The 62,858-nt window shown below is 37.5% G+C and overlaps 2 protein-coding genes across 2 annotated transcripts; both read left to right on the top strand.

Moving 5' to 3' along the window:
* The first annotated feature begins 14,911 nt into the window (after window positions 1-14,911).
* LOC129665598 (olfactory receptor 6C70-like) lies at window positions 14,912-15,868 on the top strand. Its single transcript, XM_055592360.1, has one exon. It carries the CDS (start codon window positions 14,912-14,914, stop codon window positions 15,866-15,868), a length of 957 nt encoding a protein of 318 aa, XP_055448335.1.
* Window positions 15,869-36,153: 20,285 nt separating this feature from the next.
* Window positions 36,154-37,089, top strand: LOC129665748 (olfactory receptor 6C74-like). The gene has a single exon (XM_055592579.1). It carries the CDS (start codon window positions 36,154-36,156, stop codon window positions 37,087-37,089), a length of 936 nt encoding a protein of 311 aa, XP_055448554.1.
* The last annotated feature ends 25,769 nt before the right edge of the window (window positions 37,090-62,858 follow it).

Genomic DNA, 62,858 nt, shown 5'->3' with positions numbered 1-62,858 from the left:
CTCCTCCTCCTCCTCCTCCTCCTCCTCCTCCTCCTCCTCCTCCTCCTCCTCCTTCTTCTTCTTCTCCAATGCCCCTCTAATAGTGTACTGATAGGGGAGGTCCTTCTCCCCTTCCATCTGACTCTAGCCTATCAGATCTCATTAGGACTGGCTGTATTGTCTTCCTATGTGACCTCTATTTATTAGTAATTTGTACCTTAATTTGGAGAAATGTCTATTAAATAAAAATCAGAAATTAAAATGCTCTTATCAAATTCTTCCTCTGTCAAGTTTTTATTATTATTCATATCTTCTTTTTTTCATTTTTATTTATTACAACTTATTCACTTTGTATCCTAGCTGTAGCCCCCTTCCTTGTTCCCTCCCAGTCCCACCTTCTCTCTCTCTTCTCTGCCCATGCCCCTTCCCAAGTCCACTGATAAGCAAGGTCCTCCTCCCCTTCCCTCTGATGCTAGTCTATCAGGTCTCATCAGGACTGGCTGCATTGTCAATTTTAGTAAATAATGTATTTATTAAAACTCTAAAATCTTTATATATTCTGAATATTAACCCTCTGTCAGATACAGGGTTGGTGACAATCCTTTCCCAGTCTGTAGACTGTCGTTTTGTTCTGATGACAGTGTCCTTTGCTTTACAGAACCTTTTCAGTTTTATGAGGTCCCATTTATTGATTGTTGATCTTAGTGCCTGTGCTGTTGGTGCTCAGGAAGTTGTCACCTGTACCAATGAGTTCTAGGCTATTCCCCACTTTTTCTTTTAACTGATTTAGTGTGTCTGGTTTTATGTTGAGGTCTTTGATCCACATGGACTTTAGTTTTGTGCAGGGTGATAAATATATGCATTTTTCTACATGTAGAAAGACTCTACCTAGCACGGTATCAAAGCAGATACTGAGACTCATAAACAAACTTTGGACAGAGTACAGGGAATCTTAGGAAAGAAGCGGGAGATAGTAAGACTTGGAGAGGACAGGAGCTCAACAAAGATAGTAACAGAACCAAAATATCTGGGCACAGGGGTCTTTTCTGAGACTGATACTCCAACCAAGTACCATTCATGGATATAACCTATATCCCCTGCTCAGATGTAGCCCATGGTAACTCAGTATGCAAGCGGGTGCCCTAGTAAGGGGAACAGGGACTGTCTGTGACATGAACTCAGTGGCTAACTCTTTGACCCCCTACTCTGGATGGGGGAATCATCCTTGCCAGGCCACAGAGGAGGACAATGCAGCCAGTTCTGATGAGACCTGATAAGCCAGGGTTAGATGGAAGGGGAGGAGGACCTCTCCTATCCATGGACTTGGAGAGGGGCATAGGAGGAGATGAAGGAGGGACTGTGGGTTTGGGAGGGGAGGAGGGTAGGGGCTACAGCTGGGATACAAAGTGAATAAAGTGTAATTAATATAAAAATAAAAATTTCATTTAATTTTTAAACCCTCTATAATCAGTTTAAACTAATGCATTGGACATGTGTGCACACCCATGTAACTAGGACCCCACAGTGAATTTTTCTCTTCAACTATGCTAGTTGCTGTGTTCCACCATCCATCTTGCCTGGAGATCTTGAGTATCAGCACATTACACTGGCCTTTATGGACTCTCATAATGTAAGAACACAACTGGAGTTCATGAACGCTCTGTACTCTTCAGTTACATGCTACTTCCTACACTTCTCCACACATCTGCTCTGATCTTTTGTAGCAGCATGGCCAATGCTCTCATCTCATAGCCAACTTTTCTCTCTTTATCTTCATAGCTGACAATTTTATTCAATGAGCAATCAGCTCAGAAGAATGAATCATGTACTGCATTGAGTATAAAAGTGAGAACCAGAAAGTACAGTTCTGGAAAGTATCTATTTTCCATTATGCCATTATAGAAAAATTAAATAGAACATATGCTTGGTAAGCAGCAATTAGTCATGAGCAACTGTATCATTAGGTCTTGGAAATTAAACTGGCCAAGGCCAATTCTCTAGGCAAAGAAGCCTATAAAATTATCTTTAGTGAATAAGAAAGGAACTATGTAGGGTTACTTTCAACATTCTGCTGCTGCTCCTTTTAGGGCAAATTTCAGCTGGAAATTAGGACTTAATTCACCTTCTTTTCTTCAGGGTCTAATACTCCACTTCCTGTGAAATGGAATAAAGGGAGTCCGAGAGGAGCTGGAAGAATATTTAAGGAACTAATGTAAAGCTGAAACCCATCCCAAACAATACAGAGAAATGCTAAAGGTAACTGGTAACCATTTTCAATTGTGTCTGGAAGAAATCTTTCCAGTCATAAAGACTGTTCTCAATCTCTTAGCAAAAATCAAGTAGAGCTCCTAAGTAAGATCACCAGTTTGATCACTAAGAGCCTTTCTGAACAGTAGCCTACATTTATCTCCCCACTTTTAGAGTTTGTAAAACTCCTTTTATTGACATTTAAGCAATAGCATAAAGAGAAACAAATTCTGGGAGGCAGTCTCCCAGTTTTTTCTCTGTTCTTAGAGCACAGCTTTGGGAAAACATATTAATGTTGACTTGGTAAGTACTAGTTCAAAGAATTGTCTTTGACAATAACCAAAGCAGTGTGTGTCCAGAACAGCTTGGATGTGCCCAGTCTCTTCTGAAAACAAACAAACAAAACAACCAAACAGACAAACAAAAAAATATCCCAGACTCTGTTAAATCAGGGCTTCTGTCACTTGCTCCACAGAGCTCTAGGTAGGCTGTGACGAACCAGATACATTTCGGCATTTTCTTGTTAAACTATTCTACATTGTGAAGGACCTTTCAAAATTCCTAGTCATTTTGAATGCAGGTTTCTGATACCCATTATGTCATTTCAGATCCTGTAGATGCTCTGGTGAGAACTGTGGTACAATAGGGTACAGTCAATTGTTCTTAGGGAAAGGTTTAGGGGAAAATACACCAAAGTGAGGACCAGTCCAAGAGAAAACAGGTATAGAGTAAGATTCATTTATTTTCCATGCAGAATAAGACCTCTGCTCTGGGATTACCCAAAATAAATTACTTTTACTCATCAAGTCACAGACCTTTGAAAGAGGAGTACCCATGTGCTCATGTGTTCATTCATTTATCCCCCCGTCAGCAAACAGAGCTCTAAATTTTTTTCTGTGCATATAAGTCAAAAAAAATTAAGACTGCTTCTACACAATTGATATTTTTATTTTTATTGATTGTAGCATTAGAACTATATAATTCAATACCACAGTACAAAAATATGTTGATTTCAATATTAAATTATAATTTAGACAATTCTGAGTGTTTAGGGTGTCAGTATTTTTTCTCTCTGTTCCTTTCTCAATTACTACTGCATATGACAGCCAAATTTATTAATCACAGAAATTTACAATTTAAGTACTAGAAAATTAAATTAGTATTTATGTAGTAGGACCCAGGGGGCAGGGTATCCTGGGGAAATGTTTTGCCTTTTATTTGTGATTTCATAGACTGTGAGCATGTTCACTAAGGCACTTTGTAGCTCGGCTCTTTTTAATAGTTAATATATAAAATATTACTTAATTAATGTAACTATTATTTATTATAAATGATGAAAATATCCAATTGATGGTAAGTTGTATATTGAACTTAACAACACTCTTACTGTTTAAGGTGTTAAAATGCCCAAAAATGAAACTTCAGGAAAAATTAAAGTAGAACTCCAGATAATAGGGTTCAAACTTTTAATAGTCTGAAATTTATTTAGTACCAATGATGGTAATCATATTTATTATTCTAAACAAATCCAAATATTCTTGTTTGTCTTAAGACAAGTATCTAAAATTTAGTCAATTAAACAGTGCTACAACAGAGGACCTCTGAAAGACTCTACCCACCAGGGTATCGAAGGAGATAATGAGACTCATAGCCAAACACTGGGCAAAGTGTCAGAAACCTTATGAAAGAAGAGGGATATAGAAAGACCGGGAGGGTACAGGAACTCCACAAGGAGAACAACAGAGCCAAAATACCTGGGCCCAGGGGGTCCTGAAGACTGATAATCCAACCAAGAACCATGAATGGAGAGGACCTAGAACCTCTGTTCAAGGAAGCCCATTGGCTGCTCAGTTTTCTTTCTTTCTTTTTTTTTTTTTTTAATTTTATTTTTTTCTTATCAGTTACATTTTATTAACTCGGTATCCCAGCCTTGTCCCGATAGCTGCTCAGTTTTCAAGTAAGTTTCCTAGTAAGGGGTACAGGGGCTGTCTCTGACGTGAACTTATCTCCCCCTGAAGGGTGCAGCCTTGCCAGGCCAAAGAGGAAGCTGATCCAGCCAGTCTTGATGAGACCTGATAAGCTAGGGTCAGATAGAAGGGGAGGAGGTTCTCCCCTATCAGTGGACTAGGGGAGGGGCATAGGGAGAGCAGGGAGAGGGTGGTGAAACTGGGAGGAGATGAGGGAGGAGGCTGCAGCAGGGATACAAAATGAATAAATTGTAATAATAAATATATAAATAAAATTAAATTTAAAATAAACTGTGGTACAAAACCTGTTCTCTTTTAAATAATATACATGTATGAAATTATAAAAAACCGAAAAAATATTTTAAATGAAAGACAACTGCCTTTTAAGAGCTTCATATTCAGTGAGATTGTTCTTCAGTAAGGAATGAAAATATACAAGTATAAAATAAAATTAATAAATTCATACCTAGCATATAAGCCTCATGACAAACATGCTTTTCCACATACTTCTGAATGAAGAACAATGACATGGCTCAGAAATTTGTAAAAGTAGACCATTGGAAAAGAAATGGCTGAACATCTGTAGTATCTTATGCACTGTAGTTTGACCAGTCTTTGTGTTAATACCATCTGCTTCGAACAGAAGCTTCTCAGAGTTGGGTTGTGAAATAAATTAATTTATGGGCATAATGATAAGTCATTAGGGTTGTTTTAATTTAGCAGCATAAGAATAACAGATTCTCTTCTATGGATTATGTCCTTCCTAGCCTTTAGCTGGCACTGACATGCCAATTAAGGGTTTCATCTTGTGGACCTTGGATTAAATCCAGTCAGAATGTGTTTTGTTATTCCCATGAAGCTTGTGCCACTATTGAAAGTCTGTACTACTTTGATATTATCATGTTCTATAACTCAGTATATGGTGTCTTCAACAATAGGATTTTCCATCAAGTCCTTGACATACCAAGAGCAATGACAATAGCTTGTCATGTTTGTGAAGGAGGGTGGTTTATGGGACCTCTCTGGCTAACAGCTCTGAAGAAAGCAACCTAGACTTGGTGCTGGGCTTTTTGTCAGCCTCTGGCATGTAGTAGGGCATGGTTATTCTGTTATAGGATAACTACATTTTAACTCATTGATATATACATGTATAACAAAGTCTTCTACAATAGTGTTTTTTTATTTGACTTTTTTGAAAAGTCTTTAGTGTTATTTATTCTTAGTTATTCCCTTCTCTACCCCACACTCCACTCCCTGAACAAGTTTAACCCTTCATGTTCTATTAGTTCTCCCTTTTACTTTTATACTAGTACATTGTAACTCTTCTCCCATGAGCATCCCTCATTGATCCCTAGTAATTTCCCAACATCTTTGGGTATCTACAGAGGTCCCTGAAAGTTCTATTGCTGGCAGAGAAATGAACCATTAGAGGCAAGAGGAAAGCTGAGTTCGACATGACATAACCTGTGCTGGTTCTCACTTCCATACCTGGTGGTTTACTTTAGACATATTCAAGTACAGTATAATTTTAGAAACATGTTTCCTGGTAACAACCAACCCAATCCCATGTGCACAATAAGGCTTACAGCATGACTACACTGAAACTCTTTTGCAAAGTACATGTGACCATGAAGATGGGTTCTACAGATTAAGGGCCTAGGATCTGCTGTGGTGTCTAACCAAGATAGTGTTGAGGCCATCTGTCTGTAAAGAATGTTATTCCTTAAGGATGGGCTCTATTGGCTGGAAAAAAAAAAACAGATAAGGATGAGGTCTAGGGGCCTGGAGAGATTGCTCAGTGGCTAAGAACAATGGCTGCTCTTCCAGAGGATCCAGGTTTAACTCTCAGTAGCCACATGGCAACTCACAATTGTCTGTAACTCTGCTCCAGGGGATCCAACAGAGACATATATGTAAGCAAAACACCAATGCGCATGAAATAAAAATAAATTAACTTTAATTTAAAAAAGATGAGGTCTACAGAGGGAGTTTGGGGAATTAGGTGAGGTCTGGCTCTACAGACAGCTAATGTCACCAAGTAATTAACAACATTCACTCCCAGCCTTCTGTGTAGAAAACAGGTATCTGTATTTTCATTGATGAGACCACCCTGCATAATTAACACTGCCGTTTCTCCAGTGCTCATCTGTGAGCACTTATGCCTTCTATGGGTATCTCTAAGTGAAACACACATACTAGAAGATTCAAAGCTAATAGTCACAGATGAGATAAAATGTGATGTTTTAATTTCTGGATATAGAATACTTCATTCAGAATGATTCTTTCTAGCCTCATCCATTTATCTGTGAACTCTATTATTTTATTTTTCTCAATAGTTGAATAATATCCAATTGTGCAAATATATTACATTTTTATTCTCTAGTCATCAGCTGATAGATATATAGGCCATTTCTATTCTCTAGCTATTGTGAATAGAGCAATAAAATAGATATCTCTAGAGTAGGATGTGGAGTCCTTTGGACACAGGCCTAAGCATGTTATAGCTGGATCACATGGTAAACCTGTTTTTAGGCTTATAAAAAACTCTGCACTGGTTTCCCTAGTGGCTGCACCAGTTTGCGTTCTGATCAGCAATGAATCAATGTCCTCATCTCCCTTTACCCATGCCAGCATTTGCCATTATTTGCGTTTCTGGTCTTAGCTATTCTGCCTAGAATGAGATAAAATATCCAAAGAGTTTTGATTTGCACTTCTCTGATTAAGAAGAAGGAGTATTTTTCTGTTTCCCAGACCCTTGCATTTCATTGTTTTGAACCAAGTGGAACTTATTAGGTCTTAACTGAGATATAGTAATTGTACATATTTAGAGAGTACAGTGTGATTTTGCCTCTATTTTTCTATTTTTTATAATTACATAATTTTCTCTCTTCCTTAATCACCACGTACCTGATTAGAAAAAAAAAAAGTATAAGAAACATTTATTTTGGCTCACAACTTTAAAGGAATTAGTCCATGGGCACTTGATCTCATACAATTGCTCAAAAGAGCATAGTAGCAGAATCATGGTACAGAGGAACTTATTTATCTCATGGTGGACAAAAAAAAGCAGAAATAGAGAGATGGAAAAAGGCCATAGAAAAGATACTCCCAAGGAAGTGGCAAAGAGATGCCTCAGTGGCAAAGATTAATTTCAGTGCAAATATGGAAGCATGAGTTTGGATCCCAGAACTAATATTAAAAACCTGACTGTACTTATGCAAAGGTCAGTTATTCAGTGCCGTGTGAGCTCAAGACAGTAGTGTCACTGAGGCCTGCTGGCCTGCAGCCTACCTTTGCATGCAGTGAAAGATCCTGTTTCGGGGAAAGGCAGATAGTGATAGAGCAGAACACCGAGCATCTTCTTCTGGCTCATACTCATTCACACAGGCACACATACTAGTACACATGTTCACATACAACACACACACACACACACACACACACACACACACACACACACACACAATATACCTACTCCCTGTATCAGAAACCTAACATTTCCTAATGATTATAAAGCCTTCTCCAAAGGACCACCATCTGGATGCTCTAGGCTTTAACACATGAGCCTTTGGGAAATATTTTATTTTCAGATCAAAACAGATGTAAAAGGGAAAATAATATAGTTATTGCTGACAATAGTTTAGCAATTTCTTACAGAGGTAAGTGGAATATTTTTGTACAACATAAACATCACACTCCTCATTATTTACCAAATGTTTGAAAGTACATATATAAATAAACATCTTCACACAAATTAGAAGATATTTAATTAATTGGTGACAAAATATGTAATCAACAAGTATGTTCTTCAAAAAGTTAAGTGATACACATATGCAGTGTATTCATCTATTAGTATTATCAGCAAAAATAAGGTGGTGAGTGATAAAGGCACACAGTTTTGAACCCTGGCATTCATATACACATACTCATGGTTTTTCTACAACTATATACACACACACACAGAGAGAGAGAGAGAGAGAGAGAGAGAGAGAGAGAGAGAGAGGGAGAAACAGAGAGAAAAAGTTTCTTAATATGAAATTCTTGAAGGATGAGTCCTACATGGAGATATCTATTGTAAAGTGTTGTATTTTAGATGAACTATATAATTTAATTTTCACCACACTTAGTAGAAATCCTTTAGCTGTTTCTTTTTGCAGACAAAAAAGGAAGAAAAAGGTAAGTAATTTGCATTAGGTTATATAGATTACTGACTGGCAAAACCAAAGCTTAAATCAAGGAATACAATAAAACATACACAGAATCTTTAATCTTACTTTGGTTTAAATGTGATTAATAATGAATCACAGAGACATGTTTACAGGGAGAGATGTTTCTTTTGTGGAATTGGGATGATGGTTAACATAAGAACAGATGGTGTCTCTGAATAAGACTGTGAAACTTTTCTTCCTCCTGCTTATATGTATTGATAACTTAAAACTATAATGGCTATGTTTTGTTCATGTAATAAACCATAGATTCAAAATATTAGTAATTAAGTTGATCTATTTACTCACAAAATAAAATAGAATACAAAAGCATAGATGCATTTTTAAAATTTATTTTTATTTTTTAATAATTTTTATTTTTTATATTTATCACAGGTTATTTATTTTGTATCCCAGCTGTGGTCCCCTCTTTTATTCTCTCCCAATCCCACCCTCTCTCCCTCATCTCCTCCCTGCCCCTTTCCAAGTCTACTGATAGGGGAGGTCCTCCTCCCCTTCTGTCTGACCCCTGGCTGCAATGTCCTCCTCTGTGGCCTAGCTAGGATGCTCCTCCTTTAGGGGGAGGGAAATCAAAGAGCCCACCATGGAGTTCATGTCAGAAATAGTCCCTGTTCCCCTTACTAGGGTAACCATTTGGATACTGAGCTACCATGGGCTACATCTGAGCAAGGGTTCTAGGTTATGTCCATGCATAGTCCTTGGTTGGAGAAACAGTCTCATAAAAGACCACTGTGCCCTGATATATGTGGTCCTTGTGGAGCTCCTGTCCTCTCCAGGTCATACTAACTCCCCCTCTTTCATATGATTTCCTGCACTCTGCCCAAGGTTTGGTTATGAGTCTCAGCATCTGCTTTGATATACTGCTAGGTAGAGTCTTTCAGGGGCCCTCTGCGGTAGGCTCCTATCCTGTTACTTGTTTTCTCCTACTTCCAAAGTCCATCCCATTTGTCTTTCTAACTGAGGATTGATCATCTTACCCTGGGTTCTCTTTCTTGTTTATCTTCTTTAGGTGTACAGATTTTAGTATATTTATCTTATCTTATAGGTCTCAGTATAAGTGAGTATATACCGTGTGTCTTTCTGCTCCTGGGATACCTCACTCAGGATGATCTTTTCTAGATCCCACCATTTGCCTGCAAATTTCATGATTTCCTTGTTTTTGATTGTTGGGTAGTATTCCATTGTGTAAAAGTACCACAATTGCATAGATGGATTTTAAATACATGTTATTTAATAAAAGAAGGAAGAATTAATATGAAATCAACTTCATGATTCCATACCTATGAAGTTTTAGATATTCTTTAAGTTAGCTGTAAAGTACTTTTGAATGTTTACTAAATACAAACAATGCTTAGAGACAACCATGTCTCTAAGCTGGGAATACATAGACCCACAAAGTAATTATTTCTCAAATGGGATAAATTTGACATTATCTCCAAAGTAAAAATTGTGATATGATGGAATGATATTTAACACTTGCTACAGTGTTTCTATGACAGTCTTGAAATGAAATTTTAATTTTTATTTCAGTGTGTGTGGTGGTAGTGATGCATGTGTATTCAAATGCACAAGGCAACACAGGCATGTAGAGAGGCCAGAGGCCAGCATCAATGTGACTATTCTCGGTGACTTGACCTAAATGTTGAGATACAATTTCTTACTGAACCTGAAGCTCCCTGTGTTTGCTTGGTTGATTGACCAGTGAGTGACATCTCAGGATCAGCAATTCTAGGATACAGACACACTGTATTTATCTTTTGTGTGGGTTTGAGGGGTGCTTGCGTGGCAAGCACTTCTTTACCCACTGTGCCACTCCCCACTCCCCAAAGTGACTATTTTTAATGTAGTATTTTCTATCATTTTACTTGTAAAAATGAACAATTTGGAGACAAAAATCATGCTATATTCCAACCTAGGACCATTCATGGAGATAACCTAGAAGCCCTGCACAGATGTAGCCCATGGTAGCTCAGTCTCCAAGTGGGTTCCCGAGTAAGACGAACAGGGACTGTCTCTCACATGAACTCAGTAGCTGACTCTTTGATCACCTACTCCTAAGGGGGGAACAGCCTTACCACTCCATAGAGGAAGACTATGAAGGGGAGGAGGACCTCCCCTATCAGTGGACTGGGGAAGGGACATGGGAGGAGATGAGGGAGGGAAGGTGGGATTGGGAGAGGATGGGGATGAGGCTACAGCTGGGATACAAAGTGAATAAATTATAATAAACAAAATTACATTAAAAATATATAAAAAGTCCTTGATGATCTGATAATCACTATATAACCTAGGTTTGCCTGAGAGTTGTGATAATTCTCCTGGCCCATCCTCTTAAGCAGAGTTTTTATTTTTAAGATAAGGTCTCACTATGTAAATAATCTGAATTGAACTGGCTATCTTCCTTACTCAGCTCCATAGTACATCACACCTTCCTCTAATAAACTTATTTTAACTCGGTTTTTAAATATGAAAAGCCTACTAATGTTTTTTTTTTAATTGCTTTGCATGTTTTAAAATTTTTCTTTCTTTTCCTTTGGGACTCTGTCCCCTTAGATTTCCTGTAGAGAGGTCTCTGTGCAGCTTAAATAACTAGGATCTGGTATTAACTAGTTTCCAGAAGATTATTTCAGCTATGATAATTTTTATGAAAGTGTGAGATTTAATTAGTTGGACATATATGTATTTTCTCATGATTTCTCTGGTATTTTAAAAGTGGTTTAAAAGAATTTCTTGTTGTTTAAGGCATGAGCTGAGATGCTCACAGATGTAACTGAGACTAAATATCACTGATTTAAAAAATTCACATCTTATCACTGCTTTTAATTAACCTGAAATATTCATTTATGTTATTTTTTTTCTGTCTATCAATATTAAATGTTGGTTTCATCGAGTATATTGGCCAATTAATATTATTGTATTTACATTCAAGAAAAGGTGATGCTAGCATGCTCTGTTAATGGTAAGTTCAATGATAAAATTAGTTTTCTTTAAAACAAAAATTAGTTTCTTTAAAAGATTTAAGAATAATTTACTCATAACAAAAATAAATTAAGAGTCAAAATGAGGCATGGAGGGGAGAAGATGAGGGAAGTAACATGAGGTAGAAGGAGCAGCAGTGAATGTGTATGGTCAATATACACAGCATAAAAGCATGAAATTTTCAGAGAATTAAGCATACTATTTAAAAGTTAAAGAATTATATATACAATGAAACTTATGATCCAGTCATATTTTTTTTTCATTTTGTAGAATACTAGTGATTCCTCACCCATGTTACTATTCGTGAAATAACAGTTAAACTCTGCTTCATGTGCTTGCATTTGAAGTTCTAATTATCTGTTTTAAGCCAGATATCACACTGGAGAATTGTGGAAAAAATTTTCATCCTTTTGTTGGCTAATTAGTGAAAACCTGGGCAGTGTTCAAAGTCAAAGATGGAAAATTAGAAGTTATGATTTTTCCAAGGGCATTAAATATACACGCTTTAGTACATTGTTAAAAGAGAGGGGAAAGTCCTTTGGAAATGTTGATTTTGATCAATGCATTTTTAATTTCTATTTTATTTTTATTAATTACAGTTTATTCACTTTGTATCCCAGCTGTAGTCCCCTCACCCATCCCCTCCCAATCCACCCTCCCTTCCTCCTCTTCTCCTACATGGAGAAGAATGCCTAGAACCTCTGCACAGATGTAGCCCATGGCAGCTCAGTGTCCAAGTGGGTTCCCTGGTAATAGGAACAGGGACTGCCTCTGAAATGAACTCATGGGCTGGCTCTTTGATCAATGTATTTTGAGCAAGCATAACTTATTGATAATTTCTAATTGTTTAAGTCAGTTGCTGAAAAACAAATATCTTCTTCCTAGGCTTTAAAATTGTGGGATATTCACATTTGATTAAAGAAATGCTAAATATGTTTTGCTGAGAAAGAAGATGGGCATATTAGTAAAGAGAAAAGTACCAGTTGAAGACATCTTCAAGGAATGAGGAAATGAACTAAGTCATTTTTTAAAACTCTTTTTAGATGCAGCTTTTCTGTAATTTCTACAAGATGCAAGTAGGCTCCCCAGTCTCTGGCTCTTACAATTTCTTTGTTCCTATTCTGAGAAATCCCTGGAGTTTTAAATGTATGAATTGTGTTATGTATGTATCCATGGGGGCTGGAAACCCCGTGATCAATTGTGCTCTGCATTTTGATCAGCTGTGGTTTTCTGTGATGGCCTCCATTTGGACAAAGTAGCAGCACACAGAATGGAAAAAGATTCCTACCTACTATATATTCAATAGAAGGCTACATCCAAAATAAACAAAGAACTCAGAAAACTACATACCAAGAAAACAAATCACACAATTTTTTAAATGGGGTACAGATCTAGCCAGAGAATTTACAAAAAAGAAAACTCAAATGCCTGAGAAACACTAAAGGAAATGTTCAACATCCTAAACCATCAGAGAAAGGCAAATCAAAACTAGTTTGAAATCCGTCTTACACCCTTCACAATAGCCAAGATCAATAAAACAAATGACAGCCCACGTTGACAAGAATGTGGAGTAAGGGGAACACTCATCTATTGCTGGTGGGAGTGCAAACTTGTACATTCACTATAAAAATCAATGTGCCATTTCCAAAGCTGAGAATAGATCTACCTCAAGATTTAGCTATACCATTCTTGGGTAAATACATACACACACACACACACACACACACACACACACACACACACATACACACACTGCTTCATCCTCCAACAGAGATACTTGCTCAACCATGGCAATTGCTGCTTTATTCAAAATAGATAGAAATTGGAACCAATCTAGATGTCCCTCAGATCAATGAATAAAGAAAATGTGGTACATTTACACAGTGGAATATTACTCAACAGTTAAAAAAATGAAATTTTGAGGTAAGTGGATTGAACTAGAAAAATAATCCTGAGTGAGGTAACCCAGACTCAGAAAGACAAATATAATACACATTCATTTGTAGGTAGACATAAGCTCTTAAGTCAATGATAACCAGTCTCCAGTCCATAGAACCATGAATGTTAAGGATAAAGTAAGGGACCAGAGGTTATACAGATAACCTTGCTAGGAAAGGGAAATAGAATAGGTGATTATGGATGGATTGTGGGGGCTGAGGAGGAGTTAAACATTGGTGATTAGAGAGATCCAGTTGATCTATATCCCCTATTATTTGGTGATATCATTTAGATTGTTTACATATATGTATATTTTCAGGAAGCTTCTACTGTATTAAGTTTTCAAACTATACCTCACAAAGCCCTTAATTTTAGCTGTCCTTCCTCTTACTATCCTTCTCTCTCTTTCTTTTCTTTCCTCTACTTGATTCTCCTGCAGGGGGCCTGGGTCCAGATCATGCCTGCTCTTTAGTTGATGTCTCAGTTTCTGTAAGCCCTCATGGGACTGAGTTAGTTGTCTCTCTTCGTCTTCTTGTGAGGTTCCTGTCCCCTCCAGGTCCTTCCATCTTTCTCCCTATATTTCCACAGAACCCCTTCAGAAAGAGCATTGTCTTCTCTTCCAGAGGGTCTGAGTTCAATTCCCAGCAACCAGATGGTGGCTTACAACCATCTACATTGGAATCTAATGTCCTCTTCTGGCGTGCAGGTGTACATGCAGATAGAGCATTCAACTACCTAAAACAAATAAGTAAGTACATACTTTCTATATCAACACTTCTTTAGATTAATAGCCACAATAGTAAGTAGCTGCTGGAAACACCAGGACGTAAAATGCACAGTAAGATATTAATTTGTTTTCAGTCTCACGGTGTTGCATGGAGTAAATAGGTTTTAAACTAAGGACCTATAGGTAGATAGAGATGACAGGAAGAGGCAATGTATTGTTTGTTTTTTTTTCATAATCTTGTTTACAGGAGATAAAATTTTGATGTTACAAATGATTATTTTATGTTTTGAAGTTTTTGTAAGTTGGTTTGTAAATATTTAATCAGCTCTTTCAATTTTTATATTGAACTATTATTTACTTTGCTATTTAAACTTAAATATCAATTGTATTTCTCTACAATGTCTGTAATTCACAGAAAAACTTTGAGAGGTAACAAGACATACTTTAGCATGAAATTTAAGGGTTACTAATTAAACTACAGATTTTAATTTATTATACAGTCATAATTACTCTTCGGTAAATCAGTAATATAGTACTAAATGGATTATTTTTATTCTCAATGCAAAGCTATTTACTAATTTAACAGATCCGTAATTAGTTACAATTAACTCAAAATTTAAACTGAAAGAGTAGAAAAATTAAGCTCTTAAAATTGTTCAGATCTATTTCCAATGATGAGTGGAATTCTCTGTTACTTTTAAATTCTTACTGGTAAATTGTTGTCATATAGTTACCACCATATCTCTAATATCCATAAATATTACATTTGAAAGAGCTGTGCTTTAATAATATGATCTTATAATACATGTGGATTTTAATTTATATATCTTTTTATTTCTAGAACTTGAATGAGATCACAAAGAGAAATGAAGAACCATACAAGAGAGATAGAATTTATCCTTCTCGGACTTTCAGATAATTCTCAGTTACAGATTGTAATTTTTTTGTTTCTCTTAATAAATTACTTGCTGAGTATGCTAGCAAACTTAACTATCATTGTCCTCACTCTGCTAGATCCCCTTCTCAAGACACCAATGTACTTTTTTCTCCGTAGTTTCTCTTTCTTAGAAATTTTATTCACAACAACCTGCGTTCCCAGATTTTTAGTCACCATTGTAACTAAGGACAATACAATTTCCTATAATGGTTGTATATGTCAATTATTCTTTTACATATTCTTGGGGAGCACAGAGTTTTTCCTCTTGGCTACCATGTCCTATGACCGCTATATTGCCATCTGCAAGCCCTTGCACTATGCATCCATCATGAGCGGCAAAGTTTGCCATCAGCTTGTCCTGGGTTCCTGGGTAACTGGATTCTTGGTGATTTTTCCACCCTTGATTATTGGCCTTGACTTGGATTTCTGTGCTTCAAATGTCATAGACCATTTCCTTTGTGATGTTTCTCCTGTCCTACAGCTTTCTTGCTCAGACACACATTTACTAGAACTGGCTGCTTTTGTCTTAGCTCTAATGACACTCATTGTCACATTAACAGTAGTAATCCTTTCTTATGCTCTCATTGTCAAGACGATTATAAAATTCCCTTCAGTTCAGCAAAAGAAAAAGGCCTTTTCCACTTGTTCTTCTCACATGATTGTTGTTTTTCTCACTTATGGGAGTTGCATATTTATTTACATAAAGCCATCAGCAAATGAAAGAGTAACTGTGAGCAAAGGAATAGCTGTGCTCAACACTTCAGTTGCCCCTTTGTTGAACCCATTCATTTATACACTGAGGAATAAGCAAGTCAAACAAGCCTTTGGAATAGCATTTAGAAGAATATTTCCTGCTTCAGGAAGGTAATAAAACTTAGTTAAGTGATTTACATAAAACACAAAAAAGTTAGTCAAATAATTTGTGGTTTTTAATAATGAATATTTGCAATTCAGTTATTTGTTTAATTTTAACTTCCTCAAGATTAGAAACTAATCTGTTATGTGTATTTTTATTTTAATCTCTTTTATTCAAGATGAACAATATCTTTCTATGCTAGAAATATAAAATCCAAATTTTCTTTGAACTATAAGCCTATAGATCAAAAATGTCGATAAATACAAATAATTAAAGGACTATTATTTAAAGAAAATATACTTTACCTCCTCACTTAACAATTGTATACTTTAAAAGCCTTTAATAATTATAATTTTGTACCTATTGTACATGCTAAAATGCTCCAAGAAAGCTTATTCCTTAAAATTAATTTCATGGGTTAGTTTATAAAGTGATATCTTTGAGCAAGTTAAGAAACTACTATTTCCTGTTAATTTTACTAACATTGCATTATATAAAGTTTAAATTGCACAGAGAATAAAGTATTACGTAATGCTTAGAAAGTTGACTCCACATGACTTGTTAGGTTTGGTATCATTGCTGAAAGCAGTCCTTTGTCCACCAACTGCTTACCTGGTTTGCAACTGACTCTCAGAAATCTCACAGCCACAAAGGCCTACAGTATCAAGGTATGCATAGGCTCACAGTACAGCTGGTAACGATTCAGACTGATAGGAGTGCTCACCACACCTTGACTCAGTGTGGTGTGGGACAGCTCTAAAAAATAGTTTTTCTCACTGACACGAAAATAGGTGTGCTGTCCAAGACTAACAAATAGACTGCAGTCTCCTGACCACCAATGCTGATGCTAAGTTGGCCATACCAAAATCTAATAGGCACACCAACCTGTGCAATCTCTAGGGGAAGAGCAGTGTTCTAGGTTCAGCAAGAGATGGCAATGGCAACGGTCCAAGCCAAAGTAAATCTGTTCCGATGAGCTTCAGGATTCAACCAGTTAGAGCACCCAACTAAAACTCTGACCTAGGAAAGAAAGGCTTTGGTTTTCCTTGGGAGAAGGACCTCAATAAGGAGGCCTGGTTCTGAATTCCAAAGCACAGTCCTCAGGAGCTTTCAGTCCTTTTTCCCTATCAGGTAGTGTCTTGCTTTCTCTCTGTTGTTCAAGACTGGGGGGAGAACAATGGAAGAATTCAGTTCTGGTGATTGAGTCTGTGAGTCCATGCCTTGAGATATTATCTCACTCTGTTGCTGGCTTAATCATGCCAGGTCAGTTATTGGCTCCCAAATGGGAACCTAGACTTAATTCCTTCTCTTTCATAAAGGGGGTTTCTTCATATGCTGCTTAGGAACAGGGTGAATGTAGCAAGTTTGCTCCATGTTGCTTCAATGCATCTTATTGTTATTCTAAGCCAAAGCAATTGCTCTCGGTGTTGCTTCCATATCTCTTCATATTCACATCCCTTTGGAGTTGGATGTGTGAATATCTGTACAAATTGGCGTGATTGTGGGAAGGCAATTTTGGAGGCTCTTACTCACCTTTATGTCTTTATTGGTATAGAATTCCAAGAATTAATTGCTGTTTTGAGCAAATCTACCACAGGTGGACTTTGGCCAGAAACTTGCGTATTTGTTTATTCTGATAACAAATTGCACGCTCAGGGCTACTGTCATTGTTACTGTTAATCTAAAACTATTCTTACTAATTATTGTTTTTATTACAATTTATTCATTTTTTCCTTGCTGTGGCCCCTCCCTCATCTCCTCCCAATCCCACCCTCCCTTCCTCTTCTCCCCCTCTACCCCTCCCCTAGTCCACTAATAAGGGAGGTCCTCCTCCCCTTCTATCTGACCCTAGCCTATCACGTCTCACAAAGACTGGCTGCATTGTCTTCTTCTGTGGCTTGACAAGGCTGCATTTTTACATGAGAAAAATGTTCACAGAATTGGGAATATGGACAGTACAGTATGCAGAAATCAACAGTGTCCCAGTAGCTGAGAGTGGTGGTAGGAAGTCATTTCTTGAGCAAGAACTCATTTTTGCAGCTGCCTCTGGCTTCCCACTATTTTCTTCTCCTTTTTATTTGTTTATTTGTTTGTTTGTTTCTCACTATACATCCTGATCATAGCTCCACCCGTCTCATCTCTTTTTCTCCCTCTCTGTCCTTCCTTTTCCCCATTGCCCTTCCTATACTCCTTAGAAATGGAGAGCCCCGACCCACTAACCCATCCCAACACATCAAGTTGCATCAGGACTGAGCCATCTTCTTCCCCTGTGGCCTGGCAAGGCAGCCCCACCAGGGGAAGTGATTAAAAAGCAGGCAACAGAGTCCGTGTTAGGGACAGCCACCACTCCTTTTACTAGGGGACCCACACGTAGATCAAGGTGCCCATCGGCTACATCGGTGTAAGAGGTCTAGGTCCAGTCCATGCATGGTCTTTGGTTGGTGCTTCAGTCTCCGCAAGCCCCTCTGGGCTCTGGTTAGTTGACTCTGTTGGTCTTGGTCTTTTTGTGGAGCTCTTGTCCCCTCCAGGTCCTTCTATCCTTGCTCCCACTCTTCGACAAGACTCCCTGCACTCTGTCCAATGACTGGCTGTGAGTCTCAGCATCTGTTTTCATTTGCTGTGGTGTGGAGCCTCTCAGCAGACAGCTATGCTAGGATCCTGTCTGCAAACTTAGCAGAACATTGTTAATAGTGTCAGGGGTTGCCTCTCTCTCAGTGAGTGGGTCTCAGGTTGGGCCAGGTATTGGTTGGACATTCCCTCAATCCCTCCCCTTTTTTTTAATCCCTGCACATCTTGATAGCAGAGTAAATTTGGGGTCAAAGTTTTCGTGGGTGGGTTGGGGTTCCCCTCCTTCCACTAGAAGTCCTGTCTAGTTAGAGGGTGTCCTCGTCAGTCTCCATGACCTCTGCTTCTAGGAGGCTTAGCTAGAGTCACCCCCATATCCTCCCAGAAGCCTACCTTGTCTCCAGCTTCTCGCAGAGATGTCCTCATCCATGGTTTCTTTTCTCTCTGCAAGCCCTCTGCCCTATCCTTTCTCTCTCTCTCCCAGATTTGATCTTCACCATCATTTCTTTCTGTATTCCCTCTCCTGCCTTGGTTTTCTACTATTTTCTAGCTTCTTTGGTTAAGATGACTGAGGCTATAGCTATTGGGTTCTTATTCAAGCACTTCCCGTTTGCACCATTTACTTTCCTGATTTGTATATCCATGGTTCTTCAAGTTCTCATTTGACCCAAATGCTTGAATCAAGCCCTTAACTATTGAAAATATAATGAAAATTACTTTATTTAGTTTTGTTTTCTAGCAATCTCTGTTCAATACAAAGATTTTTGGCAAAATGAACAATGATGAATCTAATAATAAAATCTAAAGAACCCAATCAGAAAATTTGTATTATAAAAAATTAGAAAAATATTTTTAGAAATTTTAGAGAGAGGTTGATTTGAATAAATAATCTATGCAAAAGAAAGATTCAAGAAAAATAAATTCCAAGCTTGGGGTTTAAGAAAATGATTTAAATGACTGAGATCAAGTGATGTACTGTTGGAGACATAGTAAGCAGTAGGCAGGACATACTCTGGCTGGGACCCTGACTTTGATGGGCAGATAGATATGTTTGTAGATGTATCAATGAGATTAATTCACTTGCATTCAAGCCACAGTATATATAAGAAGAGATTTGTTGGAGGTATATCCATTTCTTTTGTCACAGTGTGGTTAAATTCCCCCATATGTAAATTATTTCTGTGCCTTCATAGTGAAGATCAGAAAGTCAGATGTTTTTGCATTTGGCACATGATAAAACTTGTTAGTCATTGGTCTGGAAGTCATTGCTACAGAATATAGCATTGTATTCTGGGTTGTTAGAGCAGGATAAATAGAATAAATACAGAAAATTATAACACTTTACTTTTTAGAAGAGAAATATTTAATCTTAAAAGCTAGGAAATAAGACATAGAAATAGAAACAGAATAATTGTATATGTGCATATGTGTGTATTTGTCTAAGTGTGTGTGTGTTTCTATGTGTGTGCATATGTACGTCTTTGTATACATTTTGTGTGTGTTTATGTGTGTTTGTGTGTGTGTGTCTGTGTGTCTCTATGTTTCAGTATCTGTGTGTGTGTGCAAGCCTGTGTATATGTCTGTGTGTGTCAGTGTCTGTGTGACTACTTGTGAATGTTTCTCTCTCTCTCTGTGTCTATGTTTCTGAATGTATGTGGGGGGGTATGAGTGTGTCTGTGTGTATGTCTATGAATGTCAGTGTTTGTGTGTCTGTATGTGTCTTGTGTATATATATATATATGTGTGTGTGTATGTTTATATATATGAGTCATTATATGTGTGCACATGTGTGTGTTTGTGTGTTTTAAAACACTACTTTATGAGAAAGGGAAATATTATGTAATAAAAAAGAAAACAATTTATTAGACCCCAATAAATGAGAAATTCACTCTTTCAAACAAATAAGCCCTTATTTTAAAAATGCTATGTGCTATTACGTTAATTTAATGTTTAATAAAACAAAACACTGAGGGATTAGACAGACACTAGCCTTCTTAAACATGCTTGTACCATATTTTAATAAAAATACCCAGTGAACCATAGAAACTTCTACAGATGGCTTTAGGAGATGAAATGGGTGATCATATATTCTCAATGAATGAATATATAGAAGAGAATCACCAAATCCAAAGTTACCATGAGAGTAAATACTGCTAAGAAAAATACCATCAGCTCTAGAAGCTTTGTATCTGTACAAGTGATCTGCAGTAGGCCAAATGAGTCACATTGATGAATATCTTGTTTTTAAAAATGTGTGACATAAAAAGGATACATACTGTAAGGAAGATCACACAGGAGTAACATAATAATGTAGCATGAAACGTAATAATTATAATCATTGTGGAAAATATCAATATATTCTTCACTCTATGCCCAATAATCATCCTACTGTGGTTCTGTGTACAAGCGCAAGGTCACATACTAGTGCCAACAAGTTAGGTAGCTTCTTGTTTGTATTCTACTTCATCCTATCCAGTGTTCTAATGTTCAAAATAGACATAAATTTTATTTGATATATAAAACAATAAAATTCATACCTACATAATAACTCTGCAACCATTAATGCAGGTAGCAATATTCTGTAGTTGGTTTGTTTTTCGTTTTTTTTTTTTTCATCTCTCTGAGCTTGGATCTACCTCTATATATCATCTTTCAAATTGATCAATCATAACAAACTTTTACACCAGTAGTGAAATGTGCTAATAAAATGAAAGCTTTTAGTACTGAAAATTTTGTCATTTCAATGACTCAGATACTCAACATTTGAAAGATACTTTCTGAAATCACATGGGTACACTCTACTGTTACCAGTTCTAGGAAGCAAGAATTCCAGCTTTGTGATCCTCAGATAAACCACGAGAGGACTCTGAGTGCAAGAAGGATGCAGAGGGCAAAGAAATGGTTTCCTGTGTCCTCTGCCCATTAGAACAGTATAAGTAATATCACTGATGTTTACCTGAGAAAATGAATTTGACTCCTTTGTGTGGTCGGTGGTGTACATTTGTAAACTAGACTGTCAGATTTAGGGAAGACATACTCAAAAATGTGCAAAATTTAACAAAATGACATTGTGATGTACATCAAAGAAACTATGGTAAAGAGTTCTGATTTAGGAAGATGGGTAACATTGTTGACAAGGGAAAACATACTTTTAGGTTACTCAGCATAGTTTAAACCTAGTTTTCTTTTTTGCCAGTTGTACATAGCTTTATTGACTTAAAGTGAAATATGCTGATTTTATCGACAAATTCCTATTCTAGTTCTCAAGGAAGAAAAAAAGTTGAAAATCTGGACCAAGAAATTCTTTATCAACCCTGTACAACAACAGATCATCTGGAGGTATCTCCATCCCTGATCTCAAGCTGTACTACAGAGCAATAGTAATAAACCCACACGGTATTGGCATAGAAATAGAAAGGAGGATCAATGGAACCGAATAAAAGACCCAGAAATAAACCCATGTACCTATGAATACTCGATTTTTGACAAAGCACCCAAAACCATTCAATGGAAAAAAGATAGCATCTTCAACAGATGGTGCTGGTCTAATTGGATGTCTACATGCAGAAAAATGAAAATAGATCCACATTTATCACCCTGCACAAAACTAAAGTCTAAGTGGATCAAAGACCTCAACATAAAACCAGATACGCTAAATCTGTTAGAAGAAAAAGTGGGGAACAGCCTAGAACTCATTGGCACAAGAGACAACTTCCTGAACAGAACTCCAACAGCAAAGGCTTTGAGAGCAACAATCAATAAATGGGACCTCATGAAACTGAAAAGCTTCTGTAAAGCAAAGGACACCGTCATCAAAACAAAACGACTGCCCACAGATTGGGAAAGAATCTTCACCAATCCTTTATCTGACAGAGGGCTAATATCCAGTATATACAAAGAACTAAAAAAGCTGAAAAGCAACAAACCAAGTAATCCAGTTAAAAAATGGGGAGCAGAGTTAAACAGAGAATTCTCTGTAGAGGAATATAGAATGGCAGAGAAACACTTAAAGAAATGCTCAACATCATTAGCCAACAGGGAAATGCAAATCAAAACGACCCTGAGATTTCACCTTACACCCATCAGAATGGCCAAGATGAAAAACTCAAGTGACAACACATGCTGGAGAGGTTGTGGAGAAAGGGGAACCCTACTCCATTGCTGGTGGGAATGTACACTGGTACAACCACTTTGGAAGTCAATCTGGGGCTTTCTCAGACAACTAGGAATAGTGCTTCCTCAAGACCCAACTATACCACTGCTAGGTATATACCCAAAATTTGCTCAAGTACACAACAAGGACATTTGCTAACCATGTTTGTAGCAGCTTTATTTGTAATAGCCAGAACCTGGAAACAACCCAGATGTCCATCAATGGAGGAATGGGTACAAAAATTGTGGTATTTTTACACAATGGAATACTACTCAGCAATCAAAAAAAGAGGAAATCATGAAATTTGCAGGCAAGTGGTGGGATCTAGAAAAGATCATTCTGAGTGAAGTATCCCAGAAGGAGAAAGACAAACATGGAATATACTCGCTTATATAGACCTAAAAGATATGATAAACATAATGAAATCTATACACCTAAAGAAGATAATCAAGAAAGCGGACACAGGGTATGATGATCAATCCTCATTTAGAAAGACAAATGGAATGTGCACTGAAGGTATGACAGGAGTCTACCGCAGAAGGCAACTGAAAGACTCTACCTAGCAGTGTATCAAAGTAGATACTAAGACTCATAACCAAACCCTCGGCAGAGTGCAGAGAATCATATGAAAGAAGGGGAGTTTGATGTGGAAGGGATAGGAGCTCCACAAGGACCAAACATATCTGGGCACAGGGTCTTTTCTGAGATGGACACTCAACCAAAGACCATGAGAGGATAAAACCTAGAACCTCTGCTCGGATGTGACCCATGATAGCTCAGTAATCAATTGGTTTCCCATAGTAAGGGGAACAAGGACTATTTCTAACAGGAACTCAATGACTGGCTCTTTGACCTCTCCACCTCCCAAGGGAGGAGCAGTCCTGTTAGGCCACAGAGGAGGACTTTGCCAGTCCTGAAAATACCTGACAAAACAGAGTCATATGAAAGGGGAGGAGGTCCTCCCTTATCAGTGGACTTGGAAAGGGGCAGCAAGGAGATGAGGGAGGGAGGGTAGGACTGGGGAGGGAATGAGGGATACAGCCAGGAAACAGAATTAACAAAATGTAACTAATGAGAAAAATAAAATTAAAAAAAAAGAAATTCTTTATCTTACCTTTAAGTTTCTCTCTACCTTGAAAAAAAATCCCTTGTAAATGAACTTTATTATCCCCCTCCCCGGAGATATGTGAACTTTATATACTCATTTATTGCAATTTGTGTAATATGTATCCCACTGTGTGCACCTCCCTCATTGCCTCCCAATCCCACCCTCCCTCCCTCTTCTCCCCCTGTGCCACTCCCCTAGTCCATTGATAGAGGAGGTCCTCCTCCAAGTCTATTTGACACTAGCCTATCAGGTCTCATCAGGACTGGTTGCATTGTCTTCCTCTGTGGCCTGGCAAGGTTTCACTTCACCCCACCCCCAGGAGGAGATGATCAGAGAGCCAGCCACCGAGTTCATGTCAGAGACAGTCCTTGGACCCCAGTTGGAGACTGAGTCTATGGGCTACATCTGAGCTGGGGTTTTGGGTCTTCTCTATGAATGTCCTTGGTTGAGCTATCATTCTGTTCAGGGCCCCCAAGGCTCAGTTTTTATGTCTCTGTTGGTCTCCTTTTGGAACTCCTGTCCCCTCCAGGTCTTTCTGTCTCCTTCTTCTTTCATAAGATTCCCTGCACTCTTCCCAAAGTTTGGCTATGAGTCTCAGCCTCTGCTTCGATACCTCCATCAGTAGTCTTTCAGAAGCCATCTGGGGAAGGCTCCTGTCCTGTTTCCTGTCTTTTCCTGCTTCAGATGTCTATCAAGTTTGTCCTTCTGAATGAGCACTGAGCAGCTTCCCTAAGGTCTTTCTTGTTGTTTAGCTTCTTTTGGAGTATAGATTTTAGTATGTTTATCTTATATTATGTGGTTAATATCCACTTATAAGTGAGTATATACCATATATGTCTTTCTTTATCTGGGTTACCTCACTTAACAGAACACTAACAGCACAGGCTCCAAAATCAACAATTGATTTATGGGGCCTCATGAAATTTAAAAGCTTCTGTAAAGCTAAGGACACTGTTGTCAGAACAAAATGACAGCCTACAGACTGGGAAAGGATCTTCAGCAACCCTAAATCTGACAGAGGACTAATCTCCCGAATATATAAAGAACTTAAGAAGTTAAGCACCAACAAACCAAGTAATCCAACTTAAAAATGGGTTACAGAACTCTACACAGAATTCTCTATAGAGGAATATTGAACGGCAGAGAAAACACTTATATAAATGCTCAAGGTCCTTAGTCATCAGGGTAATGCAAATCAAAACAACCCTGAGATTTCACCTTACACCCAGTAGAATGGCGAAGATCAAAAACTCAATTGACAAGACATGCTAGAGAGGATGTGGAGAAAGGAGAACCATTCTCCATTGCCAGTGGAAGTGTAAGCTCATACAACTACTTTGGAAATCAGACTGGCACTTTCTCAGAAAATTAGGAATAGTGTTGCCTCAAAATTAAGCTATACCACTCCTAGGCATATATCCAAAATTACTCAACTATACAACAAGGACATTTGCTCAACCATGTTAGTAGAAGCTGTATTTGTAATAGCCAGTAGCTGGAAACAAGCTAGATGCCCCTAAACAGAGGAATGGATACAGAAATTGTGGTACATTTACAAAATGGAATGCTGCTCAGCTATTATCCTGTATTATATGGCTAATATCCACTTGTGAGTGAATATACACCACGTTTGTCTTTCTGCTTCTGGATTAATCACTCAAGATGATCTTTTCTAGTTCCTACCATTTGCCTTCAAATTTCATGATTTCCTTGTTTTTAATTGTTGAGTAGTATTCTGTTGTGTAAATGTACTACAATTTCTGTATCCATTCCTCAGTTGAGGGACATCTGGGCTGTTTCCAGATTCTGGCTGTTATGAACAGGGTTGCAACGAACAAATTTGAGCAAATGTTCTTATTGAATGGTGGGCATCTTTCAGGTATATGCCTCAGAGTGGTCTGGATCTCAAGAAAGCACTATCCCAAATACTCTGAGAAAGCGCCAGATTGATTTCCAAAGTGGTTGTACAAATTTACATTCCCACCAGCAATGGAGGAGGGTTCCCCTTTCCACAACCTCTCCAGCATGTGCTGTCACTTGAGTTTTTGATCTTGGCCATTCTGATGGGTATAAGATGAAATCTCAGGGTCGTTTTTATTTGCATTTCCCTGATGACTAAGGACCTTGAGCATTTCTTTAAGTGTTTCTCTGCCATTTGATATTCTACTATTGAGAATTCTCTGTTTCACTCTGTACTCCATTTTTTAATTGGATTACTTGATTTGTTGCTTTTTAACTTCTTGAGTTCTTTATATATTCTGGATATTAGCCCTCTGTTAGATATAGGATTGGAGAAGATCCTTTCTCAGTCTGTAGGCTTTCGTTTTGTTCTGATGACAGTGTCCGTTGCTTTACAGAAGCTTTTGAGTTTCATGAGGTCCCATTAATTGATTGTTGATCTTAGCACCTGTGCTGTTGGTGTTCTGTTCAGGAAGTTGTCTCCTGTGCCATGAGTTCAAGGCTCTTCCCCACTTTTTCTTCTAATAGGTTTAGTGTGTTCGATTTTATGTTGAGTTCTTTGATCCACCTAGACTTTAGTTTTGTTCAGGGTTATTAGTAAGAGTCTATTTTCATTTTTCTATGTGTGGACCTCCAGTTGGACCAGCGCCACTTGTTGAGGATGCTGTCTTCTTCCATTGTATGGTTGTGCTTACTCATGAGTACATGTTACCCATGTAATATACGATAAACATACTAAACTTCATATAGCTGAGGTAGCTAAGCAACAAGGAGGACTCTAGGGGGATGCTCACATGTCATTCAGAAGGACAAACAGGGTATACATTGATCCACCATTCTGTTTCTATGCCAGTACCATTAGTTACTATTGGTCTGTAGTATTGCTTGAGATCTGGAGTGGAGATACCTCCAGACGATCTGTTGTTGTACAGGAGTGTTTTAGCAATTCTGGGTTTTGTTTTGTTTTTGTTTTTGTTTTTGTTTTTTTCCATAAGAAATTGAGAATTGTTCTTTCAAGTTCTGAATAGAATTGCATTGAATCTGTAAAATGTTTTTGATATGAAGGCCAATTTCACTGTGTTAATCCTACCAATCCTTGAGTATGGGAGATCTTTCCATCTTCTGATCGCTTCAATTTTTTTCTTCAGAGACTTTTTTTCTCTGTTTTTTCATACAGGTGTTTCACATGCTTGGTTAGAGTCACACCAAGTTACTTTATGTTCTTTGTGGCTATTTTAAAGGGTGTTGTTTCCCTAATTTTTTTCTCAGCCCTTTTTTCTTTTGTATGCAGGAGGCTACTGATTTTTTTTTTTTTTTTTAGTTAATTTTGTATCCAGCCACTTTGCTGAAGGCATTTATTAGTTGAAGTCATTGGGCTCACTCATGTATACTATCTTATCATCTATGAATAGTGATACTTTGATTTCTTCCTTTCCAATGCGTTAAACCTAGGTTTCTGATTATCTGAAATTTAATTAAAAAACAACAATGTAAGTAGGCAAGGTTGTTTCATTTTTTAAATAATCTGTTCAAATTAAATATTTCTATACAGCTATTCTGTTGTTAAAATGTAAACATTTTGTCTACATCCCACTTGTGAAAACCTCTCCACTTCTTAATAGAAATTCTGACTTTTAAGAAAAAGAAATATTTAACCTCATGTGCCATTGACTGCATAACTTTTCTAATATTCTTCAGCAATGAAGATATTTTTTAAAAAAAAAATCTGCAAAAGGATCAGATTTATTATGTGTATTTGTGAGTTAGAAGAGTTTGTCCTGGAGTGAAACATAATAGACATGACCCTCTGACATAACAGACAGAGACAGAAATACTAGTGGATCTACAATTAATTAATTTCAGCAACATTATAATCAAATGCCTTTGAGGACCATTAGGTACTAGAAGATATAGAAATCTATGTATAATGTCAGCCATCATATGAACCAAAATGAAAGACTGAAGAAACAGTTATTGCTTGCTGAGTAATTGTTTAAAATTATCCTTCCAAATACTATTTATGTTTCAGGGTTTTTTGTTTGTTCGTTTGTTTGTTTGCCTATTTTGTCTTGTTTTTTTTTTTTTTTTTTTTTTTTTTTTTTTTTTTTTTTTTTTTTTTTGCTATTTTGGATCATTTTTGTTTTCATATGAAGATTGAGATTTTTTTTCATTTCATGTTTAGAATTGCTTTGGAAATTTGATGGGGATTGCACTGAATTTCTATAGTATGTTTTTGGTAAAATAAGCATTATTACAACATTAATCCCCGCAATCCTTAAGCATAAGTAGTCTTTCCATATTCTGGTATTTTTTCAGCTTTTTTCCCTCAATATATTAAAGTTGTTATTACACAAGTTTTTTACTTCCTTGGTAAGATTTCTTCCAAGTTATTTTTGAGGCTATTATTAATGGGATTGTTTTCCTCATCTTCCATGTTTGTCATTGGCATATAGGAAGGCTACTGTTTTGGTATGCCAAGTTTATGCCTTGCTACATCAATGAACATGTTTATCAAGTTTGAGAGACTTTTGTTTCTTGTATCCTAAATTTTCCAGAACGTACATCATGAATGGATATTGGATTTTTATCAAAAACCTTTTCTGCATCTGATATTGTGCAGCTGATAATGTGGTTTTCATTATTGAATCTATTTGTATGATATTTTAAATTTACTATTTCATGAATGTTGAATTACCCTTTCATCTCTAGATTAAAGGCAGTTTGATCTTGGCAAATGAGCATCAAATGTGTTCTTTTTACATAAGATTCTTTTTGTTACTTTTTATTATTTTTTAAAATGATTCATGTCATATGTTTTGATCATATTCTTTCCTGCAAAACCAAAAACTCTTTTATATAATAGAAACAAAACATAAAGAAATCAAGAGGGCAATCCCCTTCACAAAAATCTTTTACAAATTAAGTACCTTGGGATAAATCTAATCAATAAAGTGAAAGCCTATACAAGACAATGCAGCCAGTCCTGTGAGACCTGATAGACTAGGTCAGATGGAAAGGGGGAGGTCCTCCCCTATCAGTGGACTGGAGGAGGGGCATAGGAAGAGAAGAGGAATGAAGGGTAGGATTAGCAGGAGACAAGAGAGGGGGCCACAGATGGGATACAAACTGAATAAATTTTAATAAATGATAATAATAATAAAAAGATTTTTAAAACTTTATAACAATGAAGAAAGAAATTAAAGATGAAGCCAGAACAGAAGGAGAGACCCTATATACTTGGATTTGTAGGTTTAATGTATAAATTGTATTCTATAGATTAAATACATTGTCCTTTAAAACAAATTGTAGTTATGGGAAAGAAAACCACAGTCTTAAAATTCGGATCTAAGCATAGAAGTTACAGACAGCCAAAACCAATTGATCAATGAAAGCACTGCTGGGTGTCACGCTTACTAACAATAGTTTATACCACAGAGACCTAAAAGTACAAACACCACACAACAGAAAAAATATACACATGGATTAATGGACTAGAATAAAGCTTCCAGAGCAGAAAAGACCAAAGCAAATGGCATATTTTGGGCAATACAGGACTGTTGCATCCATGAACTCACAGAAGCTATCGGTATCTGCGCGACACCTGCACAAACCCAAGACAATCAACATTACAGCCTAAGGCGATCGGTTCAGAACCCTCTGCCTTTAGCTGAGGGGCTATTGACAGCTGATAGCTTTTAGCAGAGAAACAGTCAGGTTTCTTTGAAGATGTGGACCTTAGTAGGTTGACCACACTTCAGTGCATAGTCCCACACTTGTGAATAGATGGGCATCACAAATTGAACGCTTTGGATTTTTTTCTCTGACATGAACTCAGTGGCAGGCTCTTGGATCACCTCCCCTAGCTGAGGTGGCTTAACTTGGCCACAGAGAAAGAGGATCCAGACAGTCCTGATGAGACCTGATAGGACAGGGTCAAATACATGGGAAGGAAGACCTCCCTTATCAGTGGACTAGGAAAAGGGCATAGGGGAAGAAGAGGGAGAGAGGGTAGGATTGGGAGGAGATAAGGGAGAGGGCCAAAGCAAAGATAAAAACTGAATAAATTGTAATAAATAATAATAATAATAATAATAACAACCTCTAAACAAACAAACAAAAGCCTTAAGGGACTACAAATGCTGGAGTGGTGGTGGAGAAAGGGGAACCCTCCTCCACTGCTGGAGGGAATGTACACTTGTGCAACCACTTTGGAAATCAATCTGGCGCTTGCTCAGAAAATTAGTAATAGTGCTATCTCAAGATCTAGCTATTCCTCTCTTGGGCATATCTCTGGAAGATGCTCAACCATACAACAAGGATATTTGCTCAACTATGTTCATAGCAGCCTTATTCATTTTTTTAAATTTTATTTTTTTCTTATCAGTTACATTTTATTAACTCTGTATCCCAGCCGTGTCCCGATCCCTCATTCCCTCCCAGGCCCTCCCTCCCTCCCTCATCTCCACCGTGCCCCTTGCCAAGTCCACTGATAGGGGGGACCTCCTCCCCATTCATCTGATCCTGTTTTATCAGGTATCTTCAGGACTGGCTGCAAAGCTCTCCTCTGTGGCCTCACAGGACTGCTCCTCCCTTGGGGGGTGGGGAGGCCAAAGAGCCAGTCATTGAGTTCCTGTTAGAAATAGTCTTTTTGTTCCCCTCACTATGGGAAACCAATTGGTTACTGAGCTACCACAGGCTATATCTGAGCAGAGGTTCTAGGTTATATCCATACATGGTCCTTGGTTGCATGTCAGTCTCAGAAAAGACCCTGTGCCCAGATATATTTGGTCCTTGTAAAGCTCCTATCCTTTCCCCCATCAGACTAACTCCCCTTCTTTCTTATGATTCCCTGTACTCTGTCAAAGGTTTGGTCATGAGTCTTTGCTTTGAAAACACTGCTATTTAGAGTCTTTCAAATGCACTCAGTAGACTCCTGTCACACGTTCAATGCACATCCCATCTGTCTTTCTAAATGAGGATTGATCATCTTACCCCATGTCCGCTCTCTTGATTATCTTTTTTAAGTGTACAGATTTCATTATGTTTATCACATCTTATAGGTCTATATAAGTGAGTATATACCATGTTTGTCTTTTTCCTTCTGGGATATTTCACTCAGGATGATCTTTTCTAGATCCCACCATTTGCCTGCAAATTTCATGATTTCCTCCTTTTTGATTGCTGAGTAGTATTCCATTGTGTAAAAATACCACAATTTCTGTACCCATTCCTCCGTTGATGGACATCTGGGTTGTTTCCAGGTTCTGGCTATTACAAATAAAGCTGCTATAAACATGGTTGAGCAAATATCCCTTTTGTGTACTTGAGCAAACTTTGGGTATATACCTAGCAGTGGTATAGCTGGGTCTTGAGGAAGCACTATTCCTAATTGTCTTAGAAAGCACCAGATAGATTTCCAGAGTGGTTGTACCAGTTACTTTCCCACCAGCAGTGGAGGAGGGTTCCCCTTTCTCCACAACCTCTCCAGCATGTGTTGTCCCTTGAGTTTTTCATCTTGGCCATTCTGATGGGTGTAAGGTGATATCTCAGGGTCGTTTTGATTTGCATTTCCCTGATGGCTAATGAGGATGAGCATTTCTTTAAGTGTTTCTCTGCCATTCGATATTCCTCTGTCAAGAATTCTCTGTTTAGCTCTGTTCCCCATTTTTTAATTGGATTACTTGGTATGCTGCTTTTCAGCTTCTTTAGTTCTTTGTATATACTCGATATTAGTCCTCTGTCAGATAAAGGGTTAGTGAAGATTCTTTCCCAATCTGTAGGCAGTTGTTTTGTTTTGATGACGGTGTCCTTTGCTTTACAGAAGCTTTTCAGTTTCATGAGGTCCCATTTATTGATTGTTGCTCTTAGAACCTGTGCTGTTGGTGTTCTGTTCAGGAAGTTGTCTCCTGTGCCAATGAGTTCTAGGCTCTTCCCCACTTTTTCTTCTAACAGATTTAGAGTATCTGGTTTTATGTTGAGGTCTTTGATCCACTTGGACTTTAGTTTTGTGCACGGTGACAAATATGGATCTATTTTAATTTTTCTGCATGTAGACATCCAGTTGGTCCAGCACCATTTGTTGAAGATGCTGTCTTTTTTCCATTGAATGGATTTGGCTTCTTTGTCAAATATTGAGTATTCATAGGTGTGTGGGTTTATTTCTGGGTCTTCTATGCAGTTCGATTGATCCTCCTTTCTGTTTTTATGCCAATACCATGCAGTTTTTATTACTATTGCTCTGTAGTACAACTTGAGATCGGGGATGGAGATACCTCCAGATGATCTGTTGTTGTACAGGATTGTTTTGGAGATTCTGGGTTTTTTTTTTTCTCCATATGAAGCTGAGAATCTTTTTTTCAAGGTCTGTAAAGAATTGAGTTGGTATTTTGATGGGAATTGCATTGAATCTGTAGATTGCTTTTGGCAGAATGGCCATTTTCATAATGTTAATCCTACCAATCCATGAGCATGGGAGATCTTTCCATCTTCTGGGATCTTCTTCAATTTCTTTCTTCAGAGACTTGAAGTTTTTCTCAAACAGGTCTTTCACTTGCTTGGTTAGTGTCACCCCAAGGTACTTTATGTTATTAGTGGCTATTGTGAAGGGTGTTGTTTCCCTAATTTCTTTCTCGGCCCTTTTGTCTTTGGTATACAGGAGGGCTTCTGATTTTTTTGAGTTGATTTTGTATCCTGCCACTTTGCTGAAGGTGTTTATCAGCTGGAGGAGTTCTCTGGTTGAATTTTTGGGGTCGCTCATATATACTATCATATCATCTGCGAATAGTGACACTTTGACCTCTTCCTTTCCGATCTGTATCCCCTTGATCTCCTTTAGTTGTCTTATTGCTCTAGCTAGGACTTCAAGTACTATGTTGAAGAGGTAGGGAGAGAATGGGCAGCCTTGTCTTGTCCCTGATTTCAGTGGGATTGATTTAAGTTTCTCTCCATTGATTTTGATGTTGGCTATAGGCTTGCTGTATATTGCCTCTACTATGTTTAGATATGTGCCTTGTATTCCTGATCTCTCCAAGACTTTAAACATGAATGGGTGTTGGACTTTGTCAAATGCTTTTTCAGCATCTAAGGAGATGATCATGTGGTTTTTCTCCTTCAGTTTGTTTATGTGGTGGATTACATTGATGGATTTCCATATGTTGAACCACCCTTGCATGCCTGGGATGAAGCCTACTTGGTCATGGTGGATGATATCTTTGATGTGTTCTTGGATTCGGTTTGCAAGTATTTTATTGAGTATTTTTGCATCAATATTCATAAGAGAGATAGGTCTGAAGTTCTCTTTTTTTGTTGGGTCTTTGTGTGGTTTAGGTATCAGGGTGACTGTTGCTTCATAGAATGAGTTTGGTAATGTACCTTCTGTTTCTATTTTGTGGAATAGTTTGAGGAGAATTAGCAGCCTTATTCATAATAGTCAGAATCTGGAAACAACCTAGATGTCCCGCAAATTAAGAATAAATACAGAAATTGTGGTACATATACACAATTTGAACTCATCTGCATAATAGAGTTCTTAAAAAATAAAATATTTCTTTCTTGATTTTTTACAACTTGTTCTTACATTTAACTTCAGAGTAAATCTTTTCTGTAGTTTAAATTATGTCTACAAAATTTCAGATTGTTTTCTTGAAAGATTTTATTTACTTATTTTCATTCTGTAAGTTACATTCTGAAAATTTATTTAGGTGGTGTTTTCTCTCCATGCTGTTAGTATTGAATGCTGTGTTTGCTTGGAGACTAAAAGAATACAATAAAATGGACTCCCACAAGACAGCTTTCTTTTCAAGAGATGCTAATGTAGAGGTAATAATTATCTTCTTTTCAAATATTTTAAATGGATAATTAAGTAGCTTATAAATGCTCAGAGGTTTTGAGAATCTAAAGTATTATGAAGAAAATTGAAATGTCATTATAAGTTTCAAAATCCATTTGTCATCAGCATAACAATATTCCCTATAGATACTAAGACTCTTAATTAACTTTCTTATATTGCTTGTAGAGTTAATGATGAAAATGGTCAATTACTGTACTTTCCTCAAAAGATCCCCAAGGTCTTATATGGGGTCTGAGCAAAAACGTTCATTCATTATTAAAGAACATGATAATTTCTTGTTTTAAGGAAACAAAGTCTTGTTTATTGAAGATGGAATGAGGTAGTAATTACAATTCTTGAGTTACAACAAAACGAGAACACAGTATTGTTTGGGAATATATTAATCATTCCATTTGCAGGAAAAACAGAGCAATGTATTTAAAGTGTTACACTGTGTATTTTGATTAAAGAGGGGAAATATGACTATTTTTAAAATGAGCTGGATTTTAATCTGAACAAGTTCTCCATTAAAACTGATGAGGCAAATTGGAAGATATGGGTTAGGAAAATACTCATTTAGGAGACATTTTTTTTATATTGCTTTTTAGGTCAAAAATGAAGTTCTATGTCAAAAATAAAGTTCTACAATGTATCTGTAAACAAAACCTCTGCGAAACTCAAAAAGAGTAAGTATTTTCGGTATTTGTCAAGTTGTATACAAAGAGGCTCTATAAAAAACAGTTCTGTCTTGAATATGGATTATACCAACTAAATTTAGCATTAGAGACATTCTGATAACATCCATGTAATTCATTGCTAAGCTTTCCATGTATATGTCTCAAAGTGGGTTATTCTTGTTCACTATAGAAGCTTTTCACAAACTTTACTGGTGTGCATTGCTTTACATTTCAGAATTAGAAAGTAAAATAGTTAAAATCAGAGGTAGTACTGAATGTAAATTATTTATTACAACAACAAAGCTACTCAAGTTGAACAAGATAATAATTAAGAAGAAATGTTTTAAATTTAATATAAAATGTTTATTTGCTGATTAAAATAAGTTTAAATAAAAAACTCATGAGGTATTTTTCCTGATGGACTAGTTCTATTTGATAGTGCCAAAGAACTTCAAAATAACAAATACTTCTAAAACTAATCATTTTAAATTATTTCAAATTTCATTTTCATTAGTTTAGCCCCTTAAAATATACAGTATCTCTGGATGTGGTGGTGCCTGCCTTGAGCCTTAAAATCCAGCACTCAGGAGGCAGATCACCCTGGACTATGTCAGGTATGTCTAAATCGCTCCTGAACTAAATCATATCTAAGAGCACATCCATGTGGGCTTTAAAAATCCTGAATTACACTGATCTCAACTCCACTGAGAAGTATCCCAAGATACTAAATATTTCTCTCACTTTCTGTTTCTTAGATACTTCTACAATTATTTAACTTTTATAATACTTAATGTGATACTTGTTCTGTTTCTACTGAATAAAACAATATTAATCTTGCTTTTATTTGGTTACAATTAAAGATACTATGTCTTAAAAAAAAAAAAAAAGACCACTATGGGACATACAGTGAGTTCCTTCCTGGCCAGCCTGGAATAAATAGTGAAATTCTGTCTCAAACTTTCCTGTCAAGTCTCAGGGAGTGATGCAGAAGAGAAGGTAGAAAGAGTGTAAGATCCGGAGGAGACTGATGTTTCCAAGAAAACAGTGTCTTCAAGATACAGCAAGACTAATGCACACACTCGAAGACACTGTGGAAGCAAGCAAAACACGTGTGTGGGTCAGGAGAAGTGGAGACAGCTCCAAGAGAGGAAGTGGACATGAGGTCCCATTCCTAACCAAGAAACTACTGGCAGTTGATAGCCCCTGGCAAAGGGAAAACCAGTTTTCTACAGTGGAGTCAGTCCTACTGGATATATCAACCACAGCAGGGCAGGCCTTATGCCCAGGAGCAGTTAGCCAACACAAAACAAACTTCAGCCTTTCCCGAGGGCTTGCTCTTCCATTTTGTTTTGTTTCCGTATTTTTTATCTGTTGTTTTTGTTTGTTTGCTTTGTTTTGTTTTACTGTTTTTTTTTGTCTGTTGGTTTTTTGTTTTGTTTTTGTGGAGGGCTTTTTTTTAAAAGAGAGAGAACGAGAAAGAGAGAGAAAAAAAGACATAGAACATGAACATAAAGTTGGGTGGGTAGGGAAGTAGAGAGGATCTGGACGAGTTGATGGAGGGGAAAACCTGATCAAAATATATTTATACTAATATTCAGAAAATGCTTGCTTTGTAGAAACAAAGAAAGTTATCTTGATAAAATGTGTATCACTCAAATGAGCCTAAAATAATTTTTGGTATTTGGTAGGATTGGGAGTTCTATTTTCAAAATGTGGAATAAAATGAGAAATGTGCAAAGATTTATCACTGAAAATAACACAGTTTTTTTCAATTGTAAAAACATCTGAAAATAATTGGAAATAAAGTGTCTATGAAATGGATTAGATAAGTGCTGTTATGCTCATAGTTCTGACCAATGACCAAATGTCAAAACTTAGAAGGAAACAAAAGTTTCTCCATTTTCATTGCATTGTAGGATTCTCTATACCACCTCCAAATCTCTACAAAGGAGAACTTAACAATTACTATTTTCCGTCAGGCTACAAAGATCTAAAAGACATGTAGACATGAGAAATCATTCATTGGTGACAACTCTCATTCTTTTGGGATTGACAGAAGATCCAATGTGGCAAATTGTAATCTTCCTTTTCCTGTTCATAACATATGTGCTGAGCATCACTGGAAATCTTACCATTGTCCTTCTCACTCTGTTGGATTCCCACCTCAAAACACCCATGTATTTCTTCCTTCAAAAGTTTTCCATTTTAGAAATCTCGCTGACATCTACCTGCATCCCTAGGTTTTTGGTCAGTATAGTGACCATGGATAAAACTATTTCTGTGGAGGCTTGCTTCACCCAATTATTTGCTGCCCTTATATTTGGGATAGCACAGTTTTTCTTGCTGGCTGTCATGTCCTATGACCGCTATGTGGCCATTTGTAAACCTCTTCACTATACAACCATCATGAACACCAAAGTCTGTATATGGCTGTTTGGCACCTGCTGTTTAATTGCTGTATTGGCAATCTGTCCTGGAGTTATTGTAAGTCTGAGTTTGGAATTCTGTGATACTGTGATTGAACACTTTATTTGTGACTACTCTCCCATCTTGAAGCTTTCCTGCAATGATACAAGACCCATCCAACTAGTCAATTTCATTTTTGCCATCATTATTCTCCTGCTTACTTTGGCACTAGTAATGTTCTCTTATGGGAAAATCATCAGTACAATTCTAAGGTTCCCTTCTGCTCAGCAGAAAAAGAAGGCTTTCTCTACCTGTTCCTCCCATATGATTGTCGTCTCCATCTCTTATGGCAGCTGCATTTTTATGTACATCAAACCTTCTGCCGAGGAGAGGATATCTTTAAACAAGGGGATTGCCATACTTACTCTTGTACTTGCCCCTGTACTAAACCCTTTTATATATACCCTAAGAAATAAGCAAGTCAAAGATGCCCTGAAGGACAGCATTAAAAAATGTAGTGCAGCTACTTCAAAATAGTAAGTTTGGCTTGACCGAAGCATGCTAGTAAGATTATTAAATATTATAAGCCATATCAGCTACTGTTTTAACATATCTATATTTTGTTTCTGCACTGTGATGGTTACTAAAGATGTCCATACTTAACTCTAAGTCTTCATGAAGATTTTTATATTGTAGTGATGATATCTGTGTTCATGTTTTCTCCTATGTATTGTTGGAATCACTTTATTCTTTTAATTTAATGCTATGAGCTGTTTCATTACCAAATATCCCACTATGAATTCCTTATGGAAACATCATATATCTATGATTTTTTAGCAAGTACGTGGTTAAAGAAAATATTATATGTGAACTGTTTTAACAAAAACTTATGACAGTCTATAGATCTCTAGAAACACACTGCTGTATTTTATTAAAATATATTGAATTTCTGGAAACAAATTCTTCCATCTTCGCTTCCCTTTTTCTTTCATATTTTTATCACTTTTTAAAATATTGACTGTTAGTTTCTGTATATGTCTTTCTTTTATTTTTACATTTATCCACATTTTTAAATTTTATTTTTCTCTCAAGAAAAATACTTAAAAGTCCATATATATAAATCAGAATTTTATGTATATTCAGCATTAATACATATTCTTGTGAAATACTTTACATTACCCATTTTGAAGACTTTTTATTTTTCTGAAATCCAAAAACTAATAAGATACAAAAGCATCAACATGCCCCATGTGCAATATCTGTTCTATCCCATGGATATGTCTGAGCTCTGTGCCATACTCCAGTCCATCATCACCACTATTCATAACAGACACTCTTATACATTACTTTTTAGATTAACTGTTGCAGACACTTATTAAAAACTGATGTATATATTTAACATCCCAGAATGTACATGGAAAGAAAATTGGACATTTTTCTTAAGAAAAGAACATATATTCTCTAAACTTGAATGCTATATGTTTATATTAGTCCTTTAATGCTTTTTTAGTCCAGTTTGGTACGCTTTTCACTACTAATAATAATTCACTTTTGATTATCTTTATTTTATTTTTACCCAGCTATAGCCCCTCCTTCATTCCCTCCCAATTTCACCTTCCCTCCCTTACTCTTCCAATGGCCTTCTAAAGTCCATTGGTAGGGGGCAGTACTCCTACCCTTCCATCTGATCCTAGCCTATCAGGTCTCATTAGGATTGGCAGCATTGTCTTCCTCTGTGGACTGGTAATGCTTCTCCCACCCTTAAGGAGAGGTAATCAAAGAAGAAGCCACTTAGTTCTTGTCAGAGACAAGAACTATTCCTATTCCTATTACTAGGAAACCAACTTGGAGACTGAGCTGCCATGGGCTACATCTGTGAAGGGGTTCTAGGTTATCTTCATACGTGGTCCTTGGTTGGAGTATCAGTTTCAGAAAAGACCCCTGGGCCCAGATTTCTTGGTTCTGTTGCTCTACTTGTAGAGTGCCTGTCCCTTCCAGGTCTTTCTGTCTCCCCTTTCTTTCATAAGATTCCCTGCACTCTGCCCAAAGTTTGGCTATGAGTCTTAGCTTCCGCTTTGATACCTTGTTGGGTAGAGTCTTTCAGAGGCCCTCTGTCATAGGTTCCTGTACTGTTCCCTGTTTTCTCCCTCTTCCTATGTCCATACCATTTGCCTTTCTGAGTGAGGATTGATCATCTTACTAAGGATCCTTCTTCTTGATTATCTTTAGGTGTACAGATTTCAATATGTTTATTGCCTGGAAATTTCATGATTTCCCTGTTCTTTATTGCTGAGTAGTATTCCATTGAGTAAATGTACCACAATTTCTATATCCATTCCTCAGGTGAGGGACATCTGGGTTTTTTCAAGATTCTGGCTATTATAAATAAAGCAGCTACAAATATGGTTGAACAAATGTTTTTGCTGAATACTTGAGAATATTTTGGATATATGACTAGGAGAGGTACAGCTGGATCTTGAGTAAGCACTATTCCTAATTGTCTGAGAAAACACCAGATTGATTTCCAAAGTGGTTGTACAAGTTTACATTCCCACCAGCAATGGAGAAGGGCTCCCCTTTCTCCACATCATCTCCACCATGTATTGTCATTTCTGTTTTTTATCTTACCCATTCTGATGTGTGTAAGCAGAAATCTCATGGTCATTTTGATTTGCATTTTCCTGATGAATCAATTTCATATGGAAAAACAAAAAATCCAGAATTGCTAAAAAAATTCTGTACAACAGCAGATTATCTGGAGGTATCTCCATTTCTGATCTCAAGCTGTACTACAGAACAATAGTAATAAAAACTGCATGGTACTGTCATAGAGACAGAATGGTAGATCAATAAGATTGAATAGAAGACCCTGAAATAAACCCACACACCTACGGATACTTGATTTTTGACAAAGAAGCCAAAACCATACTTGGAAAAAAGACAACATATTACACAAACGGTGCTGGTCCACCTGGATGTCTACATGCAGAAAAATGCAAATAGATCCACACTTATCACCCTGCACAAAACTAAAGACCAAGTGGATCAAAGACCTCAACATAAAACCAGACACACTAAACCTGTTAGAAGAAAACTTGGGGAAGAGCCTGGAACTCATTGGCACAGGAGACAACTTCCTGAACAGAACACCAACAGCACAGGCTCTAAGAGCAACAATCAATAAATGGGACTTCATGAAACTGAAAATCTTCTGTAAAGAAAAGACACTGCATCAGAAAAAAAACGACAGTCTACAGACTGGGAAAGGATCTTTACCAATCCTATGTCTTACAGAGGGCTAATATCCAGTATATATAAAGATCTCAAGAAGTTAAAAAGCAACAGATCAAGTAATCCAATGAAAAATGGGGTATAGAACTAAACAGAGAATTCTCAATAGAGGAATATAGAATGGCAGAGAAACACTTAAAAATGCTCACTTTTGCTATTTTATTTTTTAATTCTTTATTAATTACACTTTATTTACTTTGTATGCCCCCTGTGGTTCCCTCCCTCCTTCCATCCCAATACCTCCCTTCCTCCACCCTCTGCATGCATGCCCCTCCCCAAGTCCACTGATAGGGGAGGTCTTCTTTTCCTTCCTTCTGACCCTAGTCAATTAGGTCTCATCAGGAGTGGCTGCATTGTCTTCTTCTGTGGCCTAGTAAGGCTGCTTCACCCTCAGGGGGAGGTAATTAAAGAGCAGGACAATCAGTTCATGTCAGTGACAGTCTCTGTTCCTATTAAAATGGAACCCACTTGGATATTGAACTGCCATGGACTACATCTGTGCAGGGGTCTTAGGTTATCTCCGTGCATGGCCCTTTGTTGGAGTATTAGTCTCAGGAAAGACCCCTGTGCTCAGAATTTTTTTGGTTCTGTTTCTCTCCTTGTGGAGTTCCTGTCCTCTGCAGATCTTACTGTTTCCCATTTCTTTCATAAATAAAAGATCTTCAGGAGGCATTTCCATCTCTGATCTCAAGCTGTACTATAGAGCAACAATACTAAAAACTGCAAGGTACTGGCATAGAAACAGAATGGTGGATCAATGGAATCAAATAGAAGATCCTGACATAAATCCACACATTTATGGACACCTGATTTTTGACAAAGGTGCCAAAACCATTCAATGGAAAAAAGACAGCCTCTTCAAATTGTGCTGGTCTAACTGGATGTCTACATGTAGAAAAAATGAAAATAGATCCATACTTATCACCCTGCACAAAACTAAAGTTCAAGTAGATCAAAGGCCTCAATATAAAACCAGACACACTAAATCGCTTAGAAGAAAAAGTGGGGAAGAGCCTTGAACTCATGGCACAGGAGACAACTTCCTGAACAGAACACCAAGAGCACAGACTCTAAGAGCAACAATCAATAAATGGGACCTCATGAAATTGAAAAGCTTCTGTAAAGAAAAGGACACTGTTGTCAGAACAAGACGACTTCCTACAGATTGGGAAAGGATCTTTACCAACCCTATGTCTGACAGAGGGATAATATGCAGTATATAAAGAACTGAAGAAGTTAAACAGCAACAGATCAAGTAATCCAATTAAAAATGGAGTACAGCGCTAAACAGAGAATTCTCAATAGAGAAATATTGAATGGCAAAGAAACACTTAAAGAAATGCTCAACATCCTTAGTAGTAGGGAAATGCAAATCAAAACAACCCTAAGATTTCACCTTACACCCATCAGAATGGGTAAGATCAAAAACTCAAGTCACTTTTGATTTTTAAAGATAGAAAAAATAATCTGAAATATATGCTGTTTTGGGAAGCCCACCAGAGATGACCACTAAAGCAGAGTTTGTAGCCAATTGAGAAAACTTTATTCCAATAGTAGGACTACATTAAGGTATTTGGGTCCTAAGTGTAGCACCAATTTTCCAGAGCTTGCATTTTGAAAACAAAAACCACATCTTGGCATCTCCCTAATGTAGTCATATAGTTATTGTGTAATTCAAATGCTGATTTCTAGACCCCCAATATCTGGTTGTATTCCTTGTTCTAAGAATCTCCTGTTAATGTTGACTAAGCCCTGTCTCTCCCCACCCCCATTATCCCCTGATATGCCAATAAAGCTGCTTAAAGTCAATTGTTTAGCAAGGAAAAGAATAGGGCTTGACTTTCTGCCATCAGTGGGGAAAGGAGTTGGAGGAGGAAGTAAAAGATTCAGTCATGGGCAGAGATCCAGGAGATCAGAAAAGAGGAGCTAAAGCAGGGAAGACAAAAACTGCAAATATTGGGATGCACACTGGTAGGAAGCCAGAATAGCTTAGAGGGTTAAGAATAGAACAATAACTGCTCAGTTATGCTGTGGAGTTTATTAAAAATAATATAAAAGAGTCTCAATTATTGTGGTAATAACTGGGTTAAGAAAGAAAGGGAGAAACAAACACAATTTTATAAAAACAACCCTGACATTCTAAGAAGCTGGATCAGGTGCCAGTAGCAAGCAATTTGACAGAAGCTGATTGGCTCTTCTACACAAGAAGCTAAGACGAGCAGTTTGCTAGAGGCATGTGGTGTTGCACAAGCAAATAGTTCAACAGAAACCAAGAAAAATTAGTTGGTGTGTCTTTACTTCAAGATAGAATAGCATTGGGTAATTTTTCACAGGATTCTTCATCAAGGAGATCAAATTCTAGTTAAACCTGAGATGGGCAGAGCAGGAATACAAGATGAAGGAACCTCTGAACTGCCCTGCCCTGTCACAATGCTCTGTGCTCTTCAACTTAAATGCCCTAATAAAGTAGTATCCTTACAGACAAGTCTGTTTATCCTGGAGTCTATTTGAAATTTGTGTTTTCAAAGCGTGAGGCACAGTTCTTGGACAGCTTTTTACTAGCAGGGAGAATCTAAGTGTATATGCATGCCTTATAATCTAAGAATTTTATTTACATAGTATATGTTGCAGGTGGAAATAGTTTACAAGGATATTAATCATTTACTGAAACTGTTTTAATAATGATTGCTTGCTTGGTGGGTTGGTTTCTAACTCGGATTTTTTAAGCCCACCGACAATTTTATTAAAACTTAAAAGTTTTTACCTCCAGGGCAGAGAAACTGTAATTTTTGGTATATACCAGAGGGAAATGATGGAGGGGAAAAAAACCAAAACTCAAACAAACAAAATCATGGCATTTGAGTTACCAGTCGGGAGATGTGACACATAATAGAAAATAACACATAGTTGGAGAGAAAGTGTTACAGAAAAATCAAGGTCAAAGTATCAGAAGTATCAGAAAAAAACATCCTTAGGTTATGGCTGGTATCAGAAAGAGATACACAAAAAGAAAAAAAAAAGAATGAGAGAGAGAAGTACACACAAAGAGATAGAGAGAAGCTTACAGATTTTTTGAGTTAGTTCTCAGAAAGGTTGGCTGACCCTTCCAAAGCTGATGTCCTCTCTGCTTCTAGGGACTGGGCTAGATGTTGAAATTCTGCAAATGAAATTAATAATTAATAATAATAATAATAATAATAATAATACACAGAAAAATAATAATACAGTCTTTCATTAAAGAAATAATTATTCCTCTTATCTCTAGCATAACTTCCTAAAAGTGGTCCTTCCTTCCTAAGATGTAGTCCATTGCTAGGTGACTTGGCCAGCTAGAATATTAAGCCTCTTCCATGCCCAGAAATTCTGTTCTTTTGACCAGGAATTTTCTCTTAATGGACCTTTATTGCTACTCTCACATCCCCCTATATCAAAAGGTAACCATAAAATTATTTAGGAACTGAGTCAGGCATCAGAATCCCCAGACACTGCTGGCATCTTTAGTTCTGTTAAGGACAAGGCTGCCAAGGGGCCCAAGTATATTTATGGCTTTAATCATAAAAGAGACTTTTTACATTTCTTTTGGATCTTTACTCCAAGTATAGTGAGTCAATGTTTAGCTCCTGTTCTTGGCACCAGAACCACCTCATTCCAAACAGGTAACACTAACTGCCATTATGGAATTGGGGCAATGACAAATCTAGCTTCTTTGAATTCAACTGGCATTTCTGAAGTGACAGTAAAGGGTATTTCCCTAGTAGACCCATCTAAAAGACAACCAAAAACTGCTTCAGTGGTTTTATTCATATTACTTTAAAACATAGAGAGAAAAGGAAAGTCTTTGACTAGTGGCCAAAAAGATATGTAAAGGATAAATAAAGACAAGTGTTATTAGCATTGTAAATTCAAAGCAGTGAACCAAAAAACAACCAAACAACAACAAAAAAAAAAACACAGGATATTTTTTTAATGTTCAAATCAACATCCTCTAAAATTTTTTTTTAAAAAATCATCATCATCATCATCATCATCATCATTATTATTATTATTATTATTATTATTATTATTTACTGACTTTGTGTCATGGAGGACCCTCCCACATCTCCTCCCTCCCTCTCCCCCACCCTCCTATGTACATCCCCTAGCCCACTGATAGGGGAGATTCTTCTCTCCTACTATCTGACTGAGCCTATTAGGTCTCATCAGGACTATCTGAATCCTCTTTCTCTGTGGCCTAGTTCGACCACCTCACCAGAGAGAGGTGATCAAAGAGCTGACCACTAAGTCCATGTCAGAGACTGGCCCTTATCCCCTTACTAGGGAACCCACATGGAGACTAAGTTTATAGGATACATCTGAGTAGGAGGCCTAGGTCCTCTCCATGCATGGTTCTTACTTGATTCATCAGTCTCTGCAGGACTCCCTGGGTCCAGACTTTTTGGCTCTGTTGATCTCCTTGTGGAATGCCTGTCCTTCCATGTCTTTCTATCTCCTCATTCTTCCATAAGATTCCTTGCACTATGCCCAAAGTTGAGCTGAGTCTCAGCATCTGCTTCATACCCTGCTGGGTAGAGTCTTTCAGAGGCCCTCTGTTGAAGGCTCCTGTCCTGTTCTCTGTCTTCTCCCACTTCTGATGTCTATCCTGTTTGCCCTTCTGAATGAGGTTTCAGCCTCTTCTCTAGCGTCCTCCTTGTTGCTTAGCTTCTTTTAGACTATAGATTTTAGTATGTTTATCCTATGTTATATAGAAACAGCCTGGTGGATCAATAGAATTGAATAGAAGATCCAGAAATAAACCCACATACCTACAGATACTTGAGTTTTGATAAAGAAGCCAAGACATACAATGGAAAAAAGATAGCATTTCAACAAATGGTGCCAGTGTAACTTTATATGTCTGCATGTAGAGAGATCATCCTGAATGAGGTATCCCAGGAGCAGAAAGACACACTTGGTATATTCTCACTTATAAGTGGATATTAGACATATAATATAAGATAATCATACTAAAATCTGTACACTTAAGGAAGCTAATCAAGAAGGAGGACCCTGGGTAAGATGCTCAATCTTCATTCAGAAAGGCAAACTAGATGGACATCGGAAGAGGGAGAAAACAGGGAACAGCACAGGAGCTTTCCACAGAGGGCCTCTGAAAGACTCTACCCAGCAGGGTATCAAAACATATGCTGATACTCATAGCTAAAATTTGGACAGAGTGCAGGGAAACTTATGAAAGAAGGGGAAGACAGAAAGACCTGGAAAGGACAGGAGCTCCACCAGGAGAGCAACAGAATTAAAAATCTGGGCAAAGGGGTCTTTTGTGAGACTAATACTCCAAAGAAAGACCATGCATGGAGATAACCTAGAACCTCTACTCAGATGTAGCCCATGGCAGCTCAGTGTCCAAGAGAGTTCCCCAGTAATAGAAACAGGAACTGTCTCTAACATGAACTCATGGTCTGGCTCTTTGATCACCTCCACCTGAGGGGGGAGCAACCTTACCAGTTCCCAGAGGAAGACAATGCAGCCAGTCCTGATGAGACCTGATAGACTAAGGTCAGATGGAAGGGGAGGAAGACCTCCGCTATCAGTGGAGTTGGGGAGGAGCATGGGTGGAGAAGAGGGAGGAAGGGTAAGATTGGGAGGGAATGAGGGAGGCAGCTACAGCTGGGATACAAATTAAATAACCTGTAATTAATATAAAAAATAAAAATTATAAAAATAAGAAAAGAAAAATGCAAACAGATCCATATTTGTCACCTCACACTAGAGTAAAGTTCAAGTGGATCAAAGACCTAATCATAAAACCAGATATACTAAACTTGTTAGAATAAAAAGTGGGGAAGAACTTTGTCTGATTGGCACAGAAGACAGTCTCCTGAACAGAACACCAACAGCACAGGATCTGAGACCAATAATCAATAAACAGGACCTCATGAAAATGAAAAGCTTCTGCAAATTAAGAGACACTGTCATCAGAAAAAAAAATGACAGCCTACAGACTGGAAAAAAAAATCTTCACCAACCCTATATCTGACAAAGGGCTAATATCCAAAACATATAAAGAACTCAAGAAACTAAACACCAACAAACCTAGTAATCCAGTTTAAAAAATGGGATACAGAGCTAAACAGAGAATTTTCAATAGAATCTCTTGATAGCCTCTTTTTAGAAAGTTTCATGCTGTGTAATCCAGGCTGGCCTTAAATTTCTTAATTAACCTAAAGCAGTTCTCAAACCTGCAAGTATCCTCTTGCCTCTTCTTCCTTCATGCACAACTGAATCCATTGTTTGCAGGATCTGAACTGATCTACAGTGCCACAAATATGCTAATACCAAAATTGGATGAGTTCACAATGAACCATAGATCAGTTTCTTTGATGAGGAAAATGCAAAAATCCTTAACAAAATTCTGGAAAATTGTATTCAATAAAATGTTTAAAAGATTAAATGCATTTTGTAATGGTTTCATTCTACAGAAGGAACAAAGGGTTTTACATACACAAAATATGACATGAATTAAATCAAGGATAAAAATCACATGGTTGTCTCAGTAGATAAACCCCTTTGACAAATACATCTTTTTTGTTGTTGTTGTTGTTATTTTTTTTAATTTTTTATTAATTACACTTTATTCATTTTGTATCCCCCCATATGCCCCTCCCTCCTCCCCTCCCGATCCCACCCTCCCTCCCCTTTCTGCATGCATGCCACTCCCCAAGTCCACTGATAGGGGAGGTTCTCCTCTTCTTTCTGATCTTAGTCTATCAGTTCTCATCAAAAGTGGCTGCATTGTCCTCTACTGATGCTCCCCCCTCAGGGGGAAGTGATCAATGAGCAGGCCAATCAGATTATGTCAGAGGCAGTCCGTCTTCCCAAGGACTATTCGTGGAGATGACCTGGAACCCCTGCACAGGTGTAGCCCTTGGCAGTTCAGTGACAAATACATCTTTTATGATTAAAAATTCTGAAAAAAATTCTAATAGAAAGCTATAAAATATATATGACAGACCCACGGTAAAACTTTATACTAAATAATGCTGAAAATGTTCCTCTGATATCAGGAACAAAATGTTTTTCTATATCATTCTCATTCATGTTCAGCATTATAAATGAATTCTTACAGCACTAAGTCAAGAGAAACTGAATGGGTACAAATAGAAAAACCATCAAAATTACCCTAGCTGTACATGATTGTATTCTATAATTAGAAAAATCTAATTATTCCATCACAATATTTTTAGATGTTGACAAATTGAGTAAAATAGCAAAGATATCAATCTAGAAATATGCAACTTTTCAGACAGAACAATATGATCAATAGAAAAGAAATTATGTAAACAATTGCATTTTAATAGTCTTTTTTAACAAAATTCCTACAAAAGTACTAAGAAGGTGAGACATATATAATAAAATAAACACTGGGGGAAAATAACATAAGAAACTAAAACATTCAAAAGAATTCTTTTTTCATTAACCTGAATAAGTTATGTTGTAATAATGGCCATATTATCTGAAGTAATCAACAGATTCAGTACAATCACAGTTAAAAAACCCACGGAATTCTTTGTAAGAGCAGAAAAACAATAGCAAAATTCATAAAAAATCACCGGATTAAGTATACACAAATGGTAGATAAAATAAACACTGGAGAAAATCAATGTAAGATACTAAAACATGAGAAAGAAACTAAATGGGTACAAATAGAAAAAGCTCCCTAACAAGTGATGGTGGTGTATCAAACTGTAAAAGATAAACCCCCTATAAAAATTAGCTAGAGATATATTCAAGACCTTATTTTAATGCCTTTTCTTCTTCATAAATCAGTTTCTTATCATCTTTTCAAATTTTAATTATTTGACAGTTTAACATAATTATATAATGTACTTTGGCCATTTTATTTTCATTATCTTCTCTTATCCTCCCAGTTCCTCTGGTGAAACCCCTTCAGTTTCTCAACAAGTACTTTATGATCTCATTTCTTTTGTATATGAATTTGACCCACCTAATATAACTGAAGATGCAAGAATGGGAATGAGTGGTGAGTCATTTACAGAGAATGAGCAACATACCAGTGGCTGTGACATGGCAGAAATTATCTTATTTTTCTCTACGACCATTAACTCTTCTCATGGGAGAGAAGAGAGGCCTTTCCCACCCATGCTGGAAAGTTGCTGGACTCAGTTAGGTGCAAATACAAGTGTTCTGAACTCAACAGTGCAACAACACTGTCGTATAGAAAAGATAAGGGTTCATGGCATACATTCTCTTCCTGTGGCTCTTACATTCTTTAACCACCCATCAGGATGGCTAAGATAGAAAAGCTCAAGAGACAGCACATGCTGGCAGGGTTGTGGAGAAAGGGGAGCACTCCCCCATTGCTGGTGGGAGTGCAAACTTGTAAAATCGCTTTGGAAATCAATCTGGCAGTTTCTCAGAAAATTGGGAATAGTTCTACCTCAGAACCCAACTATACTACTCCTTGGCATATACCCCAGAATTTCTCCACTATACCACAAGAACACTTGCTCAACTATCTTCATAGCAGCTTTATTCATGATAGTCAGAAACTGTAAGCAACCTGGTTGTCCCTCAAAGGAAGACAGGTAATGAAAATGTGTTACACTTACACAATGCACTACTACCCAGCTATTAAAAACAAGGACATCTTGAAATTTGCAGGAAAATGGATGAAGCTAGAAAAACAAAAAGTGTCCTAAGTGATGTCATCCAAGCATGAAAAGATATGCACTGTATATACTGACTTATAAGTGGATATTAGCCATTAAGTACAGGATAACCAGGCTACCATCCATAGACAAAAAAAAAAAAAAAAAAAAAAAGGGTAATTTACAAGATTAGCCCAAGAGAGGATGCTTGAATTTAGTTCAGAAAAAGAAATAAAATAGGCACTGGAGGTTGATAGAGTGAAGTAACTGGGTAGGAGATGAGATGTGAAAGGCAGGGTTGGGGATTAGTAGTAGGGTAAGTGGGGGAGAAAGGACAGGTGAGAGGGTGAAAATCAGAGACAGGGGTTATCTTTGGAATTTGCCAGTGACCTGGTAGAGGGGAGGCCCCAAGAAGTCTATGGGGTCACCCTAGCTGAGACTCTTAGCTATGGTGATATGGAGCCTGAAGTGGCCTCTCCTGTAACCAGGCAGGACTTCCAGTAGAGGGGTAAGTTCACCTAGCCACCCTGAAACCTTCTACACAAAGTTTGTCCTACCTACAATATGTGCACAGATAAAGACAGAGCAAAGATCGAGAAAATGGCCAACCAAAGATTGGCCCTACTTGAGACCCACCAATGGGAGAAAAACAATCTCTGACTTTATTAATATTATTCTGCTATGCTTGTAGACAGGAGCCTAGCATAAGTCCTCTGAGAGGCTTCACCCAGCAACTGATGGAAACAGATGCAGACACCCACAGCCAAGCATTAGACAGAGCTCTGAAGGTGCTGTGGAAGAGTTGGTGGACGAATGAGGCAGCCAGAGGAGTCAAGGCCTCCACAAGAAGACCCACAGAGTCAACTCACCTGGGCGAATGGGGGCTCACAGAAACTGAACCACCAAAGAGCAGGCATGGACTGGTCCTAGGGTCCCTGCACACATGTAGCAGATGCGCAGCTTGGTCCTTCATGTGGATCTGCTAACTACTGGAGCAGGGCCTCTGTGACTCTGATGCCTTTCTTTGTATCCATTCTCCCATATAGGGCTACCTTGTCTGGTCTCAGTGGGAGAGGATACGCCTAGTTCTGCACTAACATGAATTAATATGTCAGGGTGGGTTGGTACCCCTGGGGGAGGAGAAGAAAGAATGTGGGGGAGGATTCTGGGGGGACATAGAAGAGAGGAAGGGGGCTGAAATCAACACGAAAAAATGAATGAATAAATAAATTTTTAAAAATGAATTATCTGGAAGGCAGAATCATATCCATAACATGGCCCAGTAGTAGCTTATCCCTCAAGAGCTAGGACCCCACTAGCCATGGGCTTTTCAGCAGGTTCACAATAGGCATGAACATCCTTTGAAGCAGCCTTAGCTTAAATCAGAAAGTGATTAGTTAGCTCCATAAGAGGCATGCCACCATTCCACCAGAAAGGAAACAACTTGCCAGATAGTTTAGTTATTTGGCCTGAAGGGTCCACAGCTGGGTAGAACAATTGAGGCCTTCTCTCCCTCAACAACCTGACAGCAGTTTCCTCCAACATGAAATCTAACCATCTGGGCTCAGGCTTCTACCTCATTCCATCTTTATCACTGTATGCATTACAGCAAAGCATGAGATATCTTTAACAGTAAAGCCTCATTATTTATCTCTGCTGTGAAACCAATTGAAGTGGAAATAGCCTGTTTTGTTTTGGGGGCCACAGGAGGCTTTCTCACCAACTTCTAGAGAGGTATCATACTATTGGCACTAATATTTTCCTTTAGTAACACATGAGTCTGGGTTCAGTATTGTTTATGCTGAAAATATACCCTAGATCAAATTCATTAACAAAAGTTATACGTAGTATTAAATTAGCTTATACAGTAGTTGGCTGCCATGTAGCTTTTTCAAATGTCCTTAGATCTGATCAACATCTGCTACTGTTTTCTCTCCTCTGAACTCTTGCCTCGCACTCTCTTGTAAGTGCCAGCAGCAATTGCATGCTGGATTGGTAAAGCAAACAGGTGAATTTCCTGGGGGCAGCCCACTGATTTTTGCCTGGCTGACACATGGGTGTATTCCGGGTTTAGGCAAAGCCCCAAGGATTTTGCCTCAAGACTTCTTCATGTTGCTATACTGCTTTTCTCTGCTTGTCTCATGTATCTGGCCTGGCAGAGACCCCCACTGCTTATTGCTTTCCTGGTTGGGCAGATTCCCTGCAGATTATTTGAAGATGTACCTTCACAACATAGTGCTGTTTAAATGAATTGATAATTTCATAATCCCTGGTGATGATTTTTTAAAATTTCTGCCTTGAATCAAGTAACTTAAAAACCCTCCTGCAGTATAGCAAAATCTTCTAGGAGCTCTACAGACCTCCATATGTCAAGTACTTGATTTACACCAGGAGGGTAAATAAAATTGAAACAAATTAATAGTCAAAGAAATACATTCTTTCTAGGGTTGGTCCAAGGATAAGGCCCAGGTATATACTATGATAGGAGAGACCATATGAATATAGAAACAAAGAGTAAATGTTTAACTATACAAGACAAGACAGACACTTGTTTCTTAGAAATATCTCTACATAAAAAAAACTTGCTTTAAACACATAATGTACATTTAAAATAAGAAAAATATAAAATTCTGTTTTGAATCATAATGACCATATAGATAAAACCACTACTTTAAACTTATAATAAAGTATCTAGTTAGATATTAAGATCAATAGTCGTATGATAAATAACTTTTTATGTGATGATTGAATCTATTTTTGAATGAAGTAACTTTTTCATACATAGAGAACCTTTGTACTAGATCATATAAAAATCCAAGAGAAGACACTGAACATTTCTTTAAGTGTTTCTCTGCCATTCTATATTCCTCTGTTGGGAATCCTCTGTTTAGCTCTGTACCCCATGTTTTAAATTGGATTACTTGGTTTGTTGATGTTTAACTTCTTCAGTTTTTTAAATTATATTCTGGATATTAGCCCTCTGTCAGATGTAGGGTTGATGATCTTTTCCCTGTCTGTAGGCTGTGGTTTTGCTTTGATGACAGTGTCCTTTGCTTCACAAAAGCTCTGATGGCAGAGAAACACTTAAAAGAGATGCCCAATGTCCTTAGTCATCCAGAAAATGCAATTCAAAACAACCTACCTCAGACCCGTCAGAATGACTAAGATCAAAAACTCAAGTGACAACACATGATGAAGAGGATGTGAAGAAAGAGGAACCCTCTTCCATTGCTGGTGGGAATATAAACTTGTACAATCACTTTGGAAATCAGTCTGGCACTTTCTCAGAAAATTAGGAATAGTGCTACCTCAAGATCAAGCTATACCACTCCTGGACATATGGCCAAAAATGTCCCATCATTTGATAACAACATTTGCTCAACATTTGTTTATAACAGCATTGTTCATAATAGCCAGAATCTGGAAACAACCTAGATATCCCTCAACTGAGAAATAGATAAAGAAATTGTGGTACATTTACAAAATGGAACACTACTCAGCAATTAAAAACAAGGAAATCATGAAATTTGTAGGCAAATGGATCAAATGGATGGAATTAGAAGAGATCATCCTGAGTGAGGTAACCCAGAAGCAGAAAGACGCATAGGGCATATACTCAGTAATAAGTGGATGGATATTAGCTGTACAATATAGGACAAACATACTAAAATCTATAGTCCTAAAAAAGCTAAGCAACAAGGAAGACCCAAGGGAAGATGCTCAATCCTCATTCAAAAGGCAAACAGGATAGGCATCAGAAGACAAGGAACAGGACAGGAGCCTTCCACAGGGGACCTCTGAAAAACTCTACCTAGCTGGGTATGGAAGCAGAAATTGAGACTCATAACCAAACTTAGAGCAGAGTGCAGAAAACCTTATGGAAAATGTAGACAGAAAGAACTTGAGGAGACAGGAACTCCACAAGGAGACCAACAGAGCCAAAAACCTGAGCCCAGGGGGGCCTGCAGAGACAGATATTCCAACCAAGGACCATGCATGGGGAGGCCCTAGACCCTTGCTCAGAAGAAGCCCCAGAGGCTGTTCAAGTGGGTTAGGTTCCCTAGTAAGAGGGGAGGGGCTGTCTCTGACATGAACTCAGTGTCAGGCTCTTTGATCACCTCCCCTAGGGCTGGAAGGGGAGGATGGTGCAGCCTTACAAGGCCACAGTGAAAGATGATGCAGCCAACCCTGATGAGATCTGATAGGCTAGGGTTAGATAGAAGGGAAGGAGGTCCTCCCCTAGGAGGGGACTATAAAAAGGATATACAGGGAGAAGAGAGAGGGTGGGTGGGACTAGAAGGAGAGGAGGGAGGGGGCCACAGTGAATAAATTGTAATAAATAAAATTAATTTATAATTTTTAATTAAATTTTTATTTTTTACATTAATTACATTTTATTCGCTATGCATCCCAGTTGTAGCCCCCTCCCTTATTCCCTTCCAAACCCACCTTCCCTCCCTCAACTCCTCCCATACCCCTCTCCAAGTCTACCTATAGGGGAGATCAACCCCCCTTCCCTCTGATCCTAGCTTATCAGGTCTCATCAGGACTGTCTGCAATGTCCTCCTTTGTGGCCTGGCAAGGCTTCTTCTCCTTGGGGGGGGGGGGTCAAAGAGCCAGCCATTGAGTTCATGTCAGAGACAGCCCCTGTTCTTCATACTAGGGAACCCACTTGGATACTGAGCTGCCATGGGCTACATCTGATCAGGGGTTCTAGGTTATAGCCATGAATTTAAAAACTTAAAAATTAAAAAAAAAACCCAGGACAGAATTAAAGAGTTGTTGAGGCCACCCGCTGCATCCAAAAATGTCTGCCTGTTTATATGTCTAATTATCTGTACATATTGTCTATATACATGTATATGTATGTATTTATTTCTGTATGTTTACATATATGTGGATTAATGGTGTCTTTGGGAGCTTTCTTGTTTTGTCTGTTGATTGTATGTGTCCATATGTTTGTGAGGTTCGTAAAGATCTGCTTGATTTGTTTGCCAAATATGTGTACATTTTGCATGTTTCTAAGTTCAGTAAGTGATAAGCAGTCCAGAGTGTCTTATCGGCCTTCTCAATTAGGACTCTAGCTTCCAGGAAGCCACTGTTCACTGCTGAGCCATTATAGTTAAAAGAGACTAAGGTTTTGTTTTGTTTTTATAACCCCTTGTATTTACAGCAAGAAACTGTCAGGCTGAGTTAAAAAGAGACACCATGCATAAGTTATTGGAGCTCCACAAGGAGACCAACAAAACCAAAAAATCTGGGCCCGAGGTCTTTTCTGAGACTGATACTCCAATCAAGGACCATGCATTGATATAACCTAGAACCCCTGCACAGATGTAGCCCATGGCAGCTCAGTGTCCAAGTGGGATTCCTTCATAAGGGGAACAGGAACTGTCTCTGACACAAATTCAGTGGCTGGTTCTTTGATCATTTCCCCCTGAGGAGAGAGCAGCCTTACCAGGCCACAGAGGAATACAATACAGTCCTGATGAGACCTGATAGCCTAGGGTCAGAGGGAAGGGGAGAAAGTCCTTTCCTATCAGTGGACTGGGGAAGAGGCATGGGACTAGAAAAGGGAGGAAGAATGGGATTAGGAGGGGGAAGGAAGGGGACCACAGCTGGGATACAATATGAATTAATTGTAATTAATAAAAAATAAATTACATTTTAAAAGACCTTCTGCTGTTAAATAGTAAAAGTTTTTCACCAGAGAGTTGTTTTTGTGGCCAAGAAATCAGAAGGTTTATATAGCTCAATTGATAACATTTCAGACTCTGAATCTAAAAGTTCAGGGTTCAATTTCCTTCTACTTCTCTTTTCCTTTAAAGGCTCTTGCGACCAGAGTGCTGACACACACCTTGGTTCACCCTGTGTGCTGGAGCTGGTCTCTCGCACTTGAAACTTTCCACACAGAGTGTTCTCCAACCTTCATATCATACCTTTCCTTCTACCCTCCATATCCTGCTCGTTCCCCTCCCCTGGGTCTTTCCTAATTCTCTAAATCGGATAGACATCAACTTTAACTTAAACAGGCAAATCCAATATTCTGAAGGTAGAATCCATATATGAGACAGAAAGAAGTAGTATTTGACTTTTGAGTCTGCATTAGCTCATTTAGGTAACGTCTTCATTTAACTCTACCACATACTACTCACACAAACACACATGCACACACACACAGCCATGAACATGCACATACTCACACTACACAAACACAAACACACGCACACACACACACACACACTGTTTTCTAACAAAAGAGGGAATTGATCTGGATTGGAGGGGAAGTAGAGGGAAATGGGAGGAGTTGGGAGTAACCATAATTAGAATATATTGGAAGAAAAAGAACCCTTGCTGCGGCCAGGAGACATTCATTTCTTGTTGTCATCTAACTGTGTTAGGCTTTTAGTCAGGTTGTTCGTTGCCTTAATGTTTAATTTTTGGTCTTTGTAAATTTTAAAAAACATTTCATGATCAGATGTATGACTGATAAATATTTCCCTCTTCTAAAATTCCCCTTTATTAAGTTCCATTAGATTAAATCTGTCAACTTTTTGCCTCATTTCCTAAGGAACATAATTAAAAAGTCCTTACCTACGCCAGTATTTTGTAAAGTTTTCCTACTGCTTCTGCTGTTTCACATGTTCAATGTGATGATTTTGTCCTTCTTTTCTTTTTTCTCACTTGGTCTATCATAAAATTATTATATCAATGTAAAATAAAGTCCTATGTCTGAAAATAATGAATGCTGGTAAGGATGCAAGGTGAAAATGTAAATTAGCAAGTCACTATAGGAATAAGGATAGAGGCATCACAAAACAACTACAGACATAATGATTACCAGATAAACCACTCCGAAGTATACACCCACAGGTGTCAGACGTTATATAAGATATGAGAAAGCAGCCATGTTTATTGCAGCATTTTTCACAATATCTATGTCATGGAGTCAGTCTAAGTGACTCTCAACAGGAGATGTATTGAGAAACTGTGGTAGATAAACATAAGTAATTTTCAGCTCACCAAAAGAAAACATTATGCTAATTTCAGGAAAACGGATAGAAGTGGAATTCAGCATATAAAACAATAAGTCAGATTCCAAAGAAGAGTTCACATGATTTTTGTCACATATGAAGAAGAAAAAGATTAAATGAGAGCAAAGAGGAGTCACACAATTATTCCGGAAAATATGTATAACTATGTACTTTGAAAACATGCATGTGTGTGTCTCCATGTGCAGTTGTGTACATAAGTGTAGTGCCTGGAGGCCAGAAGAAAGTGTCGGACCTGATGCTCTATAGTTAACAGTGGTGTGAGCCTTGCAAAGTGGGTGCTGGGAACACAGATCCTCTGCAAGGGAAGCACCTAGTTGGACCTGGTCTTAACTATTCTTAACTACTGAGCCAATCCTTAAACCCCTATACAGGCATTTTGAATAGACACATATAATGAGAAAAGACCTATTCTGTTGTTGAGGATATAAGAAACAGAAGCCAGAATATATTGCTCTTGGGAATTGCTTGGATCTCACAGAGAAATTTAGTTTAGATTAGCTTATGGTATTGGTCTTATTCAGAAATTCCAACTTGAGGACTTCACTATAGACTGCTGCTAAACGGTTTGGGATTTTAAAATGTATTTTGAGTATTCTATATGAATACATTATGTATAAAATGTATTGTGAGCATATTCACTATCCAGATCCTTCTGAATATCCCTCTAACAAAGTATTTCCCACACTAATGTTTTCTTTTTTTTTTCATTGCTGTAATCACGTGAGTGCTGCTCATATGAGCATAGACTTAAGTTTTTAAAGTATACTTATAAAATAAATGTGCACAATTTTAAAGATTAGTGTACAGTTCTAATTGTTGAAACTGAAAAAAAATCTACTAATTGATCTCTAAGAGAGGAATGGAACATTTCTTACAAGGACTGACTATGTACTATAACCAAGTTTGAAATCACTATGCAATTATTCGGTGGTGTGCTTGACAGAATATATGGTTAAACGAATACCCAGATGAAACAGGGTACTTGTAGAGAACATATTTAGAGTAGAATTAATTGTTCTACAACAAGTTATCTTTTCCATCTTAAATTATCAATGTTTAAAAATTATTTTTATTATTTATTTTTAAAATTCTTTATTAATTACACTTTATTCACTTTGTATCCCCCCTGTGGTTCTCTTCCTCCTCCCATCCCAGTCCCTCCCTTCCTCCACCCTCTGCATGCATGTCCTTCCCCATGTCCACTGATAGGGGAGGTCTTCTTTTCCTTCCTTTTGATCCTAGTCAATTAGGTTTCATCAGGAGTGGTTGTATTGTCTTCTTCTGTGGCCTGGTAATGCTGCTTCCCCCTCAAGGGGAGGTAATAAAAGAGCAGCCCATTCAGTTCATGTCAGAGACAGTCCCTGTTCCTATTACAATGGAACCCACTTGGATATTGAACTGCCATGGGCTACATCTGTGCAGGGGTCTTAGGTTATCTCCATGCATAGTCCTTGGTTGGAGTATCAGTCTCAGGAACGACCCCTGTGCTCAGATTTTTTGGTTCTGTTGCTCTCCTTGTGGAGTTCCTGTCCTCTCCAGATATTACTGTTTCCCACTTCTTTCATAAGATTCCCTGAACTCTGCCCAAAGGTTGCCCATAAGTCTCAGCATCTGCTTTGATAGACTGCAGGGCAGAGCCTTTCAGAGGTCCTCTGTGTCAGGCTCCTGACTTGTTCCCTCTTTTCCCCTTCTTCTGATGTCCATCCTCTTTGCCTTTCTGGATAAGAATTGAGCATTTTAGCAAGACATATTTTTTAAAGCTGAGATTCCATATAGTTACAGAATACTGTTTTATTTATGTCACATCTCCATCTTTTGAAATCATAATTTTACACTTCTTGGTTTAAAATCAGAGAAAAGACCTTAAGTGTGAGAACACATGCTGGAGAGGATATGGAGCAAGAAGAAACCTCCTCCATTGCTGGTGGAAATGTAAACTTGTACAACCACTTTGGAAATCAACCTGGCAATTTCTCAGAATATTAGGAATAGTGCTTCATCAAGATCCAGCTATAACACTCTTAGGCATATATCTGAAAGATGCTCAACCATACAATAAGGGCACATGCTTAACTATGTTCATAGCAGTTTTATTTATAATAGCCAGAATCTGGAAACAACCTAGATATCCCTCAACCGAGAAATAGATAAAGAAATTGTAGTACATTTACACAATGGAATACTACTCAGCAATTAAAAACAAGGAAATCATGAAAGTTGCAGGCAAATGGATTGAATTAGAAAATATCATCCTGATTGAGGTAACCCAGAAGCAGAAAGACACACATGATATATACTCACTTATAAGTGGATATTAGCTGTATAATATAGGATAAACATACTAAATTCTATAGTACTAAAGAAGCTAAACAGGGAAGATGCTTAATCCTCATTCAGAAGGGCAAACAGGATAGACATTAGAAGTGGGAGAAGACAGCAAACAGGACAGGAGCCTTCCACAGAGGGCCTCTGAAAGACTGCCCATCACAGTGTAGAAGAAGATACTCAGACTCATAGCCAAACTTTGGGCAGTGTTCAGGGAATCTTATGGAAGACGGGGGAGCTATAAAGACCTGGAGGGGACAGAAGCTTTACAAGGAGACCAACAGAGCCAAAAATCTGGGCTCAGGGGGTCTTGCAGAGACTGATGAATCAACCAAGGACCATGCATGAAGAGGACCTAGACCCCTGCTCAGATGTAGCCCAAGGGCAGCTCAGTATCTAATTGGGTTTCCTAGTAAGAGGAGGAAGGGCTGTCTTTGACTGGAATCAATGGCAGGCTTTTTTATCATATCCTCTGGGGAGGAGCAATCTTTCCAGTCCACAGAGGAAGATGATGTACCCAGTCCTGATGAGACCTGATAGGGTAGGAACTGGTAGTAGAGGACAAGGGCCTCCCCTATCAATGGACTACGGGAGAGTTGTAGGGGGAGAAGAGGAAGGGAGAGTGGTACTTAGAGGAGAAAGAGAGGGGGTTAACTTTGTATAAATAATAAACACATTATTACTTATTAATGTTTATTATTAATATATTTATACTTGTATTATCACTATTATTATTTAATATTTGTTATTTATTAATATGTAAATAATGACTATATGATAAATATAATATCTTAATATTGATATAATAAATAAGAGAAATTAATAAATAAGAAATAAAAATGAATAATAATGAAAACCTTCTGTAAAGCAAAGGACACTGTTGTCAGAACAAAACGACTGCCTACAGATTGGAAAAGGATCTTCACCAACCCTATATCTGACAGAGGACTAATATCCAATATATATATAAAGAACTCAGGAAGTTAAACAGCAAAAAATCAAGTAATCCAATTAAAAAATGGAGTACAGGGCTGAACAGAGAATTCTCAATAGAGGAATATCAAATGGCAGAAAAACACTTAAAGAAATGTTCAACATCCTTAGTCATAAGGGAAATGCAAATCAAAACGACCCTAAGATTTCACCTTACACCCATCAGAATGGCCAAGATCAAAAACTCAAGTGATAAGACATGCTGGAGAGGTTGTGGAGAAAGGGGAACCCTCCCCCACTGCTGGTGGGAATGTAAACTTGTACAACCACTCTGGAAAGCAATCTGGCGCTTTCTCAGACAACTAGGAATAGTGCTTCCTCAAGATCCAGCTATACCACTCCTAGGCATATATCCAAAAGAGGCTCAAGTACACAATAAGGACATTTGCTCAACCATGTTTGTAGCAGCCTTATTTGTAATAGCCAGAAGCTGGAAACAGCCCAGATGCCCCTCAGTGGAGGAATGGATACAGAAATTGTGGTACATCTACACAATGGAATATTACTCAGCAATAAAAAACAAGGAAATCATGAAATTTGCAGGTAAATAGTGGGATATGGAAAAGATCATCCTGAGAGAGCTATCCCAGAAGCAGAGAGACGCACACAGTATATATTCACTCATATAGATATATAATATAGGATAAACCTACTAAAATCTGTACACCCTAAAGAAACTAATCAAGAGGGAGGACTCTTGCTAAAGTGCTCAATCCCTATCCAGAAAGGCAAAGAGGATGGACATCAGAAGAAGGAGAAAAGAGGGAACAAGTCAGGAGCCTGACATAGAGGACCTCTGAAAGGCGCTGCCCTGCAGTCTATCAAAGCAGATGCTGAGACTTATGGGCAACCTTTGGGCAGAGTTCAGGGAATCTTATGAAAGAAGTGGGAAACAGTAATATCTGGAGAGGACAGGAACTCCACAAGGAGAGCAACAGAACCAAAAAATCTGAGCACAGGGGTCGTTCCTGAGACTGATACTCCAACCAAGGACTATGCATGGAGATAACCTAAGACCCCTGCACAGATGTAGCCCATGGCAGTTCAATATCCAAGTGGGTTCCATTGTAATAGGAACAGGGACTGTCTCTGACATGAACTGAATGGGCTGCTCTTTTATTACCTCCCCTTGAGGGGGAAGCAGCATTACCAGGCCACAGAAGAAGACAATGCAGCCACTCGTGATGAGACCTAATTGACTAGAGTCAGAAGGAAGGAAAAGAAGACCTCCCCTATCAGTGGACTTGGGGAGGGCCATGCATGCAGAGGGTGGAGGAAGGAAGGGATTGGAATGGGAGGAGGGGAGGAACCACAGGGGGCATACAAAGTGAATAAAGTGTAATTAATAAAGAATTAAAAATGTGCATACATGTTTATTTCTAAAGAAAGTACTTCTTTATCTAAATTTGGCAGTCTCCTAGGAAACAAATAATGGTCTTGGTTTGAAGTTATGCTGATAATTTGTTCTTAGATCCTTTCCTATAGGACACAGAGGCACAGATCCTCCATTACATCACAGACGGTAAATTCTCATATTGAGCTGCATGTCATATATAGCCAGGTTTACAACAGTTCGGACAAGTGAGCTGTATGCAGTAAGGGATAGAAGTGGTAATTTCATGCACCTTCCTTTAAAAATAAATTAATCAAAATGTTATCTCTAGGATGACAGAAAAGTCAGTCATGTATTTTATGTTAGAATGAAACGAGTAGAGATGGTACAACCATACTCTTTATTTACCGGGATAGATGCTGAAATATGAAAGTGCTCATTTACCAGGAATCTTCACATACAACTGAGGAAAACTTTTAAGCCAATAAAAGGCTAGTCTTTTAATTTTTAATATAAAGATAATTGTACACTATTACAGAGATGTGGTAATGATACAACAATAGAAAATATTTTAATTTTATGTGATATTCATAATATTCAGCAAAAATAAATGCAATTGCGTTTATTAGACTGACGACATCATCTCATAGTATAATTTATGTTTTTATCCCTTTCAATATATATTGTGAGAATGCGGATATTTATAATTGTTGAAGAGAGCTAATCAATGCTTTCAAATAAGGAGATTTAATAGTATTACATTATTAATTATATTATTATATTAGAGATAAATAAATATGAAGATGCTTAATATTTTTTCAAACCAAAGCTGGTTTGGCACATAAAATTTCTCTATCTAAGGCTGCTTCATCTACCTAGAGTGCTCTGTCTCAAGTGTTCAATTCTTTTAGAGGTCCAAATGCTCAGATATGCCCTTCTGTGAATTCCTAAGATAACAAAGAAAAGGACATCTATTCTCGGTTGTTCTTTCTTTTTCATGTTTATTTCATATTTGTGCTGTTTTTAATGAATAATTTAGGCTTCAGAGATTACAAATAATTATTTATTATCATTGATGCAAAACACATGATGTATGTAAAAAACATTTTCTACCTAAAATGTTTAAGTTATTTCATTATGATGATTTTAACAGCACCTAGTAGAAAACTTTTCCCTAGAGATGTCATGAATTATTCATAGTAGAAACGCTCTCCAATCTGACTTAAAATTAAATTTTGAGTAAAATCTTGCATAAAATCTTTTATGAAATAGAGTAATTTTAGAATGATGACTTCTAAAAATAACCTTTCTTAGTTTGTACCCTGCAGAAAATTTAAGTCAGAAAGTTTTTTAATGTTTGATCTTATTTCAAACATATTTCTCAGTAGACATAAGATTATTGGTATGTTTCAATATTCTAATGATACTGTGTATACTATCTAAAATGTGTGTTCATCTGATTCTTATCATGTGTTGTGCTTAAATCTTAGTATGGTTTTATGTGTTTTTTTCCTTTTGATCATGCTCTCTTGAAACATATTGACACCTTTGTTTGTCCACTGAGCATTGAGCAGATGTGCATTAGTGACATGGCCATGGTGTTTTTAAAGGGTATCCACACTGTACATTTGTGTTAGAAATTACCTACCACAATATTAAACTTATTTTCCATGACTTAGTTCACATGAGTTATAAAAGTAAATATTTTAGGCTTATTTGTCATTCATAACTATTTGTCATTCTCTTCATTGCATGATTTTCTTAACATGTGTGAAGATACATATATAAAAATATATGTTCTTATAATAATTTATATTTTTATAAATTATAAATATTTATCAGTATATCTTACACCAGTATATCCTCTTTTAAAACCATAGAAATATGAAAAAGTGTACATTGCTCTCCAAATAAAACTGTACTGAAAAAGAATTAACATCTGGAGTGTCCAAGAGATGCATGATTTGGAATCCACATAAGAAAAACAACTGATCTCACCTGTGTTTGTTACATGGAAATATCAAAAAAGAATGATATCATTAGCCATAAGCCAAAATCAAAAACAGTCGGTTAGTTTGAGATTTGTTGGTTTGAATGAAATAAGCTCAATATAACAACTCTAGTTACCAACACAGAGATGTGCTATTAAAGCCAGATATAATAGTTCATATGTCTTCTTAATTCTACTGAACAATTTAAAAGTTTAATTGGGAAAATTACATGCCTTCTTAATTTGCTTATAGTGTACAGAACATATTTTAGAAGCTTTAAGACTATTCTAATTATTTACATATGAATTTTATTTGTGATGCTTATAAGAACATAAACGTAATAAAAGGATATATCAGGGATTAATGTTGAATAAGATATTTTAGAAATATAAGGTATTTTCTCTTCATATATGTCATGAGACAAAAAACAGTAGTGGGCAATCATACTAAAGACAGGGTTTTTATGTGAGTTGATTTAACCAATAACTCAGTTTACAGCTTTTGTTCCACCATAGTAGAATACATTTTACAATATTAAGGTATTTAAAATTTTGAAGTTTTTTCTTTTTTTAGAGATCTTCTATATGTGAACCCTTAAATCATTAGTTTTAGGGTTACTAAGGATGCAAGAACCTCCTATAAATATTGTATC

The sequence above is a fragment of the Psammomys obesus genome, unplaced genomic scaffold (assembly GCF_907164565.1).
Source record: "Psammomys obesus unplaced genomic scaffold, mPsaObe1.curated_primary_1811, whole genome shotgun sequence".
In the NCBI taxonomy this organism is placed as follows: Eukaryota; Metazoa; Chordata; class Mammalia; order Rodentia; family Muridae; genus Psammomys; species Psammomys obesus.
Note: the sequence above shows the minus strand (reverse complement) of the source record. Positions and strands in the feature narration are given on the sequence as shown.

Excerpts from the sequence above, each read along its gene's own strand:
- LOC129665598 (XM_055592360.1), top strand. The coding sequence starts at position 14,912 with ATGAGATCACAAAGAGAAATGAAGAACCATACAAGAGAGATAGAATTT.
- LOC129665748 (XM_055592579.1), top strand. The coding sequence starts at position 36,154 with ATGAGAAATCATTCATTGGTGACAACTCTCATTCTTTTGGGATTGACA.